At 40.0% G+C, this 72,089-nt stretch overlaps 1 protein-coding gene across 1 annotated transcript; it reads left to right on the plus strand.

Moving 5' to 3' along the window:
- Positions 1–20,166: 20,166 nt before the first annotated feature.
- On the plus strand, positions 20,167–53,108 carry TNFSF11 (TNF superfamily member 11). The gene is made up of 5 exons (XM_090258410.1): positions 20,167–20,522; positions 26,568–26,735; positions 45,360–45,405; positions 45,486–45,584; positions 51,908–53,108. Exons 1-5 carry the CDS (start codon positions 20,292–20,294, stop codon positions 52,327–52,329), a joined length of 966 nt encoding a protein of 321 aa, XP_090114536.1. The 5' UTR covers positions 20,167–20,291; the 3' UTR covers positions 52,330–53,108.
- Positions 53,109–72,089: the final 18,981 nt, after the last annotated feature.

Consider the following 72,089-nt stretch of genomic DNA (forward strand, 5'->3'; position numbering starts at 1 on the left):
CCCTTTTTTTTTTTCCTAATATGTAACATTGAAAAATTAATCCCTGCCTTTTGTCATCTAGTAGTTATGGATTGAATGATGTCTTTTAACCCTTTTCGCCAAATCTGTTGCCCCCCAGAACACAACAAGGACACCAGCCTGTTAAACCAAGCACGCCCTTGACCGGAGACAGCCAACTGACCTGCAGTCTGCACGATCCTTCCCCATGTGGGAAGGGCACCCTCCCCTCCACACCCCCACTCTTATTAGGGTTTTCTGGACCCAAGGGTAGGTAGGACGACGACCATGTCCAGTTTGAAGCAGCTAGAGGAGCTTGAGACCTTCGCCCATTGTCCTTTACAAGATTACAAAGGGTCCTAATATTTGAGGGGGGGGGTAGTTAATTTTTACGAACCAGGGGTATGGACTTGGGGGGGATTGCTGGGGGAGGGTGGTGCTGGGTGGAGGGGAGCAAGGGGGAGAAAATTGGAACTGTTGTAACAATATAATCAATAAAAAACATTTAAAAAAATAAAAAAAATGGAAAAATAAATAAATAAATAAATAAATAAATAAATAAAGAACTTATTGATGGAAAATGTTTTTAAATACTTAAAATGAGCTCAGGTAAAATATGTAGCTATTTTTTCACTGAGAATTATGAGAAAAGGATACTTGCTTTTTTTCCTGAAGAGTTAATAAATGTGAGAGATGAGTGATTTGTACTAGTGAATACCTCTTGTGCTCTAAATATTTGTTAAATTATGTGGGCAGAGCAAGGGCAGCTTAGTGCTGCAAGAAATGTCCATGGCTCTTCTGTCAAGTACTTTGCTAGTGAGGTGGCTCAAATACCTGCCCCAAGGGCCCAGTCTCATAATAAATTTCCTATTTTCACTACCCTTCCCTCTTCAAGTCCCCTTCAGGATACTACCTCCCACCCCCATTATAGATGACGGAACCCTGAGGGCTGGAGTTGATCTACTTCTCCTGTGGCCTCCCATACATTGTACAGTCTAGTTGCTGATGGATTCAATGATGAATTTAAACAAAGCCAGTAACAGCTTTAGCTGAATGTTTTTTTACCTTGCATTTTGTTTTGCACCTACTCTTAATCTCCGAGGCCCAACTCTCTCAGGTATGCAGATCTAAACTAAGACAGGTCTCAGAAGAGGGCAGGAGAGCCTCCTGAGGTCTGTAGTCATTTTCAGATTCTCAAAATATCACCATTGTTTTGATGTAGTGGTAATAATAGGGCAATGCAGAATAGCAAAATTAATAATTTTTACTATTTTGGGACACTATATGGAAGAGGGTGTTTTATGGAGAAGATATGCTATTCCCATGAATCCTAACAAAATACCACTTGGCTCAGAGGCATCTGGTAAAAGCTACTTTCGTGGCAGCCTGGGTTTTCCTGAGACCAAGTTTGGAAGAATTGGCCTGAACTCTGGGAACTCTTCAGAGCTTCCCTGGCCTCCCCGGCGGCAAGCTGGATCCTGGACATGTTTTCTGGAGCTCTAAAGACTCATTTATTCTGGGAAATGGGAAAGGAAGGAGCAAAGAGAAAGCAATATCAAATTAATTGCCACAATTTGCTTACAATTTGGATAACAGTGTTCAGGGGAGCAAAAATAGCTCTAACCTGGAGCAGAGGGGTGTTTCTTCTGGCTATATGTTTAAGATAGTAAAAGAACATACCAGGTCAAGAGAGTATACTCCTTGTAAGAAGTTTTTGGCCCTACAGAGATGGAGCTGGAGGAACCTATGTCAGATTCCTAGGGCTGCTGTAACTAAGTGCCATGAGCTGGGTGGCTTAAACAACAGAAATTAGTTTTCTCAGTTCTGGAGGCTGAAAGTGTGAGATCAAGGTCTTAGAGGGCTGTTTGTTTTTGTTTTTTTTCTGCTAACTGCAAGGGAATGATCTGTTTTAGGCCTCTCTCCTTGGCTTGTAAATGTTGGTCTTCTCCCTAGGTCTTCACATCATATTTCCTTCGTATGTGTCTGTGTCCCAATTTCCTCTTCTTAAAAATATGCCAGTCATATCAGACTAGGGCTCATTATTAACAAAATTTTAACTGAATTACCCTTGTAAGGTCCTTTCTCTACATACAGCCATATTCCAAGGTTAGGACCTCAAAACATAAATTTTGGTGAGCACATAATTAAACCCATAACAAAGCCCATTCATTTCTGACTATGGTAATCTCTGGAATAGGAGTATTTGCCCATCTCTAGTGTCTGTAGATCTGTGGTCCTCCACTCTTTACACCAGTGAGAGAAGGATGAAAAGAATCAACCAGCAAAGACTGCATGCAAGAATCCACTCTAACAGCAGGTACTGAAGGAACCACCTACTCAATCCCAGCCTATATTGGACCTGCTCTCTTTCTAAATGGAGGAGTTACCGAATAAGCAAGTTCTATGTTCTATGGTGAATCCAAAATAGTTTGAAACTCTGAAGTTGGGCAGTTTGGCTATGTGGTGGAGCCCATTAATTATAGTTTTTCCTGATCATGTTTATTTGTCTAAGCTCTTCTTGGTATTGCAGAACTGCTCCTCCAAGACATTGAACAACAAGAAAGTGAGAGCCCTTGCAGCTGTAGTCTGCTACCCTGTGGCTCAAGACTATTGTGGGAAGGCCCAGGGAAACAGCTCTGTCTTACAGGGAAGGAGCTCTGTATGACATGGCTTCCCCAGTCCCATGAGAGAGACCTTCCTGAGCACAACTGTGGGGCAACCACAGTGGTCCCAGAACCAGATATTACCTCACACATCATCAACCAAACACTCTGCAGATTAAACTGATAGGTTAGGAGTAAAGGGGATGGACAACAAGGGGAGAAACACTTGCAAGTTCTTTCCTAAATGTCTTTGTCCCTGCCTCAGACTGTGGTAAAATAGAGCAGGGACCAGCTGGCCAACCTTGTTTGTTTAAGCTGTTGACTAATCTGAGTTCATGTGCTGAGCTGGTTCATGAAGTTCTTGAACTTTTATTATCCCTGGACTTTTGGCACAGTGAAAATGAAATAAGAAACTGGTACTATCTTTAAAAGAAGCCTATGGGATTGAATGAACTGAATGTTTCACTTTGAATTAAGAGACTTAAGGAATTCAAAGAAATTTGCATGACGTTTTTTGACAGCTACTCAGTGCCAGCCACTGTGCTTGCTAGACGCTGTGATGAGAGTGAAAGTAAATTTTCTTCTCAACTCTGAGAGAATTCTACTCTCTTGGGCTATCTTTAGAGTCGTTGGATGATACTGATCCTCAGTTTCTGTGAAACAATGTTTTAAATTCAAAATACCGATAAGCACATATAAATCAGAGATTTTAAAAAAGTGAATATAGATCTGTGCTCTCCAATAAGGTAGCCATTAACCTTAGTGACTGGTGAGAAGCAATTCTTCAGTGGCACTAGCCCCATGTTAAATGCTCCATAGCTACATGAGCCTAATAGCTACCATAGTGGACAGTACAAATATAGAACATTCTCATCATGGCAGAATATTCTATTGGATAGAGCAAATGTAGTCAGTAAACAGATATGGGTTCATAGGGAATATTTTTATTTCAAAACATTTTGTAAACTGCAGCCTATGATACCTGGAAAGGCCAATTAAGGTTGCTAATTTACATCTCAGGACTGGAAACAACCTTAAAGATTACCTAGATTAAGTACCCATTTGATGATTAATCTACTCCACAACATTCCCACCAAGCCTCATTCCATGTTGGGCTTGAAAATTCCAACAATAGACACTTGCCTTTCAAGGCAGTGGATTTTATTGGTGAATTCCTCTTAGTCCAAAATGGTTGGCTTCTAGAAATGCTTATTTTTCTTTAAAAATATTAAGGAATTCCATATTTTTACAAATGCCTATACAGATGAGTCACACAATTTCCATTACAATTGTGTATAGAAAGTATAAATGTCAAATGTAAATGCAAATGCCAAAAATAAAATGAAGTTTTGCAGTTGTCTGCCCACTTGTTCTGTGGTATGCTAATGTAATAAAAAAATAAGTTTGAACATATTAACCTAGCCAAATGGATGACATTTCTAATAGTTATTTTAGACATTTCTCATTAATTTTCTTTCTCAAAAATATCTTACCATTGAAAACAGAGAATTTTCCAGATAAAAAAATTAAGTTTACCTTTTATCACACCTACATCTTGAGAATGGCAATCAGTCATGAGAGAAATATTTCCATAGACTGTCACTGCTTAAGTAAGCAAGAGAACTAATGTAGTCCAACTTTTTCTCAAAGTCTTATCATTGTCAGCTCACAGGTGCTGGGCTGCACCAGTGCACCACTGAGGCACACCAGCTGTGTCCCTGCAGCCAGCTACTGTGTGTTTCTTGTTTGCTAGTTCTCACTCCTCCATGGCTCCCTCTAATCATGTTTAACTACAGTTGGCTATTCTTTACTACAGAGAAGATTTCATTGCTTTAATTTTTCACTCTCTTTTCATTCACACTGGATTTATGTTTAAAGTTAAGAATCTGAAATGGCTGTTCTTCTAAGACTCCTAATTATTACCACTAAGTAAAATGCATAGACTTTGGGACAATTCTTTTTCTCAGTGCCCTTCCTCTTTCTTTCATACTGACCAATATTGGCAGGAATCTAACTTTCTGATAAATGATGATGTGTAGAAGTTAGAGTAACAATAACAATGCCAAAAGGATAATAAGAACAGTAATATGTGTATAAAAACACTATTCTAAAGATTTTGGATAGCTTGAGTCATATTTTATTCATCACAGCCCCATAGGTTATATATTGTTTATTTTAAAATAATTTAGCTAAGGCACAGAAACATAGGCCACCCAATCAGTAAGTGGAAGAACCTTGATTTAATCACAGGACACATGGCTCCAGACTCCCTGTTTTTAACCATTTTGTTTTAGGATAGACTTCTAAAGTTTTCATTCTGTAATTGAGCATGGATATATGCATGTTGAACAATCACTTATTTATTTTTTAAAAGATTGTATTTATTTTTAGAGGGAGGGGGAGGGAGGAAAAAGAGAAGGGGAGAAACATCAGTGTGGGAAATATCAATCAGTTGCCTCTCCTATGCACCCCGATCGGGGACCAAATCTGCAACCCAGGACTGTGCCCCTACCAGGAATTAAACTGACAACTTTTCACTTTGTGGGGCAATACCCAACCAACTGAGCCACTGTTCGGGTCAACAATCATTTATTTCTCTCCTTTATTTTGCATGGGGAGTTTGGTAAAAATCCATGTGCTATTTTATGAGAGACAGGTTAGTGTAACAGAAAGAACATAAGATCTGTAGTAAGAACTGATGTGACATTTGTTCAGGCATTGAGTATGTATTAGTTTGAACAAAGTCCCACTTGAATATCTTCAGAAATGGATGAAAAACTTAAATGTAAGACTCAAAACCATAAAAATTCTAAGAGAAAACAGGCAGTAGATTCAGAAAAAGTATTATTAGGAACAATGTCACAGTTTACTGCCTGTTTTCTCCTTGGAGTTTTATGGTTTCAAGTCTTATAATCAAGTCTTTAATTCATTTTGAGTTTATTCTTGTTTCAGGTGTAAGAAGTTGGTAGCCTTATTTTTTTGCATGTAGCTGTCCAGTTTCCCCAGCAGCATTTATGGAATTGACTGTCTTTATCCCATTATATGTTCTTGCCTCCTTTGTCACAGGTTAATTGACCATAAAAGGCATAGGTTTGTTTCTGGGCTCTCTATTCTGTTCATTGATCTATGTGTCTGTTTTTTTGTAGGTACTATGTTGTTTTGATTACTATAGCCTTGAAGTATAGTTTGATATCAAATAGCATGATACCTCCAACTTTGTTCTTTTTCCTCAAGATTTCTGTGGCTATTTGGGGTCTTTTGTAGCTTCACGTAAAATTTAAAATGATCTATGCTAGATTTGTAAAAATTGCCATTTTGATAAGGATTGCATTAAATCTATAGATTGCTTTGAGTGGTATGGATATTTTAATTATGTTAATTCTTTCTCTCCATGAGCATGGTATGTACCTCCATTTATTTGTATCTTTTTCAGTTTCTTTCTTCAACATTTTATAACTTTCTGAGTGCAAATCTTTTACCTCCTTGGTTAATTTATTTCTAGGTAACTAATTTCTTTATGCAACTGTCAATGGAATTCTTTTTTTAACTTCTCTTTCTGATATTTTGTTATTGGTGTATAAAATGCAACTTATTATGAATATTAATTTTGTATCTTGCTAATTTATTGAATTCATTCATCAGCTCTGATAGTTTTTTGATGGAATCTTTAGGGTTCTTTCTATATACTATCATGTCATCTGCAAATAATGATAGTTTTACTTCATCCTTTCCAATTTAGATGTTTTTGATTTTTTTCCCTTACCTGATTGTTATAGCTAGAACTTTCAATACTGTGTTGAATAAGAGTGGTGAAAGTGGACATCCTTGTCTTATTCCTTAAGGAAAACACTTTTAGCTTTTCCTCATTGAGTATGATGTTTGTTGTGGGTTTGTTAAAAATGCCTGGGGATCCCACTTCCAATAATGTTGTAACTAACTAAAAGTTTAATGCTGTAATTATAATTCCTTGTTAAGTATGTTAAACATATTGGATCCTTACTGGAAGTATCTTACAGAAACCTTGTTCATAGAGACATGAACCGTAAGAGCAAATGTATTATGAAAATACTGACAAATAATGAGAATTCTCATCCTCAGAAATTGGAGGAGATGGAGGTCAGGGAATATTGTCATTTCAATGAAGACCAGATCTAAAATATCTGCGTTTTTCCCTATATATGGTTAGAGAAAAACCAAGTGACAAGATGTGGGAAGCTACTTTTGGGACTTCTAGTAAGATGGAGGCATAAGTAAACATGCCTTGCTTCCTGTACAACCACAGAAAGAATTACAACTAGACCTCAAAACAAATAACAGCCAGAACCATCAGAATATCAAGCTGTATGGAAGTCCAACAATGAAGGATTTAAAGAAGCAACATTCATCCAGATGGGCAGGAGGGGTGGAGATTCAGAGCTCGGCAGAAAGGCACAGAGACATGGTGTGGTGAGGAGAGACAGCGACAATGATGGAATGGGCAATCCCACATTCAAATGTAGTAGATAAAAACTGGGAGGGATACCCTGGGAGTGAGCAATCCCAGCCCCTGGCCAGACTGCACAGCCCAGGGTTCCAGCTCCAGGAAGGTAAGTTCACATAACTTCTGACTTTAAAAACCAGGAGGTACTGGGACAGCAGAAGAAACTTCCAAATTTTCAAGATGCTTTGCTTAAAGGGCCTGTATGGACTTAAAAGATAGGCAGACCCACCCTTTCTGGGATTCAGCACCAGGGAAATAGCTGGAAGTATGCCAGTCACATAGGGTGAGTGCTATGCAACCCTCCAGAAGCCAGGCAGTGGCACTGTCCCCTCCCTAAGCCCTCCTTCCACAAAGAGCCATAAAGAAGTGAAGCAGGTTGCCCCACCCTGGTGATACCTAAAGCTCTGCCCCACACAATTTACAGGTGCCTTTTCTACAATAGGCCATGCTCCTAAGAGTCAAAGTAGCTTTACCTAATACATAGAACTAAACACAGGAGGATGCCAAACTGAGGAGACAAAGAAATATGGCCCAAATGAAAGAAGAGAGCAACCTCCCAGAAAAAGAACTAAATGAAATGGAGATAACCAACCTATCAGATGCAGAGTTCAAAACACTGGTGATCAGGATGCTCAAAGAACTCACTGAGTATGACAACAAAATAAAAAAGAGCCAGGAAGAAATGAAGGTTACACACTAAGTGAAATAAAGAAAAATCTACACAGAACCAACATTGTGGGGGGAGATGAATCTGGGATTCAAATCAACAATTTGAAACATAAGGAAGAAATAAGCATTCAACCAGGACTTCGAGAAGAAAAAAGACTTAAACAAACAAACAAACAAACAAACAAAAAAACCAGGATAGTATGAGGTGCCTTTGGGATATCTTCAAATGAACCAACATCTGAATCATAGGGAAGCCAGAATGGAAAAAAAGGAAGAGCAAGAAATTGAAAATTTATTAGAAAAAAATAAGAAAAGAAAAATTCCCTAATTTGGCAAAGAAAATAGACATACCAGTCCAGGAACCACAGAGAGTCCCAAACAAGTTGGACCCAAAGAGGACACATCATAATTAAAACGCCAAATGTTAAAGATAAAGAGGAAGTCTTAAAAGCAGCAAGAGGAAGAAAGAGATTTACCTACAAAGGAGTTCCCATTAGACTCTCAGTTGATTTCTCAAAAGAAACTGCAAGCTAGAAGGGACTGGTTAGAAGTATTCAAAGTGATAAAAAGCAAGGACCTACAACTTAAGTTTTTCTATTCAGCAAGGCTGTCATTTAGAATGGAAGGGCAGATAAAGTGCTCCCCAGGCAAGGGAAAGCTAAAGGAGCTCATCATTACCAAACCATTATTATATGAAATGTTAAAGGGACTTATTTAAGAAAAAGAAGATCATTTTATGAACAATAGAATGACAAAAAATACAAATCTATCAATGATTGAGTCCAAAAAAACCAAACTAAGCAAACAACCAGAACAGGAAAAGAATCATAGATATGGAGATTATTTGGAGAGTTATCAGCTGGGAGGGGGGAGGGGAAGAATGGAGGAAAAGGTGCAGGGATTAAGAAGCATAATCTGTTGGTACAAAATAGACAGGGGGATGTTAAGAATAATATAAGAAATGGAGAAGCCAAAGAACTTACATGCATGTCCCATGGACATGAACTAAGTGGGGGGAATGCTGGAGGGAGTGGGGGTACCAGGCTGAGGGGAGCAAATGGGGGATTAATTGGGACAACTGTAACGACATAATCAATAAAATGTATTTTTAAAATATGACTAACAGAATATTCCTAGTAATCGAGCCAAAATACTTAATCTCTAAAGGTAAGAGAATGCTCATTGTTATGTAATCTTGCTCTGAGAAATCACCCTGATACCATTCTAGGGTTAAACACCAGGGTTATTGAAGGAGGAGGGGAAAGGGGGTTGGAGGGAAGAGAAAACTCCTAGACCAACTCAAGGGCCCATAGGAGCAAGTGAAGCAGGGGAAGAATGACCCCTGGTCCACCTCAAGGGCCCATAGGAGTCACCTGCAGGCACTGTCTCCACACTTTGCCAAACACACATTTTGGTTAGGGTGAGTTTACTCATCAACACATTCAGTAGGTTATTTACATCTCCCTGCTTTTCTCCCACCAGGCCAGTAATATATCGTGCCAGGTCCATGAACATTTTTCTGGGAATGAGCAAAGTCCATTTTTATTTTCTATGGGAGGGGCTAGGACCAGGTTAATCTACATACAGTTCATTTGCATTCATCAAAAGTTCAGGTGGGCAGTCCAGCTGCTTCCATATTCTGACACTCATGAAATGAAATGAACTGGGTAGTAGCAGGCTCTTCAAAGTCAACATATTCAAAATAAAACTCATTGTTCTTTGAACTGATTTTCTTACACCTGATTTTTCTCTTGTGTTCTTTCTTCTTAAGACAGTACACCACTATTCCATCATCCCTCTAGAAACCTGAGTCACCCTTGACAATTTTCTTTTTCTCACCCCTATCAAAGTTGCTGCTTGCTTCTAAATATCTCTGTGATCAGGTACCCCTTCTCTATTTTGATCCTTTATGCCTTAATTCAAGAATTCATCACTTCACTTTGGACAATTGTAACTACCAACTAATTGACCTTCCTATTTCTCCTTTCTTCCTCTTATATGCCACCATCCTCAATTAAGTAAAAATAAATTTAAAAAGTCAACTGGTGTGTTATTCCTTTGCTTAAACGTTGTAAAAGGATACCTGATGTTCACAAGATAAGATCCAACTCTCTCAAGAGTTGAAAAGACTCTCCAAGATCTGGCCCCAACCTACTATATCAGATCACTCATGCTGCAGTCAATGTGCTCTCTCCCCAAATGTGCAACACTCTTTCTGGGCCTCCAGCCTTTGCCCACACTACCAGAAATGCCAACTTTGTTTTGTTGACTCCACAGAGTCCTATATATCTCTGAAGACACAGGCCCATTAGTACTTTTGTGAAACCTCCTCAATTGCCCCCACCGGCCCCCCGACAGAGTTAATTGAACCTTCTTTGATTACTTGTAGCATTTGCTTCAGACTTTTAAGACAGCTCTTAGAGAACCAAATTTTAATTTGGCTTAAATATCTCTCTTACCTACTAAATTATGAGGGTAGGAATTGGTAGGAACTTTTTCAAGCTATTAAAATAATGCTTATTAAGTGAACAAATGAAAGAGATTCAATGTCTTTGGCAAAAGGTTTGAATGCAATTTCATAGAAAGAGAAAATTTATAAAATCAGTGACCAAATGGTTATGGAGTGTTTTGTTTAAACTGTCTAGTAAGAGGACATCAAGTATGAGATACTTTTTATATCACTAAATTTAGATTATGAAATATTTATTACAAAGACACTGTATATCTATATATCTATATATATGTGTGTGTGTGTGTGTATATATTTGTTTACTGCAAAGTAGCAAATATATATATATGTGTGTGTGTGTGTGTGTCTGTGTGTATATATATATATATATATATATATATATATTCAAGTAATGCAATAAAAACAAGGGAGATCAAAGACTTTTAAAAATGAGTAAACAGCCCTGGCTGGTGTGGCTCAGTGGATTGAGTGCCAGCCTGTGAACCAAAGGTCACTGGTTCAATTCCTGGTTCAGAGCACATGCCTGGGTTTCTGGCCAGGTCCTAGGTTAGGGGTGTGTGAGAGGCAACCAGTCGATATATCTCTCACACATCAATGTTTCTCTCCCTTTCTTTGTCCCTACCTTCCCATCTCCCTAAAAATAAATAAATAAAATTTTGTAAAATGAATAAACATATAGAGGTAGTAATATAAAGAGATTAAACAGTGTAAGTAAAATGACATTTGAAATGGCAAGTTTAAGTGTGATCTTTTTTTTTCAGATTTAATGTGTTTTATTGATTAAAATATTACATTTGTGCCAATTTCCCTTCCCTCTGCTCCCCTCCACCCGGTGGCCCCCCTCCCTCCAGTTGTCCCCCCCTTTTAGATTATGTCCATTAGTTGTGCATACAGTTCCTCCCAACCTCTCTCCGTCTATTCCATTCCCTCCTACCATGATCCCCAATTCCTATATCATCTCCCTCCCTCTCCCCACTCCCCCTCCCTGTTGACCTCCCCCCAATATGCTTCCCGTACCCACAGTTCCTTTTCCACTCTCGTTGCCTGTTTAGTTTGTTTCATCTCCCTAGCTTCTGTTTTTTAAACCAGTCCCTTTAACATCTCATATAACAGTGGTTTGGATCTAATGAACTCTTTCAGTTTTATTTTGTCCTGGAAACACTTTCTCTGTCCTTCTATTCTGAATGACAATTTCGCTGGATAGAGTATTCGTGGTTGTAGGTTTTGGGTTTTCATTACTTTGAATATTTCTTGCCAGTCCCTTCTTGCCTGTAGGGTCTCTCTTGAGAAGTCAGCTGATAGTCTAATTGGGACCCCTTTGTACATAATTCTTTTCTTCTCTCTTGCTGCTTTTAAGATTCTCTCTTTATCTTTAATTTTTGACATTTTGATTATAATGTGTCTTGGAGTGGTTCTCCCTGGGTCCAGTCTCTTGGGAACTCTCCTTGCTTCCTGGACCTGCAAGTCTATTCCCTTCCCCAAGTCTGGGAAGTTCTCCTTTATTATATTTTCACTCAATTTTTCAAGTTCTAGTTCATCTTCCTCGCTCTCTGGCAAACCAATGATTCTTATGTTGGGCCTTTTATAGCTGTCCCAGAGGTTTCTGATCCTCTCATTGTTGCTTCCCATTTCCTCTCTCTGCATTGGTTGACTGCTTGTTCCTTCTCCATATTCCAGTTTGTTGAAATGAACTCTGGATTTTTTTTCCTCACCATCTGTCTCGTATGTGGTTTTGTTCCTTTCGTTATGAATGTTTTTCGCTTCTTTCTTATCTTTTTCCTGCTCTTTTGTGAATTCTGTAAGCCACCTGATAACAATGGCCCAGAACTGAGCCTCTGACAGGTTTTTTATCTGTTCATCTGTCAGGTTCTCTATCTGTTGCCTGGTGAGCTGTGCTACCGGGATTTCTATAGTTGTCAGCCTCATTTTGACAGATGCGTTTTGTTTTCTTGGGCCAGCTGTAAGGGGCAGTGCCTGTGTACGCGTCACAATTCAGCGACTGGCGCCTGTCTGCGACCTATTTCGCAGCCCTGTGGTGCTTTCTTTGGGGGCGGGGGTCCAAGATGGATTCACACAGTTATTCCGCTAGGAGACCGGGATCCGTCCTCCCGCCCCCCTGGGCCTCACTGTTCAAGGCGATGCGGTGGCTGCTTTCCCCAGCGCCGGGGTCGCGCACCGCCAGGGGCTTGACTGCAGCCGGGATTCCTCGCCGCCCCGCCGCTCCAGGTGCGACCGCAAACAGCGCTGCCCTCTTTAACTCTTACCTGCCCAAAAGGCGCCGCTGGTTTATAACTTCATATGTTGGGCTTCCGTGTAGTTTTATTTTCTGGAATTTCTAGTTATCCTTTGTTTTGAAGTAGTTGTATTCCTCTCTAGTTGTAGAGGGAGACCTAGCGTGTCCGTCTAAGCCTCCATCTTGGCCGGAAGTCTTAAGTGTGATCTTGATTCACAATCTTGATTCACAATTACTTCATTCTATGTAGCATCACAGATCTTCTATGTTCTTCATCTGGATTCATGGTACCACCAGCCACCCAGTCACCCAAGCCAGAGGTTCTGGCATTGATCCTCCCACCAGCTCCTTCTCATGTTAAGTTCTACTTTATCTCTTAAATATTAAAAAAAATAATAATCACTAATACAGTGCCCACTCTGTTAGGCACTATTCTAAGCATCATACCTATTTTATAAAGAGGGTTCAGAGAGGTTAAGTAAATTACCCACAGTTGCATAGACAGGAAGCAGTGGAGTTACTGTTTGAAACCAGACAGACTAGCTCTAGTCAGTATGCTTAACTCAGCGCTTGACTGCCTCTCCTCAGGCATTCTGCCCCAATCAGTCAGGCAGGATTAGATCTTCCCTCCCTGCCCCTACTGACAGGCACCACCCCTCATTTAGATGCCTACACCTTCTTCTCACAGGTCTACCTGCTTCTCTATCAGTCACATCTCAAATCCAACCTCAACTAAGCCCTCAGGGACAGATCTTTAAATTGCCCATACAATACCACTTTCATACTTAAAATCCAATAGAGGCTCCTTATTTTAACTTGTTTACTTTTTATATTGCTGGAAATAATATGTTTGTTTTAGTATGCTTGTTGATTTCAATGATAGAACTTTTTCTTCAAATAAAAGTTTAACAAACACCAATAAAATATTTAACTTGACCAGCTAAGATTGAAGCTCTAGCTTTGTGTTGGTCTGATGGTTCAAGAAGAGGCCCTAAGGAACCCCTGAGTAGAGATCTGAAAGCAGCATGGGAAATAATTGAGAAAGCCAGGCCACTAGTTCTTGCATTAGCTAGCCAGGTGAGAAAGAACCCTGGAGGTCTAAGGGGGATAAGAGACAGAACAGGTTGCTAAAGAATGTGGAGCTGGGCACATAGGGATCCCCCACAGTGTCCCAATGCTCAGTGTTTTTCTACTCTATGGTCCCCTTTCCTCTTGGCTACATTCCTTTCTCTGAGCCATGGGACTTTCTTCCTTGCATCATGATTCCCAGACCTTCTTTTGACTGTTTGCCATCCCTAGTGGAGCTAGGATGCCCTGTGTAGAGTCTTGCCAAGAGATGCCTCCATCCAATACAATGGTTCTCAAAAAGTGGTCCTCGGACCCAGTGCTCTCTGAGACCAGTTCAGGGGATCCTCAAGATTGAAGTTTTCTATACAGTAATACTAAAATCATAATTTAATTTTTTTTTTTTTTTTTACTGTGTAGACATTTGTACTGATGGTTAAAATGCTGGAGCCATAGTACAGCTGGTACCAAACCAAATACAGTTGACATAAAAACTGTGTTGGTAGCTATTGCATTCTTCACTGCTATACACATCATGGTTTTAAAAAAGTCAGTTTTACTTAAGAATATCCTCAATGAAGTAGTGAAAATTATTTTATTAATCTTAACAATGGAATATGCATCTTTTTAATATTATGTGAAGCACTTCTGCTACATAACTAAGTATAATTGTCATGAGGAAAGCACTTGTGTGATCATGTGAGTTGCAAGATGAGCAAATGCCAGACAGACTATGCTTTCTGACCTGGATACTTGGCAGATTTTGTCTGGAAAATGAGCCTGTCACGTTAAGAAAAACAATTGGCATCATTTGCTACCAATGATATAACTCAAGCATTCAGGGAAAAAGTAGAATTTTTCAAAACTCCTATCTGACACTGTGAACTTAGTTTCCCAATACTAAAGACTCTCCTGGTCAAAATCAGTGGTGCCATTAATAAATGCAGGTTTTTCACATTTTATAATAAAAAATGCCAACGTTTGGAAGATCTGTGGAACTCAGTGAACAAATATTTTCTAAATGACCAATGTCTGATGCAGAATTATCTCTGGGTAAGAGATCCATTCAAAGAAAAAGATAGACCAATGGATATTGCTATAACAGAAAAGGAAAACTTCACTGATGGTTTTATATTCCACAGTGCAACTAATGGTTAAGAAATGACCACTTGTGTTTTGGTGTAATAGAAAAGGAGCACTCCACAATTATCTGGAAAGGCCACTAAACTATTCCTTCCTTCTCTAACCATATGTTTGTGTGAGGCTATATTTTCTTCATACAACTCAAGAAAAAAACAATGTGTCACATTAGAGTGAGTATAGAGCAGAGAGGATACTATAACTGTCTTCTATTAAAGAAATTTACAGAAATAAACAATGCAACTCCTTTCACTCACATTTTTATTTTTATAGTTATTTTTCATAAACTATATTATATGTTACCTCAAATGAGTAAAAAAAATATTCTGTTTGAATTTCTAATATGGTAAATATTTGGTAGATATAACCCACATTTAAAAAGCTTTTGGGTGTCTTTGATTTCTAAGAGAGTATGAAGGTTCTGAGGCTAAAAAGTTTTTGAATTGCTACTATGTAGATAATTATATAAAATCTGAAAATCACTCAAGTTCAAGTTTTCTTAAGTTTTTGAAGCTTGTTATTCTAATTCTATAATATTAGCATTAGAAATACATGTTATTATTACTCCATGTTGTCTGGACATATTACGCCCAAAATATGCAGTTTAATTTGGCTACTGATAAATTTCAAGAATGATATTATTTAGGGTACTTTCTGTAACACTTAACTTTCTGCTCAGCTCAGCCGTTTATTCTTGGAATGCCAGATATATTTTTATATTTTTTTACTTGTTCATTTATTTTAAAAACATTCATTAAGCACCGTGTTAAGGCAGTAATACAAAGATAATGACTTCCCTCGGGGAGCTTACCATCCAGTAGGTGAGATAGAGAAGTAAATTAAAAATTGCAAAAAGAAGTTTAAAAGCTATGATTAACACATGCACATAGTGTAAAAAAGAATCATAGAGCCAAACCTAGGGAGCGTAAGGACTAGGGGTCTTAACTGAGTAAAGCTAAACCAGTGATCAGGTGAAAAAGTCACAGAAGGGCAACCCATGGTAGAAGAGGCTGGATGGCCAAAGGTATAGAGGGAAGAAATGAGACAGTGCAAGTAGTTTTGTGTTGCTGGGGTGTAAGTGTAAGGCTGGAGGAGAAAAATGAGGCAACAAGGGAAGTAGGACTCAGAAGATGATAGTAATCTGATCAACTAGTAGTGTAAGGGGCTCCATGAAGTCCTAGCAAGGACTTAAAACTGCAGGTCTGTGAAAATGCTTTGTGTGGCCAAGCAGGATGCTGAGAATTGACTTGCATGCATTTCTCCAATTTGCCAGTCTTCACTGTTCTCCATGGTCTTGTGTCTTGTCTCTCCTCTTTTTGTCCTTCATTCCCCACATGGCCCCTGATTATTGATGATTTTACTAACTCTTAGTCCATCTGTGTTGTACTGTCCACCTGTGTCCTGCAGGTGTCTCTCATCTAATTTTTACCAAATCTTGTTACTTAACCCCTACATCCCTGCAAAAAAAAAAAAAAAGACTAAAGATGTTCAGAAAACAGTGAATGCCACTGATAAGATTTGCATTAGACATAAAACAACTAATGCTGTTTAACACAGTATTTTCCATGCTGAGCTGACCATGGGATCATCCCTTTTATTAAGTGAATGTCAACTAACATCTCAAGCAGCCATTTTCACAGTGTGGTCTGGGAATGCCTGAGCCTCTGAGATCCCCACTGGGGTTCTGTGAGGTCAAAGTACTTTAAAACCCTAAGGAATTGTTTCCTTTTGTTGTTCTCATTCTTTCAAGAGTGTACAGTGGACTGCTACAGAGGCTGCATGATATGCAATATTATAACAGGTTAAATACAGAAGTGGATATGGGAATCTATTAAGCCAGATAATAAAGAGATTTTTAAAATGTAAAACAATATCACTTTTCTCTCTACTTTAAAAAATGTTTAAAAAAAAATAAAACTACTATGTTAACACCCTAATAGGTTAAAAACATTTTACCTTGGGTTTCTAACATGTCAAATATTTACAAATACAAGTCACATAAACAAAAGTTCTTTGGGATCCTCATCAACTTTTAAGACTGTAAAGAGTTTGAACATTGCTGACCTAGCAGAATTACTAGTAGTGGATAGCTACCGGTTATTTATTTTTGCCTGCTCAGCATCATAACATCAACTCCATATCTTTTTCATATCTGCACTTTAATTTTCCTTTGGGAATTATTTCTCCCCTCCTCTCAGACCATGAGGTTCAAATTGGGGTAACTCAATCCTCTGGTTCAAGGGAAGGGCGTTTTTGGATTCAAGCCTGTATCCAGCTGTGCCTGAATCTAGACCTAATCCTACATTTTCAAATACATGAACTAATAACTTGTCACTTGACTATGAAAGAATTCTGTCTTAACGCACAAGGGTACCAGAAAACTTAGTTAGAGAAATGTTAATCTAGTAGGGTATAGTTTGTAGCTGAGTAGTGATATAAACTTGAATCTTCAATTGTGTTCTTGGTCTTGGTATCTCTTAATATATATTAGTTTACTATTACTAGGGCCTTGACTTAATTATTTTGATTTTTGATACAAATTAACTGATTAATTGATATATTAATATAATGGTAAAAATATTAATGAACTCACAAGTCCAACAAGGAAGATATAGTAAACAAATAATTACAATAACACAATCATTCTGTTTAAGATAGTACCCAGTTCACTTACTCTTTGGGTAGCTATTACTCAGGGAATAGTTTTAATCATTATCTTTGCCCAAGAAGCTTTCTCTGACTCTCCAAAATAGGCTAGTCCCCATTATTATTAAGATGTTTTCATTGTTCTTGCACTTTGCCTTCTAAACAGTAATCACGGTTTTAGTTAATCATTTGTTCGGTAATTTGTTCAACATGCTTTTTGTTTTTTTCCCCATTAGAGTATAAACCTCATGTTCTGTTTTGACCACTACTCTGTCCCTAGAGTCCAGCTTAGTGCTTGGTTTATAGTAGGTTGACACCAATGTACATATTTTTTAAAATCCCGTGATACAGTGAGGCCACGATACGTGAACCATGATATAGCGAAGGACTACTTATCTGTAGAGTGAATGAATGAATGCATGAATGTCATGATGAGAAAAGTTAAGAGTGCTACAAAAGCATAAAACAGAGGGAGCGAACCTGAGCTAGGGAGAAGGGACATTTGAACCGAAAAGAGGAAGGACAGTAGGAGAGCCAACCAGGTGTGGGGAGAGATGGGAGAGAAGTATACTACAGCTTGCAGTAGTAGTATTTGAAGCTGATCTAGAAAATGAGTCTTGCATCAGATTGTGAAGGACCATTTGAGATTTTATCTCAAGAGTTTAGACTTTATACTTAGAGGTCATTGAAAGATTGGAAATAGGGAAATAATAGAACTTTTTGCTTTAAAAGGGAAATCCTGATCGGTGTGTATAAAATGGTTCAGGGGCAAATAAGACTGGAGGTAATGGGACCAGTTAGGTGATGTGATCAGGAAAGAAGGAGTGTGGCTCTGACTGGGACGGTGGCAGAGGCTCTGTGGATCCTTTCAATCATTCTTTATTCAGCATGTTTTACTGTGTACCTACTGTGTACCAGGCAACAGTCTAGGAAATGGGGATATAGTGGTGAGAAGTAGTCCTTGAAAATACGGGGCTTATATGTTAATTTGGGAGTGTGGAATGTTAACAAATGAGTATGTAAATAAACAGGGAGAAAGGTTTACTACCTTTGGAGGAGCACCAAAAAGACTGAAAGTGGAGTTTCCAGTGTAGCCTATGGGTACCGTAATACAATGGGATGATATCATTAGGGTAATAAAGGGAAATAACTGCTAAGCACAGGAGTGTCACATGAAGAAGTCTGTAGAAATGTTAATATATGGTCCTATACATGAAGCTACTGGGTCAAACATACCCAAACATGATTCAGACATCTGAGGAAACTTCATGCAGTCTGAGTATTAAAATGTCAAGGAATAAAACTATGATAAAACATTGGGGAAAAAAATGGAAGGGGCTGCAGAAAAGTCATTGTGGGTTAGTTGTTATAACAAATTCTTTGATCCTTATGAAGATTTAGAAAAAGTTTGAACTATAGAATTGTTTCCCAAAAGAAGGACAAGGAAGAGGAGGAAAAACAAACTCTATTTACCAAAATTAACAAAGTAGAAAGACAGCTAGGATTGCAAGGAGTAGAATTATTTCTATATTTGAATTTTTTCCCTTTCCCTATCAAGCACTTTTGAATTTGAACGAATCATTTATTTTGTATGGGTCCTCTTATCCAACCTGCTTGCTCTTTCTCAATGTGTGCTGAGTTCTAAATATTCAATTGAGGTCAACAGTTTTAATAACTTAGAGATGTGTCATTTGTGATAAAATCTTGCTTATAGAAGTGCCCATTAGAGAACTATGCAGAAAGAAGACACAACATTAAAAAGCATTAGTGAAAAGTGGTAACCTAAGTTTTTATAGGTGTTTACATTGGCCAGAACCTCTCTCACTTCCTGCTTGAAGATGTGTCAGAATTTGTGAACAATGTTCATATTTTTGTTTTCTCACCAAGGGGCACAATTCTGAATAGAGGCTTTTAAAAAGACCTGGAAAGTTTTCTTTAGCAATGAAAGTAACATTTAACTACACCACCAGCTTTGTGTAACATCCCTCTTTCGTGATTGACAGATGAGCTCTCCTGGGGCTGCCTACTGGGGTGCAGACCTTTCTTATCTTTAGGGTTCTGAAGGAAAATAACTACCAAGCAGTAGGGGTGGCACATGGCGAACTCTGTAAGAATGTAATATATGATTCTATACACTGATATGAACCTAATGGGTCCTACCCCTATTTCTGTATCTCTGTACCCTTTTCTTTTATAAAGTCAGAGTTGGTGCCTATAGTCTCTGCTGTCACATTCAAAACCTGCATTGTTCAAAACCACTGTGAGGGCGCAGAAATAGAGATTTGGAAAGGGTGGGGGGCTTCAGGTTTTCTAAGTCTGCCAAAATACTAATTAAGAACCTATATCTGAAACCATGATAGAAACTGCCTTCTCAGGATATCTGAAGATGGTCCTTTCTGAATTTTTTTTTCCGGGGGTGGGAGCAATCTGGAGGAAAGAAAGATAGGAAGGGCCTTCAGAGATCACTAAATCCAACTTTCTAAATCCTATACAGGAGTCTGAGGCTCAGAGATGCAAATTGCCTGAGGAATGTCTGATGTCACCCTTATCCTTAACCAAGACATGCACTTGCATATCCCCTGACCTATCTCTTGCACTTCCAAAAAGGCATCAGGATGGGCAAGTGGTGTCTGTAATCGCTGCAACAACCCATAGCCTCCTCCTCTGAGGGCCCAGCTGGGAGGAGGCCTTTGAGAGAGAGAGAGTAAAAAAGGAGGGCAAAAGGAAGAAGGGGAGCTAGAGGTGGGAGTGGAAGTAGCAGCCTCGCCTAGGGCTGATTGGCTCCCGAGGCCAGCCCTCTCAAAGTGGTTTATAAGAGTTGGGGTGGCCGGGCGCTTTGCCCGCTCGCCCGCGCGCCCAGGAGCAGCGCCTGGCTCAGAGCGCTCCACGTCGAGGCCCGCCTGGCCCCGCGCCGGCTGCCTTTGGAATTGGCAGATCAGCAGGGGAAGAAGCGAGGAGGTGAGAGCCCGAGAGAGCTGGCGGAGCGCCATGCGCCGCGCCAGCCGAGACTACACGAAGTACCTACGCGGCTCCGAGGAGATGGGCAGCGGTGTCTCCGGCGCCCCTCACGAGGGCCCCCTGCACGCCCTGCCGCCGCCAGCCTCTCCCGTGCCGCACCAGCCGGCCGCCACCTCCCGCTTCATGTTCGTGGCCTTCCTGGGGCTGGGGCTGGGCCAGGTCGTCTGTAGCGTCGCCCTGTTCCTTTACTTCCGAGCGCAGGTAAGTGCTGGTCTCCCTAGGAGCGCGCGGCCCGGGCGCACCCACCGTCCTCCCACACTAATGGGAGACTGAGTCTGGCCACACGGCTCAGTTCTCCAGATCTTGCATACTCAGGAGAGGAAAGTAACTTTAAAGAGGGAGCGTCTGCTCGGGGACAGCCTGACGCTGGGCCGGACGCGCAGGCCTCTGGTCTCCGCGCACGCACCCAGCCTCTCTTGGCCTGGTGCGTTTGAATTTCCCCCGGCGAGACAGCATTGGCCACTCACTTCTTCTGGGAATGATTGCACACTTTCCCCTCTTTCATTTCTCACTGGGAGCTAAGAATTAACGAATGTCCATTTAGGAATGGATCGAGTGCCTTCACTTAAGCATTAATCCTTTCTTTCCCTTCCCGCCCACCAGGAGGTTTCGGTGCCTAGGGCCGGCTGCTTTGTAGGTATGATCGGGGCAGCGGTACTAGTGATGCCGGCAGCCACTGGAGCTCTGGGTAGTGACGCCCACGTTTCGAGGAGGGCCGAGGGTTAGCGCGACCAGATAAGCCTGGTCTTGCGACCGCAACTCCTCTTGTGAGGGGTAGAAAAAAGAGGGAAGTACCCACGTGCCTTCCCACCAAGGTGCTCAGAGGAAGGAAACAAGGTGTATGTAATGGTGTAGTTCTCTCCCATGACACAGCCTCGCTACAATCTAGCAAATAACCAATCTTTTACAAGATGAGGAAGACCGCTTGGAACTGCAGAGATAGAAAGGAAGGGGTAAATTTGTAATATTATGCTCTCTGGTGGTTTATGCTCTTGTGTTTTCTTGGAAATTGCAGTGCAGTTGGTTGGATTCATTCAAATATTCTTGTCTGGTGCTGTGAACTCTTTCTCAGAGGAAGTGGAGGGCTGACTGTGCATTTTTTTTTTTTTTTTTTTTGTTATGGGAAAAGAGAGTTGGGTTTGGACTTCACTGGTTTTCAGATTCAAAGGTGATTACTAAACCCAAATGGATGCATCAACACATGGAATTGCTTGGGTTGTATGGGTTTTGACATGTGCCAGTGTCTTGAACTTCATTACTTGATATCATAGGCTTTTTTGTTACATTTTCATTATCCACTAGTTTGTGTTTTATAGAACTAGTTTCATTATCTACTTAAAACAAAGGTGGAAATAATATGACAAATACTTTAGAAAGTTTGTATTTGCATAGTAATAAAAGTCATCTATTGAGAGAATTTTTCTAAAGAAAATTTGAATGGTTTACTTGCAACACAAGTCCATATGAAAATGATGAAATGGTTTTCTTTCATTGGAGTAAGCTGCCATCAAGAATGAGTGGTTTATCCATTTTTCTATCCAGCATATTGACCCCCGCCCCCCAACCCCATTTAATGCTTGTGTATTAAGTGCCTGCATTGCACATGGCTCTACTAAGTGCTATGGAATATGAGTTAATCACTTATTCAACATACAATCTAAACTGACTTATGTGCATGGCATGGTGCCAGCTAATGGAAAAGCCTAAAACAAAACACTAAAAATTCTTAGTCAAACAAGAGAGCAGCATTCGGAAAAGGGCCAGAAGATGTGCTAGTTTTCCAACTTTTATCTTTTCTAACACATTTAGTATAGGACACCTTCGCAGCAGTAATAGTGAAGTGAGTGTTCAGCATTGAAAGAGAGTAATAGGAAATAATGGAGTTTTAGGGTCCAGGAGCAGCTTACATTGGCAGGAACCATAGAAATTGGCGTGACCACATAGGAAAGAGTGACCTGCTGGGTTCTTATTACAGTTGCTCAGCTTTCTGGTAGAAATTATCAACATTTGTGGCCTGGTAGGGTGAGGGATATAGCCTTCTGATGATCACCTGTCATAACTTAGCAGTCTTGATGTCACACGGATAATAGCGAAACTCCCAAAACCCTTTTCTGAAGTAAACATGTAAGTTAGCCTAGCTAGAAAATTTTCTTTTACAGAATGTAATGTCATGATATTTCTGGGTACAATTTTCCTAAATGGCACGAAGATTGGGTTTTTCTAAGACTTATGCAAAATATATTAGTCATTACTCTGCAGTTATGCACTGCATTTGTAAAAGGTCATCTGCTTCAGTAAAGAAGTAATATTAGGAGTAATGTGTTCGTAAGAATACACCATTAGATCTGGTTGCATTGTATTGAAAATGATATCTAAATTTGATACCTAGAAGAGGCCTAATAATTTAGAGATACATTTTGAAGTAGTTATAAATGAAATGCTATGAAATATGGAGTTTGTTTCAAAATAATGGTGGCGAGGGTGAGGGAAGGGAAGTGGTTATTTAGAGATGAAACAAGGTTGGCCATGCTTGGCAATTGTTGAAGTTCATGATGTGTATGTGGGAGTTCACTCTACATTTCCCTCCTGCTTTTTTATATATGCTGGAGGCCTTCATTACAGTTCTAGCTAAGAGAATAAATTCAATTTGACCTGTCATTAATTTAACATTTTCACTTACCTCAGCTCTTTTGGATAAGAACTTGGTACCAAATAAGAGATAGTTTTTTGACTTCCTCTGAAGCTGTGGGTCAACTATTGCACTTGGGGTTTCTGAATACCTTTGAATTACAATGAAATCATCTAGTATCAGGTAACATTGCAGTTTACTAGAGAAAGGGGCCAGTTTTGTTGTTTTTGTTTAAAGGGATAGAGAAGCCATACAAATTTTAAACAAAAAACAGTTTTGTTTTAAATGCATTTAGAAGAATGCACAGAATAGTATAAAAATTAGTGACTTAAATTTTTTTCTTCTCAGTTTATGTTTGAATAGTTAAAAATGAATCACCCTCCTTAATGTTTGCAGATTGCTGGTGCTTAGATTAAGAAAAAAGGGTACTAGATCCAGTGTAGATTGGCTTTTCCCCCACCAACCTTGCCAAAGAAAAAATAGCACGTGGCTTGTGCTATATACTTTTCACATAGTATTCGTACTTTGGCTTACTGAAAAAAAAAAAATTCAAAAAGTTGCTTTGTAAAATGTATGCTCACTTTTTAAACACCCCTACAACCATATTCAAAGTTTAGAGATAAGCTTTTCAGAAAACTCAAACTCTTTTGCCCTTTTAACTCCTTCCCCCCAGTCCCCCAATGTGCACACCAACCTCTCTGGCTGCTTACTACCCAAACAGGAGAGCATTCACTACTGAAAATCTGATGTAGAGGTGTGCAGGCTGCCTGTTTGTAAAAACAGATAAGGAAATAGCACAAATGTCAAGCATCCTGCCTCATTTAACCCTACAAATGATTAAATTTCAGGGAAGGTTTGGTTTTTTTTTGGAACAACTGAGTTTATTTCATGTGAACTACATAATCTGATAAATGCAATTTAAAAGTCCATTTTAAATCAGATAGTCAAGATTTATTTAATCTTTTCAGACATTTCTAGGTACAATGAATTCATTTGTGACTAAGCTTACTGTGATTAAAAAAAAAAAAATTCTATGTTTCTGTTTAGTTTAAGTTCCATGAAATAAGAACTGTTTTGCTCACTCTTATTTGCAACATCTAGCCCAGCAGCTGGCTTGTTTACTGAAAAAAGTTTTTCAAATGCTTTGCAACACTAGAAATAGATCCTTTTCTAATTTGTAATATGTGAATTATCTAATTAGTGACAAAAATATACTAAAAAGTATAATTTTTTAGTCATGCAAATTCTCTGTCCAGATTCCTTTGTTAGGAGATAGGTTGTGGGGTAGGAGATACATTCTAAAGCAGTGATGCTCAGCTGCACATTTGAAACACCCTTAGAGAGATTCAGTTGACCCTTTCCCTTCGGGATGTTGATTAAGTTGGAGGGGGAAATCTGGTCATGCCTTTTTCTTCCCCCAAGAGGGAGGACAAAATATTTGCATTATATTTCTGTGCATCAAATCATTAACCACTATTAAGTGCTACATATTTTGGTACTAATTGGTGTTATTTGTGAAACATTTTAAAATTGGTGTCCAAGAAAATTTGAAGTCATTTTAATAGCAGGAATCTATATTTTTATAGTTGACATGTAAAAGCATTACTTGTAAACTTTAATGTGCATCAGAATCACCTGGGATCTAGTAAGAATGCAGATTTCCAGGCAGTGAGTGGGGGTGGGGAGCTATGATTCTGCATTCATTCCTAACAAGCTCCCCATGAGCCCCTGATGCTGCAGGTGTTTGGGCTACACTTTCAGTAGTGGGAGCACCTGGGACTGCTGTTTTTGTTAGATGATGCTTAACTTGTTGGCAGGAGCTGAACCAATTTTAGAGTCCCTGGGCATTTCCCCATTGACACCATACTGTTCCTTTAGTTCAGCAGTTTTCTGGTGGTGAGCTACTAAGGCCCTTGCATGAATCTTCCTTCCTGCGGTCTGGACTCAATGACCCTCATATCAGTTGTCCAGGCTTCTCTGCTTTTATGGGAAACATTGGCATAGTGAATTTTTTTTTAAAGCATATGATTGAAAGCTTTCCTTATATAAAAACTCAAATATTCTGATTCGTAATATTATTTTAAACAAAATATAAAAGTAAATATGGGTGGCAAGTAGATTTGCTTTATGAATGATATATTTCCCATGGTTATAGATAATCCTTATATTTTGCAAGAGTGGAGTAATAAAATTTATTTTCGTGGATGTACATTTGTTGAAATCTTATCATTCCACCTTGAGGATTTCAGGTATGGATATGGTACCTTCCAATAATTCTTTAATAAATTTGAATATCATTCTGATCACATTTATTTTAAAAGATTTTATTTATTTATTGTTTTAGAGAGAGGGGAAGGGAGAGGGAGGGAAACGTCAATTGCTTGCCTCTCTCACACCCCCAGTTGGGGACCCAGCCCACAACCGAGGCATGTGCCCTGACTGGGAATCAAACCGGCAACCTTTTGTTTTGCAGGCCAGTGCTCAATCCACTGAGACACACCAGGCAGGGCTGAACATCTTTCTGATTACTTTTAAAGAAGAGAATTAAACCTGGGAATGGAGATGTGGTATTATTGTCTGAGCTTTGGTTATTGTAAACTTATGTATTTTTTCCCTTTTTTTAATCTAGTCTGTACCTACTAATGAGTAAATGCACATGAAGTACCTTGAATTTTTGAAGTAAAAGGATGACAAATTAAATTATTATTATTATTATTAAAACAATTAGTAGCTAAATATCTGTACCCTTACTTGGCAGTTGAAGCCACTACAAAGGCTTGTCATAGCCCTGGATGGAGTAGGCAGAAGATTTTAAGAGAAGAGTAATATTTAAATGCTTATGTTGGCACCTGGTTTAATTGGACAACCAGCTATTAATTTGATGGGGATATTTTGGGTGGGACAGTACCTCACATTACAAGAATTTTAGGCTCCCTTCAGTACCTATCCATATAGTTTGCTCACCTGCATGCAACCTTTCCCGTCCCAAGTGACACCACATCTCGCTCACACACATGCCCAGGCACCCTGACAGCTGTACCACTCCAGGTTGAGAAACACTAATAAGAGGTTCAATAAAAAGGCAAATTATCTCCGTCTTCAGGTTTTCTCTGGAACTTGGAAATGGGGTTCTGTCACCCTGTTTGGCTGATTAAAATACACATTATTTTAGGGAGGTGGTCAGACAAACATGGTGACTAAATAGGATGTTAATTTCATTTGATTTATGTAGGCTTCATGCTTTGAATATCTAAATGGGCTTCATAATCCTTCCAGCATGTTGCATATGATTTAAACACAAAAAGCTTTCTCTACCTGCACTAACCAAATGTGATTGTCTTGATGCCTCTGTCCTCTATGAGGACTTCTACCGCATCAGACAATTTCCCCATGAATCCACGTGTACACTTGTGTTGAGGATGATAAATAGCTACTTATAAAAATAAATTAAAAGTAAATGTTTTTACCAATTTGAGGATGATGGTATTAACTATTAATTATTCGGCACATAAAGGCTCTTGCAAAAAAAATTTTTTTTTGTTCTAAAGGCACATTTTATTAAATAGAAGAAAGATTAGTGTTAAACACTCTAATGTCCTTACATTTTTGTTTCTCAGATGGATCCCAATAGAATATCAGAGGATGACACTCACTGCATTAATAGAATTTTCAAACTCCATGAAAATGCAGATTTGCAAGACACAAACCTGGAGAGTCAAGATACAAGATTAATACCCGATTCGTGTAAGAGAATTAAACAGGCCTTTCAAGTAGCTGTGGGAAAGGTGAGTCCACATTGAGGTTATAAGTCAAGGGCCCTCATTGATTCTTCTAATAATGAAATTAAAACTAAGTGCTGTTGATTTTGTTCTTTTTTATTTTAAGAATTTGTAAAAGAGCTAAAGGGACTTAAGGTATTAGAATAAATATTTTTAAGTTGTTGGTTGAATATGGTGACCAAGGACATTCATGTTTATGAAAATATTCTTTCCTTTTTTTTCCTCTTCTCCTCCTCCTTCTCCTCTTCCTTTTCCTTCTTTTTCTTCTTGAGTCAGTGGGTCACTTTGCTAGTTTTAATCCCCTGCCCTAGAATCATCCTGTCAGTTCAAAACACTCTGCTAGCTATTTTCTTTATATTTGGTAGGATCTCCTATTCTGCATCTGTTGATCCAGGGTTCTATTGAGAATAATTGTAACTGGGTCATTGTTGTTATCTATGATGAGGAAGTAAGCAAACAGAACAGGACATGATGTGAAAGCAAGATGTTCTGTGTCCACTTTCTCATTTTCCGGAAGAGCTGTATGAGAAGAGAGGAAATGGGGACAGAGAAGACCAGAGACTTCTCTTATGCTGACTGTTCCAATTGAGAAACACTGTAATAACTGCATGTTTTACTTTCTTGGATAAGGTCACTTGAGAATTTATTAGACTTGGAGTTATTTTACTTACTGACTGGGTGACTCCAGTGCATTCTTATATCCCAACCTCTAGTTTGCAACTCCCTGGGCTGTCTCTGGTCATCTTACAGTAAATCCTAAAGTTCTCAAGTTCTTTAAATCTAAATTAAATTTGAATTCTATTTATTTTTAAATCTACATATAGTAATAGTATTTTTTTAAGAAGAGGATTTGAGTTAAAGGTAGAGATAGGGAGATGAACTGTTTGTATAACCATTAAACTTGAGGTACCACCAATTTTCAACTGACTTATTATTTCATGCATCACAAGGAAAGAAAAAATGTTGTCTTAAGAAATTAAACATAATCGTCATAGATTCTAGTTGCATCTTAATTTCAGATTACATTTAAAATGTTAAATAAAAGTGCATCATGGAGTCAAAGTGCAGATTGCTTTTATATCTGTGACAACATATTGCTTGTAAGTATTAAGTTTCAGTATAATGTGTAGGTGCTTAGCTTTATGCAGTAGATAAATTTTAAGATGTGGGTTTATACTCAATCTTGTTTTCTTATATCATAATTTTTGAGGTATAGGAATAGCAATTCTGCTAGTCTATTCATTTTTTTATGTTTCATTTTCATTAGTCTGTTTTTTATTCTATTTCCCCAATACTTAGTATTCTCTCTGCAAACAATTATTTACATGTACTAAAGGAAATTTATTAGTTCAAAACCGAACCCTTCATTAAGGTAATTCTGGTTAGGTAAATGATTGTTTCTTAGTTTTCTGTTTAGATTGACCCAGGTCGTATATTCTTACTATGAAGGGAAACTTTTAATTCCATTGGCTTGGTCTTAAAAATTCTCCTGTTTGTTTCTTCTGGAAAAAAATGAGTATGCAAGTCAGCGCAGGTGATTTTGAAAATAAATAATGTTAAGAAGAATAGGTACCATTGGAATTTATCTGAGAATGCAAGAATGATTCATCTTAACAGGTCAAAGGAGAAAAACATTATCATTTAATAAATATTAAGAAGTGATTGACAAAATTTTTCTTTTATTTCTGATGTTTAAAATCCATTAGAAAATAAAACTAGTTGGATTCTTGATGTTATCCAACATTGCTCAAACTAAAAGTTAGCAAATGGTGAAAAATAGAGGCATTTCTCTTACAGTCGGAAACACAACAAAGATGTCCCAGTATCCCTATGTTATTTACCACTCAGAATGTACTAGCTATTGTAATTACACAAAAGAATGAAATGAGAAAATATAAATGTGGAGAAATAGAATTTGTATATCATGTGATTGTATTCTTGGGAAAATTCAGAAGAAACTGAAAGGCTACAGGCAAAATAAAACGATTTATAAAAATTAGTATTCACCAGCTTCCTTCATCTCAAACAATAATTAGAAAACATAAATGAGAGTCCATTCATAACTTTAGAAAATATTCCCTAAAAGTGAACTTAAAAAGGAATGTACAAGGCTAACAGAAATAAAACTAGGAAACTCTACAGTAGCTTTTAAAATTGGATTGGATAATAGCAAGATGTAACTATGCAAAGTCAATAAAGACAACACCTACCTTAGAGTAGAATTTATTGTATGTGTGTACATAATATAATATAAAATTATTTCAAATAAGTGGGCATAGTTTGAATTACTCAGAAATGGTTCTGGGACAATTTACAATTTTCAGTAAGTTTATAATGTATTTAATAAATTTAGTATTTATTAAAGAACAATAACCTTATCTTATGTTTTATGGGAAAACAAACCCCAGATGGAGCGAGTACTTGGTGGCCAAATGCCTTGGCAGTCCTGAAATACCTTCTGTTGCTTCAGTGAACTTTTCTGCCCTTACCTGCCCCATGGGAATGTTCCTGTTTGTTGCCCCATTTCTTTTGAACTTCCTAAGTGACTGCTGAGAGAGTAGATGAACCAATTTGTATTTAAAGATGTTGACGAGCAATAATGGCAGAATTTTTACTATTTTAGGAGTTCTTTGGAGATATGGTGCCTCATTCCAAATGAGTAATGTTAATCATAAGAGATTCAGTACCTAGCAAGCCAGGAGAAAGATTTGTGGGAAGACAAGAATAGTCAACTGTTCTTATTAAAGACACACAGTCTTAATTATACTAGTAGGATAGTATGACTCACAAAACGAGTAGGAATTTATTTTATTAATTTCACATTTGTTTTTGTAGTGTTATAGGACTTTACCTGTTAATCATAGGTAATAATATTACACAAATAATCCTTGTTAAAGAATACGAACTATCATGATATATCAATATGTGTTTGGAGGTAGAAGATTTCTTCCCCCAGACAAGAGGATCTTTAGGAAGGAGACAAATGCTTATTTAAACTTACATTAGTCTCAACCAATGTTTATTAACTGCACATACTGTGCTAGGCACTTTGCCATATGTATCCTATGCCTAATGATTTACTCTTCTCTTGCCTTTGCCAAATAATGATTTTCTAAATGTGTTATCCTTTGATAAGGACTATTAGTTAGTGTGACATTCTACACATCTTGCCAGAAATAATCAGATATCTCATTTCTCTTGCCAGTGCTGAAAATAGGATGAATGTATCAGGCATTTATAAGTAGGTTTGTGTCTTAGTTTTAGTTCTAATATAGATATTGAGTGAACTGTGAAACAAAATTACATGTGTGGCTGCAATCATTATTGAGAGATCAACCCATCCAGTGGTAACAAATGCTAGACATAAGCACAATATCACATTGTGTGTGTGCAAAAAGTGGTGTTTACCCAGCTCGTCTTTGGTCAGACAAGTAGTGCTGTTTTTTCCCCCTTTTTTGTTTGTGGCTGGGTTTTCTTGGCTTTTTTTCTCCCTTTAGCACAGAACTCTAAAGCCTCTCAGTGATCTAGCCCTACCAACCACAATTTTCAAAGACTATCATAACAGTCTATGGCAATAAAACACTAGTACAAATATGGTGTCTGATTTATAAAGCAATTCTTTTTTCCAGCTTTGGCAGCCTCCGTGGCCTCTGCCAGCCCAGGAGCTGAGTGGTAGCTGAGGCCTGAGCATGGACCTGCCCCACTCAGGCAGGGAGGGCACCTGGCCTTCAGACCTTCTGGCCAGTCTCAGGAGAAAGCCATCTATTCAGACACTAAAGGTACATTCTGAGAACTTGGGGCTCTGACTCTATTTGATTTTAGTATGCCAGATTGTTGATTTCACATTAGATACCCTTTTGTGAAGAAACTTCCAAAACTTACTTTCAAACGTATTTGAAAGAGCAATATGCAAGAGAGAGCTCAATATACTAGTTACACAAGCACTTCGCTCTCCAAAGTGAGATGTTCAGTATATTCAAGATGACCCCCTAGGACATGGGAAGGAAGCATGAGGACTTACATGTATATGTATTTTTTAGTATTTGCTTTTTTTAAAAGCCACGTTTTTGTGACTATTTTATAATGTACCTAATATACAGGGGTGGGCAAAAGTGGGTTTACAGTTGTTTGTATGGAAAAATAATAAATAATAAAATATAAGAACTGTAAGCCTACTTTTGCCAACCCCTGTACAGGTTTTTGTTCTTTTTTTTTTTAATTTGCTATTTAAATAAATAAACATGTAGGTTTGGGAATATTTTTAAAAAATTTTATCCTGAAAGAGCTGCATGATCAAAAATATTTAGCAATCATGGAATGCAGCTGCGTATCTGCCGATCAGGAATCACAGTCATTTTGCTCGTGCTTTGTCTGTCACACCGAATTTAATCTCGAGAATGAAGGGAATGAGCAAGTAAGTGTTTAATGACTTACCAAATTCTGTAAACTAATATTTTGAAATAAAAACAGACATTAGCCAACTTATAAAGCCATATGGAATGTCATAAACCTGGTTCTCACTTATGTGATGTCTTTCTTTTTTAAATTTATTTTATTATTGATTATGCTGTTATAGTTGTCCCAATTTCTTTCCCCCCTGCTCCCCCCTCCCTCCAGTTGTCCCCCCCTTAGTCCATGCCCATTGGTTGTGCATATAGTTCTTCTCAACATCTTCCTGTCTACTCCACTCCCTCCTACTATGCTTCTTAATTCCTGCATCATCTCCCTCCCTTTTCCCGCTTCCCCCTCCCCTCTGACCTCCCCCCAATATGTTCCCCGTACCTATAATTCTTTCCCCCTCTTGTTGCCTATTTAGTTTGCTTTTGTTTTGATTCCCTAGCCTTTGCTGTTGGTTGTTGTGATAGTTTTCATTTTAATGTTCATAATTTTGATTCTCCTTCTTCTAAACTAGTCCCTTTAACAACTCGTATAACAGTGGTTTGGATCTAATGAACTCCTTCAGTTTTACTTTGTCCTGGAAACACTTTCTCTGCCCTTCTATTCTGAATGACAGCTTCGCTGGATAGAGTAATCATAGTTATTGGTTTTTGATTTTTATTACTTTGAATATTTCTTGCCAATCCCTTCTTGCCTGTAAAGTCTTTTTTGAGAAATCCGCTGATAGTCTAATTGGGACCCCTTTGTACGTAATACTTCTCTCTTGCTGCTTTTTAAGATTCTCTCTTTATCTTTAATTTTTGACATTTTGATGATAATGTGTCCTGGTGTGGTCCTCCCTGGGTCCAGCCTATCTGGAACCCTCTATGCTTCCTGGACCTGTAAGTTCACTTCTTTCCCCTAGTTAAGGAAGTTCTGCTTCATTATTTTTTCACATAATTTTTCAATTTCTAGTTCTTCTTCTTCACCCTCTGGCAATCCTATAATTCGAATGTTCGATCGCTTATAGCTGTCCCAGAAGTTTCTGAGCCTCTCCTCATATTTCTCACTTTTTGTTTCCTCTTTCTGCACTGGTTGACTCTTTGTTCCCTTCCTATGTTCCGATTTGTTAATTTGATTCGTGGCTTTTCCTTCCTCACCACTTGTCTTGTATGTATTTTTGTTCATTTCAGCAGGACTAGCCTTCAATCCTTCCCTGTCTTGATTCAGCCCCACTGTTAGGTGTGTAAGCTGCCTTATGACCATAGCTCTGAACTGAGCCTCAGTAAGATTTGCTATTCGTTCATCAGTCAAGGCTTTTATTTGTTTTTTCATTAGCTGTGTGATTGGTATTTCAATCATTAATTCTGCCATTCTGACCGTTTTGTTTATCTTTCCTTCTTGGGTGGGGCGCTGTCACACCTCCTATGCTATGTTGGGCAGAGCCCCATGTGCTCGTCACAACCTGGTGACCTTTCTCACCACACTGTGGCGCTTTGTGTGGGGGCGGGGGTCCAAGATGGGTTCCTGCTGTTACTCTCTGCTGAGGAACAGGGCCACCTCCCAATGGGGTCTGCCTTCCCTGGCGTTGGAATCGCGAGCCGACGGATCTGGTCTGCAGCCGGGGCCAGCTCCTAGGCGCTTCTCTCCTCCCCCCAAAGACAGGTGTCTGCTTACCGGGTCCCACTCTTCACTGCTGCGGCTGCCGCCTCCAGCACAGTTCGATCTTTCTCAGCGACGGGTTCATACTTCCTACCCGTCCGGACGAGCACCCCTTGTTTATGACCTCATACGTTGGACTTCCATGTAGCTTTATTTTCAGGAACTTCTTATTATTTTTAGTTTTGCAGTAGTTGTAATCCTTCTTAGTTGTGGAGGGAGACAAAGCGTGTCAGTCTATGCCTCCATCTTGGCTGGAAGTCTATCTTATGTCTTTCTAATGTTATAATAGATAATTATTAATATTATAACCTAAGGCAATAATGAAGGTTAATTTTTGTTGCACATTAGCTTCATCCTGATTTCCCCTTTAGTCATGTTTTTCTCAGGTCTCTTCATCTCTCCACAGCCTGTAAACTACGCAGAAGCAGGCCTATCAAAACATGGCCATGGCTCCTTTTCTGAGTGCAACTTTATAAAACTCTCCCATTTCACCCCAGCATATGAAAAGCCAACGATGGTAACAACTGCCAATAAGTTATCTTGTTAACGTGTTCTTGACTAACTACCGCTCATCCTTGAACAACACGAGTCTGAACTGTGCAGGTCCACATGCGTGTGAATTTGTTTCAGTGAACACTGTAAATGTATGTTCTTTTCCTTACAGTTTTCTTACTAATGTTTTCTTTTCTCTAGCTTACTTAGTTGTAAGAATATAATATATAATATACATAACTTGCAAAATGTGTTAGTCAACTGTTTTTGGTATTGGTAAGGCTTCCCATTAACAGTGGGTTATTAGTAGTTAAGTTTTTGGGGACTCAAAAGTTATATGTGGATTCTCAACTGCACAGGGGCTGGTTCCCCAAACCCCACATTTTAAAGGGTCATCCATGTTTCCTGAAGTCAGTAGGCCTCTGAGCCTCCAAATACTTACTGGACAATGAGTACTAAGACCAGAGAGTCATCATTTTTGAACAATTAATTCTTACTTGAAATTCTTTTTCTTATTTCCTTGAGATCAGTACATACTTAACCTTTTCTCTTGCAGAATTTACAGTGTAAATGCAAACTATCCCCTGATATTAAGAACTGAATCCCCAAAGATTCACAAGCTTTGATCCTCAATGAAACATTCACTATTAGTGATATAACTTATGCTGCTGTAACAAAGAGACCCATCATCAGTGAATTCAATAAGAGAGAAATGTTTCCTCTTGCATGCGATAATCTAGAGGTAAGCAGTTTAGAGCTAGTGAGAAGCCTTCTCTATCCTCAACAAGTACCTTCCATTTCTGGGACCAAGCCCACTTCTTTATTTGTTGTCATTTCCAGACAGAGGAAAGGGAGGGAGGAAGAAAAACTGAGGGCAGTACCTGGGAATTGACACATCCTCACCTCTAGTAGTATTCTATTGGTGGGACTTATGCAGAAGACTGTAACTTGCTGCCAGGGAGGCTGCACAATGTGGTCTCTAGCTGAGTGGCAGTTGCCCAAAAAAAGCTTAAGAAAGGGGATTGTCTATAATTAATTGGAAAAAAAGGAGAGAATTAATTCTAGGTGACAGTGAGCAGTCTCTGATAGTCACTAAATCTTATTTAGGCAAGAAAATGAACTCGCTATGAGAACAAGAGTTAATTAACACAAATCAGTGAAAAATTTGAATGGTCAAAATTTTATTTTCTAAAGTTTAAAATACTTTAGAATTATTTAGTTTGCAGGAAAGAGAAATTTAGAAGTCGACTTAATAACATGCATCTTTTTAAGGAATATTCAAAAGTCTGTTTAGGCATATGCCTCTCTGACCTTTGACTAAAACTTGATCATCATCTGCAGTTTATAGTAAGTTTTGTGGATTCAAGAACATTAGTTTAAAACCAGAAATTTCATCAAAATGTTTATTTTTTCTATATGTAAAGCTGATACCTTTAGAATTCCAGTGTCAGTTGTTACAAGAAACCTATTTCTATTTTTAAAATTAAAGTACATAGGGAATTAAATAGAATTTGAATGGATCTTAGCTGCTTATGAAATCATAATCATCAGAGTTGTTTATATATTATTCTTGTTTGCTTCCTAGTTAACTGCAACCCCCCAAAAAAGGGGGGAAAAATTAAACCCCATTCATTATCTCTTTGCCTTTGCATATAAGAGTATATATCCCAAGAAATTTTCATGTTAACCCACAAGGAAATTTGGGGTTTGGGACACCGATGTTCCCAAATCAAGATGTTAGTCATGTAGTGGTTTTCCAATGGGTTTTCATCTCTGTTTGCCATAACAGTTTTGGGAACTGCAATTCAATCAACCCCAGTCATATCTAGTATTTATAAAAGCTGTCTTTATGGGAGAGTTGAGGTAAGACCCACAGAATTTTCCTAAAACTTCAAGGCCATATACTGCCTTTGCCCAACCATGGGCTATTGGCTGTAATGTGCTCAACCTCAGGGGAGACCTGGGGCAAAAGGTAGGGTGGTTTGCAAGAGGGAAATAACCAGTGAGTGGTGTCATCAGAGGTGGGCTATCTTCATGCTAGAAGTACTTCTAGACATTCTGGATTGACATTTCTAAAGAAGCAGAGAAGAGGAAGGCCATGTCTGAAAGAGGAGCATCTAATTACGTGGCATGCAATCTTGGACTAAGATTTCAGAAGCAAACAAAACTGAAGGTCCTGGGTTACAGAGGAGGGTGGTAAAGAACAGACTGGATGCTCCACCATGAGTGGCTTATCTTAGGAGAAGTACAACCTGTGGAGTTGGAGAAAAGGATGCCCAAGGCAGTGTTACCCATATCTGCTGATCTTAATCACCTGGGGCCTTGTGTGAATAAATAAATAAATAAATAAATAAATCCCAAATCTGTCACAAATACTCTGATTTGGTAGTTCAGGACTAGGTTCTCTGATTTTGGAAATCCTCTCCCAGTAGGGCTGGTCTGTCTTTACAGGAGGGCTTTATATAGCATCTGGGACGAATAAGGTATTGTAAGCATCCTAAGAAGAGGTGAGAGCCACTCACTCAATTCTATGAGTCTGGCACTGCTCTGGCTCACTTACATGTGAGCTTTTCAAGGACATGAACTGTGTGAAGTGTAGTTTCTCTCCCCATTGGCAGGCACACAATAGGTGCTCAACAAATGTTTTTTTTTTTTAATGTGTTTTATTGATTATAATATTACATCCGTCCCAATTTCCCTTCCCTCTGCTCCCCTCCACCTTGTGGCCCCCCTCCCTCCAGTTGTCCCCCCCTCTTAGACCATGTCCATTAGTTGTGCATATAGTTCTTCTCAACCTCTCTCCGTCCACTCCATTCCCTCCCACCATGATCCCCAATTCCTATATCATCTCCCTCCCTCTCCCCATTCCCCCTCCCTGTTGACCTCCCCCCAATATGTTCCCCGTACCTATAGTTCTTTTTTCACTCTCGTTGCCTGTCTAGTTTGCCCTTGTTTCAATTCCCTAGCTTCTGTTGTTTCTTGTGATGCAGTTTTCATTTTAGATTTCATAGTTTTGATTCTCCTTTTTCTAAACCAGTCCCTTTAACATCTCATATAACAGTGGTTTGGATCTAATGAACTCTTTCAGTTTTATTTTGTCCTGGAAACACTTTCTCTGTCCTTCTATTCTGAATGACAATTTCGCTGGATAGAGTATTCGTGGTTGTAGGTTTTGGATTTTCATTACTTAGAATATTTCTTGCCAGTCCCTTCTTGCTTGCAGGGTCTCCCTTGAGAAGTCAGCTGATAGTCTAATTGGGACCCCTTTGTACATGATTCTTTTCTTCTCTCTTGCTGCTTTTAAGATTCTCTCTTTATCTTTAATTTTTGACATTTTGATTATAATGTGTCTTGGAGTGGTTCTCCCTGGGTCCAGTTTTTTTGGAATTCTCTGTGCTTCCTGGATCTGTAAGTCTATTTCCTTCCCCAAGTTTGGGAAGTTCTCTTTTATTATATTTTCACTCAATTTTTCAAGTTCTAGTTCATCTTCTTTGTTCTCTGGCAAGCCAATGATTCTTATGTTGGGCCTTTTATAGCTGTCCCAGAGGTTTCTCATCCTCTCATCGTTGCTTCCCGTTCCTTCTCTGTATTCTGGTTTGTTGAAATGAACTCTGAATTTTTTTTCCTCACAATCTGTCTTGTATGTGGTTTTGTTCCTTTCGTTATGAGTGTTTTTCGCTTCTTTCTCATATTTTTCCAGATCTTTTGTTAATTCTGTAAGCCACCTGATAACAATGGCCCTGAACTGAGCCTCTGACAGGTTTCTTATTTGTTCATCTGTCAGATTCCTCATCTGTTGCCTAGTGAGCTGAGCCACCGGTACTTCTATGGTTGTGTGCCTCATTTTGACAGATGGGTTTTGTTTTCTTGGGCCGGCTGTAGGGGGCAGTGCCTGTGTACTTGTCACAACCCAGCGACCGGCGCCGTTCCGCAACCTTTCTCGCTGCGCCGTGGTGCTTTGTCGTCACAACCCAGCGACCGGCGCCTGTCCGCAACCTATTTCGCAGCCCTGTGTCGCTTTCTTTGGGGGCGGGCGTCCAAGATGGATTCACACAATTATTCCGCTAGGAGACCGGGATCCGTCCTCCCGCCCCCCCTGGGCCTCACTGTTCAAGGCGATGTGGTGGCTGCTTTCCCCAGCGTTGGGGTCGCGAGCTGCCAGGGTTTGACTGCAGCCGGGATTGTTCTCCCTGCCGCTGGGATTGTTTTCCCTGCCGCTGTCCCAGGTGCGACCGCAAACAGCACCGCCCCCTTTCGCTCGTCCTACCTGCCCAAAGGGTGCCGCTGGTTTATAACTTCATGCGTTGGGCTTCCGTGTAGCTTTATTTTCTGGAATTTCTAGTTATCTTTCGTTTTGAAGTAGTTGTATTCCACTCTAGTTGTAGAGGGAGACCGAGCGTGTCCGTCTAAGCCTCCATCTTGAACAAATGTTTTAAAGAACTAGTTTAATGAATAAGTGAGTGATCTCTGCCCATCCCTATTTTTGTTGTCACCAAGTGACTGGTTGTTTAATATTGCCAGAAGCTAGCCCAGGAAGATTTGTAAAGTGTTAGAAGTCATTCCCAAAATGGTGGTGTTCCTACTTCTTCGAGAAGCGTGCTTGTTGCCTCTTTGGAGCATGAACAGGTTAGGAACCTTGAGGTGGGAGGCCCTTCACTGGCCACTCTACCCCTTTCCTTCCTGGCCTCATTGGTCCACAGTGGCTGGCCTGGTACTGCTATTTCTCTTTGAGTCTCATCATAGTACCAGAAACACTTATGGGAGGTTGTGTGAGAGTAAGCCTTCCTCAGAGGAGATGACGTGTTGTGAATGTCAACAGCTGTGCTCATGTCAAGGGCCATGATTATGTTTCCAGTGGCAGGAGTAGGCAGAGACATGGCACACAGCAGTTAGCCCAAGATGCCACACTGCAGTTACTCTGCCAAGCCCTTACACCACACTTTTTAAACAAGTACCATAGCACAAGGCATTTTAAAATTGGACTGTTACAAAGACTAATAGTACTGTCTTCAGGCTGCTCTATAAAACGCAAGGGGACCTTCAACTATAGAAGCTTCATCATTTAACCCATGAATGTTAAACAATAAAAACTAATTTTCTCTTCCCAGCATAGCCATCCCACTGCCAGGAAAGCATCCCTGTGCTCTAGGAAACAAGGGCACTCTTTTTCAGCACCTCAGTGGAGAGTGCACATTACATGTTTGCAAAGATGTGTCTTTTTCAATCAGCCAGCTTCTTCCGAGAGAAATGAGCCCCTGGGGACTGTACTTGAGGTGGGAGGAGGAGGTCAGTCCACACTGTGGTTGAGTTCTTCCCCAAGAATTTTCAGAGCTGGCGTGGGGTGGTGGCAGGTGATTCAGTCAGGAGGTGAAGAGATTAGGAGATTAAGAGAGGGTATGCGAATGTCAGAGAGGTGGAATGCATATTGAGAAGACTTTGTCTGCTGGAGAATTTTTAAAATGAGTAATTTATATTAAGAAATAAATTATTTAGGGATCAAAATGTAAAGTTACAAATTGAAGTTGGAGGTGGCTCTTACCAGGTCTACCCTTTCCCTTCCCTCTTCTTGCTGGGGTGCTGCTCCCCCAGTGGGGATGGTGAGGACCTGCCTTCCCTGCACCCCAGTGCTCCTGTCCTCTTCAGTCCTGTCCTGGAAACCCATAGGGCTCTGCCCCTGAAGTTCCAACAGACATATGGGAATGTGAGCAGTCTTTTGTCTGAGCTGGTCCACAGCTACTAACAGGGCTAACTGTTGTGTCTCTTTTATTCTCTGACCACTATGGTTTTAATTTAGAACATCTCAGAACCATCTCCTTGTCAGGCTTTATAAGCCCTGTAAGGAATGTGAACTTCTTCCTGAAGCATGCAGACAGCCCAGAAGGATTTTCATAAGAGAAGGGACTTGCTCCCACGTGTACTTTAGGCTGAGGAGAGCGGGAGACTGGGAAGGAGATAGAAGGCTATTACCTTAATGCTAATGAGAAATGCGAAGCTTGAAGGAAAGTGGTGGCCCTCTGGCAGGAGAGGAGGGGGTGGGTTTCTGAGCTATATACAAGGTGGAAGTTTGGAGGACTTCTCTGCAGGAATAGGAAACTGACTATTCATTTTCAGAAACAACCCATGTGCAGCATTCATGTGCTAACTCGGCTGATTAATACACTATTCTTGTAACTGGGTTGGATAAGAATTATGTGAAGGGTATCATTAAGATGTTAAAATAAATGCATTACATATGTTAACAAGTGTATGAACCCTTTATTATATTTGGTAAGCGGGGTGTTAAATCCTTGTTCAACCAGCCAGATGTCCCTGCAGCTGCTGCTGGAATTGTGGAGGGAGGCAGCCACCTGAGACCCTGGCTACGAGCTGGTGCCAGTGGTTTCTGAAGCATCTGGCTGTACAAATTGCTTCTTCTGTGCTCAGATTGACAGATACCACATGGATCACACAGTTCACATCACAATACACAGGTGGGATTTTCAGTCTGGTAAACCTAGTCTTCACCAATCTGACCTTTTCAGGGAATCTTTACAGCTGGGGATATCATCAGTGAGAGCTTAAATCTACGTATACTATTTTTTTAAGACAAAGAAAAAAATAAAAAAGAAACCACTGCAGTCTAACAAACTTAAGACCAACTTAATAATATTAAGTCTTGAATTGGAATGTTAACAAAGTCTTGTTTGGGCCATTTATTCATCTGAGTTTTCAGAGGCAAGCTTAGTTACCATTTGCTGTAAATGTTGATATTACCTGGAGCAAAATTCTCATAACTGCTCAAAGGAGTTGAAAGTACTCATAGGTGTTTATATTTATTCTTATATAGAACAACCTCTCCTAAGTGGCCCAGACTTATCAAGATTGAGCCAGTTCTGGGATGTCTCTCTAGTCCTTATGTTTGGCAAGAGATCCTAAATCTTGTCAAAAGATGAATATTAGCCTGGCTGGCCCCAACAGGCTGAAGACTTCGTCTGCACTCTTCCAGTTTTCCCTGTCACACCGCTGGGAATTGCAATTCTTGGATATTGAGTTCAGGAGAAGTTGAAGAAAAGCAATGTTAGAGACCACAGTTACACAATCACATTGATTGTCTGTATACTTTCTTTCCTGGAGAAGAAATTGTGAAATCCCAACATTTTTCTGAGTGAAATAAAAGTTGAGATTTAAAAAAAAAACACATTATTGTTTGTTTTCTTGTCCGTTCAAGAGTACTCTGACAGCAAAGATGAAAACTTAATGCAGCCTAAATATAAAAATACCACAATGAGAAGATTTTTTTTTTTAATGAGAAATTTTCTCATTTCTATTGTTTTCAGCACTTTGGAGTAGGGGCAGAGGGCAGTTCCAAATCTGGAAAGCCTGGCCATGGTGCCTCAGACTTGTCAATGTTGGACAGCCTCCACTAGGTGGCAGTATGTCAGAAGATTTCTTTTATGCTTGAATTGGCAGCTATTTGTTTGGTTGCCTACCAGGGGTTCAGTTTTCCTTTTTGTCCTGTTTTGAAGGGTGAAATGAAACTATCACAACTTATGCCCAAATTATGTTTATCTAAAAATGCATAAGTTATATGAAAAGCCTTGCTACAGTGTGACCATATATAAGTTCATTCATTCATGTGAATTTTCTTAGTAACTTATAGGTAATGATCTTAAGCTGTCATGGGTAGTTGATAGAACTCAGAGGCAATTATTTCTGTCCCTTGCATGTAACAGACGCTAAACGTGCTGTATTCTGAGAAGACAGATTTCTGGTCTTCCTGGGTAGCAGGACGTTGGGTTCTCTTTAGTGGTTCTTAGCCAAGAGAAGATTGCAGAGAGGGCCTTTTGCCCAGCTTCCTCACCCTGGAAACTTGTTTCCAGCTTCTGCTGGAAGCTGTTTGCTGGGAGTGCGTCAAGCTGTCTACACTTGTATGCAAATCTGTGGGCACTCTGATAGTGTAGACAACATATAATTGCATTGAATGTTCATCCAAAGAGTTAACTAACTGGTTTTTAAAAATTAATGTACAGCTGGATTTAAAATAAGATAAAACACTTTTTAAAAAGATCTTTTGCATCTGAACAATTTGTTCAAAGGAGAGGAATTATGATATTCTTTGTAATGTTTTCCCCAAATTAGATAATCAGAACTTTTGAATTTAAAGTAACCAGAAACAATGTCTGAATGATAAGTTTGTGGAATAAAGAACTCTGCAAATTTTAAAACACTTAAATTAATTTGACAAAAGTAGAGAACGAATGTTGAAGAAAATAAAAAATGTTAATTCAAGGCTTAAAAAGTAAGTGGAATTGCCATTTGGAGTGAATTTGGATACTCCTCTAGAAGGGTTTCCTGTAATTCTTAAAATGGAAACTATTAATTAGGAGGGAATTCAAGAAAGATCCATACTTAATTGCATATAACAAAGTGTCTGACTTTGAGAACATGACAAAACAGAGTGGCTTCTCTCTGTGGAGTGTACTTGGAGACGTGATGCTCTTCAGCTGGATCCCTGTAAGTTAGATAAAAGACAGATGAACAAGAGAAAAGCATGCAAATTTATATGGTTTATATGACATGGGAACCTTCCTAAGGAAATGAAGACCTGAGGATACAGTAAACCTGAATGCTTATACTAGGTTTGATGAAGAGTGGAAAGGTGCAGGAAAATGTGATAGGACAAAAGGGCATGAGCTAACGCAATAAACTGGGGCCTGTTCATTCTGATTTTTCTCAGCATCCTTTGGTCTTTCCTCATGTAAGAGCACATCTCTTACATGAGGGTCTGATCTGCTTCAGGGGAGAGGGAGGAGGTCAGGTAGTCCTTCTTGCACCTGCTCTTTCTCAAATTTTTTCAACTTTAAGTATCCAGTGTGCCAAGGTGCTGCTCTGGGGAGTAGCATGCTGTGAACCCCATCATTGGGCATTGCCACTTTCCTCCTAGGTTTCAGGAGTATATTTGATGACTGTGTCTTAAAAAGGGATATGGGCTTTTAGCTCTAGAAGAAGAGTCAGAAGGCATAGGGTCAGTTCCCAACTTTATAAGGTGGTTCTTATTCTCTCTCTGCCTCCATTTCCCAGTCTGAAAAATGAGGTTAGTAATAGTTACCCAGCCTCTGATTCTAATAAGAATCAAATATGGTAAGCGAAAGCATTTTTGGCTATGCATGTAAGAGATTATTTAATTTTCAATATGTGGGATATATATAAATTGTCAGGGTATAATAAATCTATGACTAAATTGAGATGTCACCAAATAACTGTCCATTGGAACACTCAATTAGCCATAATGTTTCTCGGTACCTGCTACATATTAGAATCATCTAGGGGAGCTTCTTTTCAAAACTACAAAGTCAACATCTAATAGAGTTAGACTGGTTGGGTTTGGAACCAGGGCACCCCAAAGTGTAGTCTTAGAAGAATGTTGTTTGTGGTTGTTATCTATGCAGATTAATAACATCAATCTTAGAGTGCAAGAAAAATTGGGGATGGAGTGGGGATACAAGAACAGATATTAAGAATATACTTTTTGTAGCCTAAGGTTATAGACATATTGTTTATCCCCTTTTTCACATGGAAATGTCTCTATTGTTTCTGAGAGGAATTGCAGTCTGTGGATACCCAAGAATAGATATAACATGAAAGCAGCATTACCTCATGAGTCTCTAGCTAGAGTTTTAATTAATACTTGGTTATGCCACAGGTTTTTTTATAGCACACATTGAAAGTGCTTCTGAATGATGCTGATTATTGAATTTTCCTGTAACGGAAAGGCTCTGTGACAAATCTGACGTAGGCACCACTGATTTAATGGGCAGGAAACATTCATTCCCAGGAGGGAAGGGAACACAATTTCTCTGCCCACTTGATTAGTGACTTGAGCTGTTACTTCTTTGGCCTAGGTCTCAGACTTCAAGAAGGTCTCAGACTTGCCCATCTCTGACATCTCTTGGGGTGGGAGAGGGATTGCAGTTTCCAAATTGAGGTCCTAGGCCTGCAGTACCAGCTCATCTGTTAGAAATGCAAATTCTCAGGCCTCACCCCAGACCTACTGGATCAGAAACTCGGTTTCAACATGACCTCTGAGAGACTGTGATGAATGCTGAAGTCTGAAAACCACTGAGCTAGAACAGAGCCTCTTTCCTTGTTTTTCTCAATAATAAACGTGTTTCTTCTCAGTAGAAAAGCATGAAACAGGAATTTGTAGGCATATGCCATACTTGGCTCTGCTTCCTTTCCTTCTTCTCCTTCTTCCTTCTGATGACGAGACAGAGCTGGGCTAGAAGAAAAATGAGGGGTAGAAAATCTCTGAATTCCTCTCTCATAAAGGTTCTTATTCCAACTTTTTAAGAGATAGTAATCAGGTAAACATATATTGCATATATAAATGTATAAAGATACATTGTATGGTAAGTATATAAATACATACAGTATATATTTATATATCCATTATAAATGTATAAGGAAATAGATATATATTTGTGTGTATATATATTTATATATATAGCATGTTTATATTTTACATAGATATATACAATTTATAGAGCTACATTGTGCATATATAAAATCTCTGTTGTAAATGCAGGCAATACCAAACCAGGAAACTCCAGAAATCAGGATACCACTGGGAATCCAAATTGTCATGAGAGAGACTTGGGAGCTAGGAGGTCAGCGGGAGAAAGAAATAAAAGTTGGATGGCGTGGGGAGAAGAACAATGCCTGTCTTAGGGCCAATGCCGTACAACTCAAAGGGGGCAGCATTTGCCTAGAATTTCCTGTAAATCATGCTCCCAGAGCTGTGCAGTGCAGTGCCCTGGGTCAGAGCAAGGGCAGAAGATGGCCCCGGATGAGCCTCTAAGGTTTGTTTCTAAAAGTCCATCACATTGTGATTTTTTTAGGACTTTAGAATAGGTACATAAAGACAGCTGTGTTGTCTCCTCCAAGGGTCTTTACAAATGGAATAGATTCTCATCTATCTTGGTTAGGGCTCCTAGAGGTAGAGAAAAGAGTCAGTGTTGTCTTATTTCTAGAACCCTTCCAACTGTTAACAGTTGAAGCTGTTACTGGATCTGTCTGTCTGTCTGTCTATCTACCATCTTTTTCAAAGCAATTCTCTCCAGATACTCAAAGAACTTTAGCTATATGGCCTATCTTTTAAATATCATGGAGGGGGATTGTTAGCATGCGTGGTCATCCCAATGACAGAAATTAGGAATCTCTCCAGAGCAATTCTAATATTTAGAAATAGGAATTTATAGACACTGCTAAGTTCCTACATGCATTATCTCATTGAATCTTTACAATCACCATATGATAGAGCTGCTATTAATATACTCAGTACAAATAGGTGTCTGAGCAAGGATTTGAACCAAGGTGAAATCACAAAGTTTTGTTCACTCCACCTGTTTAATGATAGCTAAGGTCTTTATTCAGGTGAGCATGCATTCACCTGTTGGATCCTCCATTCGCAGGGCTCCAGTTGAGATATGCAATTATCTACTCTTCATGTGCTTATGTTCTTTCCTTTTCTGACTCGTGCTTCTAAACCCCTGTTTGCAGCAATATTTTAAGTTAATTATTGGTACTCTAAAAGCTCTTAGACTTCCATGTAGTACTTTAAACAAACTGTGACCTTTTAAAACAAACAAACAAACAAACAAAAACTAACCACTGGGAGCTAGGCATCATTCTCTTTCCTGCAGTGTTATAACAGAATTTTACTAATGAAATAGACATAAACAGAGCTTCCCTAAAGATTTAAGAGGGTACTATATTCTGTGTTAATTGTCATGTTCTTTGTTAACTTTATCTCCCTTTGTGTATATGCTGTAAATTTTTAATTATGTTCACTTATTCTATATTTTATAATTTATATTGTGTTTTTTTCATATTATCCAAAGTATTTTGTTAGGCAGTCTACTTTTAAAACACATCAACATAATTCTTTGAGGTGAACTTTGCTTGATAGCTACCTGGAATAGCAAGGAATTTTACTCTCTATATGTTATACTTCTGGCATATTTTAAAGGAAAGAGGATTTATTTATGGTATGTCCAACAGTCCTGAATTCTTACTGCTTTATTGAAAGGATGTTTAAATAAGATCTTCTTTTTATTTCAGGAATTACAGCATATTGTTAGATCTCAGTATATCCGAGCAGAAAAACGTAAGTATGGCTCTGTATTAATATCTGAAACCTCACAAGGTCACTACTCTTTGGACTAACATGGTTTTTCTCATATCCAGCTCTAGTGGAAGGTTCATGGTTAGATCTGGCCAGGAGGAGCAAGCCTGATACACAACCTTATGCTCATCTTACTATTAATGCCACTGACATCCCATCAGGTAAGTTGCATTTACATCGAGCTTAAAAAATATTGCAAGAGTCATTTATCAGCCCCATTTGAATACTCAAACCTATTATGAGCCTGTTACTAAATGTTTGAGAGCCCATAACTTCTAGATCAGAAGAAAGATCATTTAGTCTTCAGTGGGTGCTCCACATGATTCTCAATCATGCCTGAATGGATACCACACTATATTCATTTTCAGATAATCAGAGTGTATTTATTTTAAATGATTGCCAATTGAGATTGCATAACTGGGAGGGACAATCCTTTATTATGCTCATCTATATTTACCCAAGCTGACCTGGGACATACATGAATTCATCCAGGTAGTCATACACTCAGCCATCTCTGCAGAGTTCCAGGTATGGGCTTGACAAGAGTGATATTTTAGTCAGTAACTCTAAAAAATGAAACATACTCCTCCTTCAGGTGGTTATGATTTTCTCTGGGTGAAAATTTAGCTCAATGAACAGAGATCTGATATCTTTTGGAAATGAGGAAGCCCATAGTCCTTTTCTGACAGCTACCTGAATGCCCCAGCCATTTCCTCATATAATCCCCATTGCTTACTCTTGGAATATTGGAGCATCAAAAAGATTACAAAGAAGATCATCGTCGGCAGCCGTCCATCTCGAGAGACGATGGTGTAGCTTCTTAAGAGTCTATCTGCACCGCCGAGAATGGTTGTGCAGTCCGACTCGGGAGTGACACGGTATCTGTCTCCTCCTGTGTTGAATCGACATCTTGCAATGATGCAGGAGTGTCCTCTCCAGTGAAGCTACAGAGCCTGGGCAGGGTAATATGGAGGGTCTGCTGTTGCCCATGCAGCAGACCCCCCCTCTCTTCGCAGCTGAAGGATCCAAGGGAAAGACGGAGTCAATACAGCTTGGCTTCAGGTGCGCCGCAGGAGTTGCCGGTGTTGACTGCAACGTCAAACCGCCTTAGGGACTCCGGCTCCGGATTTTCTGTCGGGGTTTACTCCCTTAGCCTTTCCCCTGAAGAGGTATGCCTCAAGGCAGCGGAGGTTTTTTGGAATCAGAGTTTTCCTTCTCTGATGTGCCCTGACTGGAAGATCGAACCAGCGACACTTAGCTCGCAGGCCGACGCTCAATCCACTGAGCCAAACCAGCCAGGGGAAAGAAGATCATGATAGAGTGAAAATTGAACATTATTGCTATTATTATTATTGTGCCATTTATTCAACACACATTATGTGTACCAGGCGCTTCACTCTGTATTCATTATCTCTTAATCCTTATTTACAATCCTGCAAGGTAGTGATTATCATTCAGATTTTGTGGACAGGGAAACTGAGGTCCACATAATTTACCTGCTCAAGGTCACAGTGGTAGCGGGATTAGAAGTTGAATTCCACTCTAGTTGACTCCCAAGTTTATGCTTTTTATATTATAGGTTATTATCTAACTACCTTGTGGCCAATTGGATTTGTCAGAGGGAAATAAATTTTGAGCTCTTATGTTCCTCTTTTTTCTGTAAGAAGTAAATTAACATTGTGTGATTAGGCACGGGCTATAAAGTCTAACTGCCTGGTTTGTCACCTCACTGTACTATTTACTGGCTGTGTGATCTTGTGCAAATTATTGGAATCACTTGTGCCTCACCTTCTTCACTGGAATGGTGGGAGTATCTACGTCCTGGGGTAGCTACAAAGATATAATGAGGTAATACACTAACATTTCTGTGTGGAAGCTGACATTTAGCAAGCACCCAGGGAACACAATTTGTTATTATTATTTGAGTTTAATTAAATAATTATACATATTCCATTTTGTTCTAAAAACGATTTAAGGCAGATATTTCTTGGAGTTAAAAAAATCTGGGTTAATGCTCAACATCATTAGCCATCAGGGAGATGCAAATAAAAACCACAATGAGATACCATTTTACACCAGTCAGAATGGCCATCATCAACAAATCAACAAGCAACAAGTGCTGGCGAGGATGTGGAGAAACGGGAACCCTACTGCACTGTTGGTGGGAATGCAGACTGGTGCAGCCACTATGGAGAACAGTATGGAAATACCTCAAAAGATTAAAAATGGAACTGCCTTTTGAACCAGCGACTCCACTACTAGGATTATACCCAAAGAATCTTGAAACCCCAATTCAAAAGAACTTATGCACTCCTATGTTCATTGCAGCACTGTTTACAATAGCTAAGTGCTGGAAACAACCTAAGTGCCCATCTGTAGATGAGTGGATCAAAAAACTGTGGTACATTTACACAATGGAATACTATGTAGCAGAAAGAAAGAAGGAACTCCTGCCATTTGCAACAACATGGATGGAACTAGAGAGAATTATGCTTAGTGAAATAAGCCAGGCAAAGAAAGAAAAATACCATATGATATCACCTAATACAGGAAACTAAAGAACAACACAAACAAAGGAACTAAATAGAACAAAGAGCAGAATAGCAGTCAATAGGGGGGAGGGGAGAGGGAGAGAAGGGGGATAAGTAAGGGAAGGGTTTAATTAAAGAGCCTGTATGAAAGACTCATGGACATGGACAACGGGGAGGGATATGATTGCGGGAGAGGGGGTGGGTTGGGTGGGGGAGAGAAATTGGGGGAAAAGGGGACAACTGTAATTGAAAAACCAAAATAAAAAAATTAAAAAAAAAAAAATCTGGGTTTTAGTAAACAATTTTGAAGCCACTAGCATCATAACATGAACCGTGGAGGGATTTTTCCTGACTGCAGGCACAGAAAGTGAGAAACTGACTCTTTAGTTTTCAGAAGATTTTCCAAAACTATCTGTCTATTCTGTTGCAGATATTTGCTTCATAAACAATTTTTCTCTCTCTCCGTGTGTATGTGCCTTATGGTGGAGCTACACTAGTTTTCTGAGTATAAAACTATTTTACATCTTAGCAAAGGCAATCAAATTAATACTGATGTATCAGCTGTGTGTGCTACAAATGTACTCTGCATTTATCTCTTCAGTTCATTTTGAAGGGCACATGATAAATATTGCATTAGACTATGTGCCAAAGTCTGTTTGGCAATAACAAGCGTGTTTTAGTTTCAAAGCTTTCTCTCCAGGCACCTAGCATCAAATCATTGCCAAAAAAACAAGGAAAGATTTCTGCTTATTTTCTGATGGTTATTGAGTTTGAGATTGAGTGCAGTGTGTTAGTATGTGCTTCTGTTTAAGTAAATAAAATCTGTTCCTCTAACTGAACCAACCACCCCTTGAATTCATGTATCTCCCAGTTTTGGCCAGTACTAGATACTTCAAAGGAAGATGGCTTTAATTTTGCATGTTCATTTGGGGCCTCTGCTTTATACTTAATAACACATAAGAAAAATCAGAATCTTCTTTGTATTGATGATGAGTTTGTGCCTTGGCAAAGCTTCTTGAATAAGCTTCTTGTATTGCAAAGTATTTTGTGAGGTCAGAATATGTGGCTTTATTTAGGGGGATCCTCAGGGTAAATATTTGTAGAAGCTTCTTTTCCAACCTAACAGCCGTGACCATAGAGACTGGTGGCTGGAGTGAGAGATCATCAGCATTAATGGTGGAAACCCAGATTTGTCATGAGAGGCCCTTTACCATGACCACAGCATCATCTTCTCATCTCGTCTTCCACTGTTGTCTGTTCAGGAGTCATTCTTTCTCCTCTGTGCACTGTGTGTATGCCATCCTTTGTTCCAACAGTTTGTCTCGCTGACAATACTCTCTTTTCTCAGCCCACCTATATTTGATCCAAGTCCTCTGTGTCTTCTGGCTCCTTTGTTTCTTCCCTGGGTTGAGCTCTCCTGATTGCTGTTAATTTATGGAGCTTTCACTGTCAGTTGCTTCAACTGAACCTCAACCATGGGCTATTGACATGCAGAAATGAAAATTTATATTTTTCATTGTATATGCCTATTTTTCATTTTCTCCACTACTAGTGGCTAGTGCCTTGAGGGTACACTGCTTGATAGAATTCTCAGTTATGGGCAGAGGGAATACCCATAGAAAGGACAACATCATTTACTGAACGGCTGATCAACTAAATTGATCAATGAATGGATAAGTGAGTGGATGAAAACAGAGATGTGATTTATAGGAAATGACACTCCTTTCACCTGACTTTAGCTACCAGTGGGAGTGGCGTGCAGTCAAGGGTCCTGTCTTCACCTTTCTCTGGTTCATGTTCCTTCTTTGCCTTCCCAGGTCATATCTCTGAGCCCTTGGTCTAACCCTAGCAGATCTATCCCATTGAGAGGGTAGACTTCACCTTTGCCATTTTGCTCTTCTCTAACAGCCACCATAGGAGATAAACTATAAGACAAATAATTGATTGTGCAAGTATTGAATTCAGGAGTAGGGTGAGAAGGAAGGAAACATGATAATTTGAGGTGGGAAACATCTTTAATTTTTTTAGCTTTGCCAATGGATTGCATAGCTATTTATCAGTCTGGAAGAATTATTTTACTAGTATTTATGAGGATGTGATGAATAGTCATATAGTCTCACCTTGACTCAGGACCATGGGATGGCATTTACACTTGGGATGTTTGAATCTGGGATGACCTGAGGTAGGACCTCCGGTGAAAAAGGACATGTGTTGTGGGTCTTGGAGGCAGCAAAGCCTGTAAAGTCTTCTCAGGCTTGTCTTGATGCCGTCATATGGAGGAGATGTGGATTTCAATAAATATACTGTCCCTGGACAGAAGGATTCTAACCACTGACTTTTACTTCACAGGCCTAAACATGGGTTGCCCCATTATAGCTTGGCCTCTGTGCATTTTTGGCTCCACCACCTGGTTTGTTCTTGGAACAGCCTGGTGTCAAGATCTCCAGACCATATTCCAGGCTGCCTAGTGGTCCTCCAGAAACAGTAGAGCATTCTTTTTTCTGTGGTCCTCTAGAGAAAGCTGCAGGTGCTCAAGGCTCCCCAGGATTTAGCCTATTTTGGGAAGATAGCCATTATGGGTTTTTGATTCTGCAAGGATCTCCCAAAAACCCACTGTAACCAGAGGGCTGCCAGCTCTGATGGATCTGTGGAATTTACTTTAAGCCTAAAGCCAATCGTGGATTGATTTGTGTGTGTGTGTGTGTGTGTGTGTGTGTGTGTGTGTGTGTGTGTGGCATGCAGCAATGAACTTCTCTTTAGCTGCCTTGGCTGCAGAGGCTAACCCTAACCCCAATCTGAGACTCTTCAGCTCTGTTGAGCCTTGTTGAAATCTTAACAGATGCCGACCTTAATTTAGAATACGTATTTACAAGATCTTCAGGAGGATAAATGTGTTTTTGGACTTTCCACAGCATAACAACTTTCCTCTCACCAGTTGATACCTTGTTGAATAATAGGTGTCCACATAAGCACAAATGATATATTAAATGGGTATAGAGGTATTGACAACTTTTAACATAATATGATACACTAAAGACCGAAGCTGTTAAAAGCATTAGACACACTGCTGATTTAGAAGATTGTTAGAAACTTTTAGTGCTTCAGAACAGCAGCATAAGTATGGCTGTCTCCACATTTCAGGGTGAGAAGGGGCTAAAAAGGAATTCTGGTCCATCAGGAGGGGTTCTGTGACACTTTGGTCACAAAGGGTCCTGTGAAATTGTGAAGCTGGGGAATACAATGGCAGGAATATTTTCTTCATGAACTCCTCTGGGAGCATCTTTTCAGCTGTGTGAGCCTGGGAGGCATCTGGGTTGTTGGAGGAGGGAAAAAGTGGTGATGAGAATAGAGTTTTAGGAGTTCGACCTTTTGGTTAAATTACTGTGACCCAGACTTTCATCTCCTTCTACATACTCTTCTCCATGAATTAAAAGAGAAGATGGAATCTTGTGAAGTATGAAAGTTCTCTGCTTATCCTTATTTCCTGCTTCCTGTCTCAGCTGCCTTTGGCTCATTCTCCTCCTTCAACCTTGAATGACATTCAGCTTCTGTTGGCTGAATTCCATTTCTCCTTTGAGTTCTAAGGCTAGTAGCAACTCCACAAAGTCACTCTTGATTGCTCTAGGGGATCATATCTCCTTCCTTTTAATTCCAATAGCAATTAGCTGCACCTTTCCTCTCAGAGTTCATAACTTACTTCTTACCTGAACACATACTATACTTATCCCTGGTGTACTGTAGGCTCCTTGAGGACAGGAAAAATGAGTGCCTAGCAGGGAGCACTAAGTACACCTTAATGTATTTCTCTCCTTTTAGAAAATAAATTGTGAAAAGTTATTCTCTTCTTGGAACAATATCTGTTGTGCTATGTTTTTTCCAACCTCATAGAATTGTGAAGATATCCTTGTCATTGAAGGGGTGGATTTTAAACGATGTCCCTCTCCTCTCCTCAGGTTTGCACAAGGTGAGGTTGTCCTCCTGGTACCATGACCGAGGTTGGGCCAAGATCTCCAACATGACTTTCAGCAATGGAAAACTAATAGTCAACCAAGATGGCTTTTATTACCTGTATGCCAACATTTGCTTTCGACATCATGAAACTTCGGGAGACCTCGATACGGAGTATCTACAGCTGATGGTATATGTCACTAAAACCAGCATGAAGATCCCAAGTTCTCATACTCTGATGAAAGGAGGAAGCACTAAATACTGGTCAGGGAATTCTGAATTCCATTTTTACTCTATAAACATTGGAGGGTTTTTTAAGTTACGGTCTGGTGAGGAAATAAGCATCGAGGTATCCAACCCTTCACTACTGGATCCAGATCAAGATGCAACATACTTTGGGGCTTTTAAAGTACGAGATTTAGATTGACCCTCATTTTGTGGAGCATTATCATGTATTTCCTAGGGTGTATGGAAACTTCTTTTAAACAAACCAAGAAAAATGTATATAAGTGTGTAAAACTACTCAGAGGTATGACCCACATGGTATAAGAGGACTCTATTTAAGCTTTTGATGCTGTAGAGAGTGTGTTTATTTACAGCCAAAAGAAGATGTTGGACTCAAGGTGTGTTACAGTCTGAAGGCTTTCTTACACAGTGGTTTTTAAATTTTGTAGTGAACTCCTGGAATTAAAACAGATTGGAGCAATTATGGAAAACTGTGTTTAGGCCATGGGAGGGGTTAATTCTCTGGATCTAGTGGCCACTATGCAGCTGAAGTAGAGAGTGTATTTGTTCTCTAATTGCAAATGGGTGCTCATCTGAAGGGTTATGTTCTTTTGAATTGTTACATCATGCTGGAACCCTGCAAATAGATACTTTTTTTTCTAATCAGGAGAGAAAATATATGTATTTTTATATAATATCTAAAGTTATATTTCAGATGTAATGTTTTCTGTGCAAAATATTGTAAATTATATTTGTGCTATAGTATTTGATTCAGAATATTTAAAAATGTCTTACTGTTGACATATTTAATGTTTTAAATGTACAGACATATTTAACTGGTGCACTTTGTAAATCCCCTGGGAAAAACTTGCAGCTAAAGGAAAAAATGGTTTTTAATATCAACTGTATTATATTTCTTCATTCTTTTTAACTTAATAGTTTTTTTCAGACTTGTTAAACCTATGCAAAAAAAAAAACAAACTTAAAATGGATGCCTTGAATAATAAACAGAATATTGGCTGCCAGGTGCCTTTTAAATGTAGAAGCTAATTGACTTTAGAAAGCTGACATTGCCAATAAAGATAACAGTATTTATATAATTATTGAACAGGTTTTTTTTCTACAAATCCTGAAAATTATAAATTTTTAAAAAAATTTTAGATGGAAAAATTATCAGTGGCTTATCAGCAAAAGAATTATTTTTTAATTTAGTGGGAATTATTTTATACTGTATAATAAAAATCTTTGAATGTTAAAAAATTTTTGGTATGAAAATAAATTTATAAGAAATCCTGCCTTGTGATTTTGTGCTTCTCTGTAATATCTGTCTTGCTCTATGATCTTGTCCTCTACAATAGGGTAATGTGACTTCTATCTTTCCAAAGGTTATAGAGAAATGCAGATTTAATTAAAAATTAGGAACAGATTCAACTAAATTAGTGAATCTTGGAATTTGAAAAATAATTTGCACGGGATTTGTGTGCAAGAGTGTAGACAGATAGAAAACAGGTTTCTTTACTCAAATAAGAAAGTTTTATATCATATTTATGAGGAAAAAATGGTGCTTTGCACAAGTTCATAATGCCTTGCAGAACAACTGTTGGGCAGAAGAAATCCTGGAACATTTAATACTTTACCACAGTGAAGAAGGATTAACAGTAGACTGGATGATCATCCTCATGAAAATTTGTGTGGGTGAGCTGTCCAACCCAAGTTTGTTATTCACCCAAGAGAGATATAAGAAAACAGGCCACTTGGGGAGGCACAGGAAGCCATAATTTAAGGCACTTGGCTATGTATGGATAAATGTTTCTTGATGGTTGTGACTGGATGGAAAGAGAAAAGAAATAGCAGATGTTACAAAGAATTTATAAATTTGAAAGAGCAGAGTTTGGGTGGAGAGAATTATTAACCAATATATACCTATTGTTATAAAACTATTAGTAAATCTAAGGTAGATTGGTACAAAATATCATTTCAGTATTGCATAACCCAATGGCTGAGCCTCGGTTTAAGGAAAATTAATTTTGATAAGCAATTGGAGAATCTCTCTACTCTCCACTGACACAGACTTTGATTGAGAACCTTATTGGCTGCCCTGGCTCCTATAATGTTATTCTGTTACTTCTAAAGGTGAAAAACATTCATTCATTTATTCTATCTTATTTATTGAGCAGCAACTATGTGCTAGGCTCTTTAGCAGGCACTGGGGACACTGTAGCACTCTTTCTGCCCTATGGTAGTTTCCCTCCTGGTATGGTAAGTGGTGTGGGCATGAGGAACATGCTGTGGGAGAGTGAAGGCCACTGGACCTAATCTCAGGGATCATGGAAACTCTAAAAATGAAATCCAGCTAGATAGGAGGTGGGCAGAAAGGCTCCAGAACTGAATATAAAATATCCATTACTATTTTAATTTACTGAAACTAACTTGCAACCCTTCAAAGATTAGCTAAAACTCCAAGTCTAGGGATGGAAAGAACCTGGGATCTAGTGAGACAATATATGGGGCAGCAGCCAGACTGGGGAACTGATGTGACAGATGGTCTGCCATGCTAAGGGAGAGCCTCTATAGAACACCCTGACTGTAATGTCAGCTGTTATGTACAGTAAAGGGATTTTTAGAGCTTTGCTGGATTGAATCTATGACAATGAAATGGTGTACACTGGCCTGTGTCTCAAAGGCAGGCAACTGTATCAGATGGATGTGCCAGGAGGTGTGGAAAAGGCCCTTTCTCTTTCTTAGTGATGCTCAAGGCTTTCCTGGATCTAAGCAGCAGGATCCAAACCCCTGCTTTTCCCACTTACATTCTACTTTTTAATCCTGCTCGTTCTTCTCCCTCATCCCTTTTTCCATTTCCACTCTTCTGTATGGGTTTTAATCCTTTCCTTTTGTTCTTTTCCCCTTTCCTCCTAATCTTGGCTCTTGCCTCAGAGGATGATTTAGTTTCTCTGGTGATCCTAGGGGAATCCTAGAGGCCACTGCATCTGATTGAGATGGAACCAGATCATGTCACTCTCAGTGACAGCTAACTAAACGTGTTGGGGAGTGACAAGATCATGTCAGGAAACCACACACTGGATGCCATGGCAAATTGAATTGTTTGCTCACTTTACTACATTTCAACCTTCTCAACACATGCCAATTCTGAGAAAGGAAAGCATGAAAACTTCAAGTTATCTGTCTTCTTGAGTCAACTTACACAACTATACCTGTCAGGTACCCTTGCATCTTCCCCAAACAACACATAATTCTGCAATTCTTGTTTAGTGAGGTTGCCTCCTCCCTGCTGGCCCCTTTTCTCCTGCTTTCTTTTGACATTCATTTCCATCAGGCAATCCTAGAAAGTTAGCCAGAGAAAATGACCTATTTCCCCAGTTACATAGGTGGGAATCTGAGTACTTCAAGCCTCATCCTTTCTCTGTGTTTAATTACTGATTTGGTCTGTGACAGTGACTTTGGAATATACCTGTACATTTTGCAGACACAACTCTAATTCAACTTTCAGTTCTATGTTTAGCCTGTGGAGATGTTCTGGGAGCACCAAACATGTCCTCGCTTCACTTTTGGCTTTGTAATAGATTCTTTAGCTTCCTAGCTATGAAATTAAACTATGTTTCCCAGTAGCTGCATTTCTAAATGCTAATTAGTTATTGATTCACATTATTATGATATAGCCTTGTGTCACATTTACTATAAAATTTTTGTACAACTCAAATGTTAGATTTTAGCTGTAAAACAAATCTATCCTTTTGATTAATAATATTTTTAATGACACTTCTACTCTTCTATTCTTTTAATTTAAGAATTTATTTTCTAATCATCCCCACCCCCCTTTCCTTTGTTGACTGATTTTCTTTACAGGAGCTTGTTTTATTATATCTTGACCAGTACTCCAGCTATCTGTGGTGACAATTTCTTTGATTTTATCCAATGTGGATTAGTTATAACATTGTTTATATTGCTACTGGCTTTCAACATCTATAGGGAAATCCTGTAGAACTATTTTTCAAAAAATTAAAGTACATGTAACATACAATATTATATTAGTTTCAGGTGTACAACATAGTTATTCAACATTTATATTCTTTATAAAGTGATCTCCACACTAAGTCTAGTAACCCTCTATTACTATACATGGATGGACCTAGAGGATATTGTCCTAAATAAGATAAGTTAGACAGTGAAGGATAAAACCATATTGTTTCACTTATATGTGGAAAATAAAAAAACCAAACTAATTTTTTGTTTTAAAAATTCAAGGAAGCATTTCTTCCTGTTGGCAAATAAATGAGTTAGAAGTTACTTCATTAGCAGCACCCAGAGCTAACTGGGGATGAGGGCTAGTTTTAGAGACAACAAGTTCTCTTAAAAATTAATAAATATTTTAAGTTTATATATGAGGGTCCAAAAATCATGGATTTAACTCTCTTGGGCAAAAACAATTTTCTCCCTTTTCCTATAGACTCTGCAGAAGCTTTATTTTCTCAAAAGCCTTATCTCAACAATCTCAGATGGGTGGAAAAGAGTTCCTCATGAGACTTGCACATTTTTTGGGAAAATGATCATAGATTTGGATGTCAATCAGGTTTAGAATCAAAGCTCTTCTGTGTGGTAACCTTGAGCAGGTGGCCATCACTTGGATTTTCCTTCCTGCCTTGTGAAGCAGGAGTCACCCCGTCTGTGTTGAAGAGTTGTGAGGACTGATTGGCATATGGGAGACGCTCAATAATGGTGGGAGTAGCACCATTATTATCCTTCATTCCCATTTGCTACATCCTGAGTCCTAAGGGTCAAGCACACAGTCTGTCCTCTTTAGCTGCTGTGCAGGGCCTATAGTGAGCAAAGCCCTGTGCTCTGCCTTGTGGGAAACACCAGGATAGATATTGTATTAATTTCCAGAACTGCTGAGGTGACAATTTCCAGAAGTTTATCCTTTCATAGTTATAGAGGCTAGAAATCTGAAATCAAGGTGTCAGCAGGATCACACTCCTTCCGAAGGCTCCAGGGAGGAATTCTTCCTGTTTGTTCCACCCCTTAGTGGCTGTTGGCAGACCTGGGTATTCTTGGTTTGTGGCTGCATCATGTCAAGCTCTATTGTTGTCATCACATGACTGTTTTTCCTTTGTCTTCACATGGACCTTCTTCCTTATGTGTCTGTGTGCCTATGTTTCCAAATCTTCCTCTCTTTATAAAAACAGCAGTCATTGGTTTTATGGTCTATCCTAATCCAGTGTGACCTCATTTTGTAATACTCTGGTGCTTTTGGGGCTAAATGGATACAGAAACCCATGATGTAAGGCCTGTGTCCTTCAGAATTACAATACGCTAGAGAGTGGAGAAAGTGTGTCAGTTAGAGGAGTGAGGATCATACTTTCTAGTCAGGAATAAAAGGACTTTGCCCCAGGGTTCTGCCTCTCACTCTTTACAGCATTTGACTTACATTGTGCCTGAAATTAGGGGCTGAAAAACCCTATGGGAACCAGTCTTCACACCCAACATTCCTTCATTTCCTCTTAACACTGATTTTTCATAATTTGTCCAGATGACAAGCTAAAGAAGGACAGTTTCAAAGAGGAGAATGTTTTCTTGAACACCTTAAACAAACCCAAGAAGCTCAGAGTTAATTTTTAAAAGATAACTTGACAACTCATTCAGCTTGTTTTCTGCCCTCAGCAAGAGAATAAGTTTGACAGACACAAGTTAATTGAAATATCCCATTAGCATGCAAGCTACTTGGGTAAAGATAGTATTCTGTGGCATAGCTATTATATTAAAGGTGTGTGTGTGTTAACTGCCTTGTTGAAAGGAACTCAAAGTCCGTAGAACATTTTTGCTTGTATATAACAAGGACTGGTAATAAAGTCTTTCTTTTAAAACAGAAATTTGATATTTAAAAACCTAAGTATTCTTATTTAAGCCTGATAGAAGCCTAACCCTGTAAGCTACAAAGTCTGTAGAAACATCTACTGGCAAGAAAAGAGGGTGAAGTTTCTGGTCGACCACCATGGCACGGACTCTGATTTTCTATCAGTAAAAGCTGGCAAGAGGGAGGGAAACAAGCAAACATTGTTAAAAAGCCTTTCTTACTTGTGCTTTATAGTAAAATCCCTTGGAATTTGTTGTGCACTTTTAATATTAATGTCTATAGCCCATAATTTACTTTTAAAGGGGACTTGGGGAGATTCCTGTGGTCATTGGTGTCCCTAAAGGGTAAGAGTCATTCTTGCCCTGGGTTTAACAGAATGCAGGTGCTGAACTATAAGGGGTGACCAATTTAGTCTGCTTTAAATGAATATTTGAAAGTATCTGTTCAAGATTTTGTTTTATATTTTAGAAGAGAAGAAGAATGATGCCTATCAAATGGCAGAAAAGGGGGTGCCAGTGGTAGCAGCAAGTCTTCTTTGGCTGTCCTGAACAGGTCAGATCTGGTCTAATCTGACCCAAATTTGCTTATCTCACTCAAAAAAAGGATTTCCGAACTTCATCAGAATCCCCCCTTTATAACTCCTTTTGTTAGAGGAACATGCTTTGGAGTCTAACCCAAAAGGATGGCTCCAGGAGCCAAAAATGAATTCCTTCTTGGTATACAGAGAAGTAAAAACCTTCAGCCCAACCAATTTAGCTGTGTAAAACATACTATGGCAGTCATCAGTCCTTCCATAATTTTTTTTTTCTTTTCATCACAGAAAAATCCTTATGGGCTATATATAACATCAAATTGTCAAAAATTATCAATAGACTTTTTTTGCTTAAATTTTTTTCATTGTATTTTTTCCATTACCATTTAACCCCCTTATAACCACCTCCCCCTGCAATTACTACAGTGTTGTCCATGTCCATGAGTCTTTTTTGCTTTTCGCTTCATCCCTCCACCCCAACTGCCCCCTTATAGCTGTCATCTTGCTCTCTATGAGTCAGTCTGTATCGTGCTTGTTAGTTCAGTTTGTTCATTAGAGTCCACATATGAGTGAAATCATATGGTATTTGTCTTTCTCTGACCGGCTTATTTCACTTACCATAATGTTCTTCAGGTCCATCCATACTGTCACAAAGTGTAACATTTTCTTTTTTTATGGCTGAGTAGTATTCTCTTGTGTAAATATTCCATAGTTGTTTTACCCACTCATCTACTGATAGACACTTGGGCTGTTTTCATATCTTGGAGATTGTAAATAATGCTGCTTATATTCTTTTGAATTAGTGTGTTGACTTAATGCATTTCCATGCATTTTTCTTTGTCAGAATCAATGATTAAGAAACATCTGGATTTGTTTTCTCTCTTTCAGGGGACACATGCCAGCATTCATCCCATTGTTAAAAGTTGTGGATTAAGCAGTAGCAAGACATGCTTCTGTTCTTTTCATGTTTAGCCAAAAAGGATTGAGAACTTCCTAGGTATTGAGCATTCTGCTAGGGCTAATCTTATCCATAATCTCATTTAACAGTTCTGTGCAGTGACTTTCACTAAACCGTTTTATAGACTCAAATATTAAATGACATTTGGTGTGTTTGTGCGTGTGTGCACATGTGTGTGTGCATGTGTTAGAGATTTGAATGTACAAATATCAGGTTTTCTTCTTCTAAACTCCTGCTGTTGCAGACAGTGTAACTGAAATGTCCTCCCAGTTCTCACCGACCTTCAAATCCTGTATAAACCCTAACACCCCAATGAATCTATCAGTCACCTTTCCCTTGTGAGCTCCTATTGTCCTTTGTGTTTTAACCACACAATGTAAGACTCAGTTATCTCTTGTCTTCTGTCTTTTGGTTGTTTCTCAAGCCTTGGTCTTGCCTTCTAAGAGAAGTGTAAGTTGTCTCAGTACAAAGAGAATCTGTTATACATGCTTCTCTTGTGTTCCCAAAGGTACTGAGCAGACAATGGGTGCAGGGAAGAACTCGATACAAACTTATTGAATACATGATTGATGAATTCACCTATGTCTTCCATCAATTGTGAGCATCCACAAGCCTTTTGTTGTATGGATTTTAGAGACCCCTGGAATTTTTGCCCCAATTTTTTGTTGGCACTACATAGAGTGGGTGAGTAGTGGATGGGACAATGAAGCCAAAGGGACCATGTTAATGTCTGGGCTTTTTCAGGTGTGCCTTTGCACAGAATCCCATGGCAAGGATCAGATGGGAAAGATGAACAAATTTGATGTTGAGAGATCAGTGATCTCGCCTGGTCTTGTCAATAATTGTTTCATTACTTTTGATGAGACACTTAACCTTTTGTAACTCTACTTTTTATTCATAAAATTGATATAATAATAGCCATATCACTTATCTTGTGTTGTTGAGGGTTTAGGTAAAGCAGTAAATGTGCCAACATGTCACCAAGAGGTCGTATGGATTGAATAGTGTCACTATTTGAAGTTAGTGAGAGCAGTGACACAGTTGCACCTGCCTGACATCCCATAGCCTTCCTGGGGCTGCTTTCCTATTCATTCATACCTGCTTCAGTGACATCTCCCAAACCAGCAATCATTTCTGGGAAAGACTCTAGGGGTCAGTGGGCTCAATCATGTTCTGGTTTCTATGTTGACCCAGTTATTCAAATTAATTCTACTTTTATTTGACATTTCAAGTGGTTTTTCTCATGTTGAACTCTGTTTTTACATTCTATAGTCTGAACTTAGCTCTTCCAAACTCTTTCTTTTCTAAAATAGAAGAGAAAGGGGAAAGGGGAAGGGGAGTACACTTCAATTATGGCAGCAATGGATCACTTTCCTCTTCCTGCAGGCAAAGTAAAAATGTCCTTGCAGTAGCAATGACTTAGAGCCTCAGAGCCAAACTCATCTTCACTGAGCATGTCAGTCACCTTCCTCTCTCAGCCTGGTGAACCAGGCTGTGGTAAGCCTTGTTGTGAAAAATAGGGAAGTCCAAGATAATTGTGGCCTAGATGATTCCTTAAAGACCACCCTGTCTATTGGCCCTTTCCCTTAACCTAAAATTCTCATAGTCTAGTAGTATCTAGCACTTGGAAAGGGTGCCATGAAATGTTGAATAAAATTTAAACCAATTTTCAGGAAAATGAAAAAACTTAAAGAGAGATGTATGTTCTAGTAGAAAGAAAATTCCCCAGTTAAAAAAAAAAGTGGCTCACAAAAGGAGATTTTCAGAAAGCAAGTGTTGGTTAGAGAAGAGATATTATTTTGGGGTGAGTGTGTATACATGTGCTGTGTTCTTGTTTATTTGTAACTTAGGATGCTTTTATCTGTAACAGACAACGTGAACTCAGAGTTTCTTAATTTTTCATTGCATTTTAAGAAATTGAGACTTGATCAGGAACAAGTGTAATATATCAGGGCTCTTGCTTCTTATTGTTCTCTTTTACCTGTTCTCCTTCATGTATTAGCTTCACCTGCTTGGTGTTAACCAAATAGTCACAACAGTTCTGGGAACAAATCCAGGTGCAACAGTGTTCAGAGGAAGAAAGGGAATATTCCTTCATATCCCTTTCTAAGGAGAGGGAAACATTTCCCAGAGTATCCCAGGCAATAACTTCCTATTTCAAAGACTGCCCAGGAATTTGGCCAAGGGTTCATTCTGAAATCATGTGTAACACTGGCTAGCAAAGATATTACCGTTTAAAGTGTAGGACAAGTTGCCACATCTTAAATTCTCTAACACAGAGTATCAGTGCTTTGGGACCAATGTGAATTTTGAAGGCAATGTATCTCATGTTTGGATGTTCTCGAATCCTTCTACTAAGTCCTTTGAAAGCCTGAGCACTGTGAGTGAGAATTGATTTTTTAAAAGTTTCCCCAACTGACCCAGGCTGCAGAAACACCTATTAACTGTTCATCAGAAATGTGTGTCTCCCCTTTCTGGGGTTGTTGCTGGGAAGTGTCTATCCAGCTAGTGACTTTTCCCTAATTCCCATGTCATGGAGCCATGTGACAAGTTCGTATTAATGGTATGTGAGTACAGTGAAATGTCACCTCAAGCCAAACTAGTTAAGAAGCACTCCTTTCCCTCTACGCTGACAGAAAGCAAGAAGATTCTAAAGGTGAAAGGAATGGGAGACTCAGAATATTGAAAGAGTCTGGATTTCTGAGGCTTTAAATGAAGGAAATCCATCTGTTCACCAGACACGTGCTATGTGAGTGAGAAGTAAACTTGTATTGTGTTAAGCCACTGATATTTTGGGGTTTATTTGTTACTGTAGCTAGCATCACTGCTTTAACTAATATTCCCTATGTCGAGGCAAAAGGCATGAGTTAAGCTCTTTTAGAATTTTTGTCATGAAGACCTAAAGACCCAAAGTTATTTCTATTCCCTGAATGCCTTGGTGTCAGTGTCTCCTTATTCAAGTCTCCAAGTATGAAATTCTTGCCTATCAAGAAACTCTAACCTTTATTCCCAGCATCATTCTCACAAGAACATCGGTCCAGTTTTGGTAGATGCCAGCAAGACAGTTCTTAGCTGGTCTCTGGCCATTCAAGTCCTTCAGAATCATTTGGAACCAAGTCCAGTCTCTTTCAAGATCTCTTCACATTGAGAGTTAAAAACAACCTCTTTAGTTGGCTACTTGTTCAGTGAATAACTGCTAAGTAAGACACATACACACTCACAAATTATTAGGCTTACATAGAATAAATCCATTATGAAGAAGAGAAACATATTATCAGCTATGTAATTTGCAAGACTGCTTTTCTCACAATGGAGTAAGGGAGGTACTAGTTCTCACAACACTTGGAATGCCTCATTTTGCAGAGCAGAGTTACCTTCTTTTCTTCATGTCCCTCTTCTTCCAAATAGTGTAATTTGAAATCTGCTTATTTATACATAAATTCATGGTGGCTGCCTTAACTAGTAAAAACCAACCAAATAAACATGAAAGTTTTCTCAATTAGGAGACTGCTTAAATCCTCAGTGGAAGATAGCTGTTGCTCCATTGGTTGGGTGACATGGGAATTGAGGTAGGTGGGGGCTCTGATTGGTTTTGCCCTACCAGCTGCATGGCTCCAATGGGGACAGGTCAGTTCTCCTGTGAGATGGCACCTTTCTAATCTTTTCTGTTTCGGCTGAACTTGTGATTCCATTGTGGTCTAAGATCTACTCCCTTTCTTACTCCTCTTCCCTCACCATCCTTACCATACGATGGATTGATATTGGAACAAGGGACCATGACAGATGAATAAATCTTGGTAAAGCTTAGAAAGCTTCTGACCCTTGGGTGGAAACAGCTTTCCTGGTTCAGATGCGGGCTTGCTGCCAGTGTTGTTCTAGGTATGAGATGAATAATCAGCTCTCAGAAATGCCACAGCCTTGTCAGGTTTGCAACTCACAACTGCTGGAGCATTAGACTTTTCTACCTGAAGGAAAAGAGGATAATCAGACTCTGCAGAATATTTGCAGGCACTACCCTGAGCCAAGAAACGTAGTAGCAATTTCTACCTCCATTTATTTAGCATCTGCTAGTGCCAGACAGGCAGCAGTAACAAAGGAATGAATGACAGAGTTCCAGACTTTTAGCAAGTTTGAGAATAGACTTCAGATTTCCATATAAAGGAAAACATGTTATAATAGAAATATTCCCCTGGGGCTTGGGAACAGAGAAGAGGAGCACAGTGTCCATCCCAGAAAGTTTAGAGACGGTTTCCAGCAGATGACAGCTAAGACAGTCTTAAAATCTGAGTAGAAGTTAAGCAGGTAAAGATTGTAGAGAGAAGTGGAGAGCAGAACTTAATTGGGCAAGATGAGAAGAAGGTGGATATAATAGATACATTGGGCAGTTGTAGCAAGGGAAGAGACCCCATAAAATAGAGTAGTGAAGGAGTGGTGGAGAATAGAGATATAAGAATGAAGACCAAGAGTGGATTTCATCATGTTTTCCTAGGTCTTCCTTGTCACACCAGGGGGCATCTCTCCACCCTACTTAACAGTTTAATGTAGAGTCAATAGAAATATTTTCCTGCAAAATGGCTTTCGCTGGACTTCAGTAGTACAACTTGCTTTCAATTCTTGGTGGGAGATGTGTGTTCCTCTGGAAACTAAAAGTGAAGTCTGAAAAAGGCAAGTCACAAAATGGAGCTGTCACACCTGAAGCCTCTGGGACCCAGCCCCTCCATGTTCTGTCTCTTTTCTTGGAGGTACAGTGAGAAGTTTTCCCCAGGGGTACAGCTCAGTAGAGGTCCGATTCTGCTTTTGAAAGCTGTGGTATCAACTAGTCTTCATTTATATTCAGCTCTCCTCTCCTTTCCATCATCTGATTAGATTACATATCTTTATTTTCTTGTAACTAGTTCTAGGCTTTGTAGCTTCACTGGAGAGGACACTCCAGCGTCATCGCAAGATGTCGACTCAACACAGGAGGAGACAGATACCGGTTATAAACTCATCCGATTGGCAAAGGAAACGAGCGCCAGGGGTCTCCTCTGACGGTGGGAGAGGTCATCGCACCTCACTGGACAGCTACTGCCCGCCTCAAGCTGGGCAGCCCCCAGCCAATTAGGTGCCGTCTCGCCATGGCTCGCCTGCCCCACTGGGTGCGTGGGGATCAGAGAGGCGTCTCTCGAAAAGTGGGCCACAAAACACCCGCATCATGCAATTCCAAGCAAAAAACAAGAAAGAAGCCTCCAGCTCTTCGCCTCGCTAGCTGGAACATCAGGACCATGTGTCCCAGACTTACTGCAGACCTTCCGAGGATCAATGATGCCAGGAAAACCGCCGTCATCGACAGGGAACTGGCATGACTAAACATCAACATTGCGGCTCTACAGGAGACCCAGTTGGCCGACAACGGAACTATCAGAGAAACCAACTACACCTTCTACTGGCAAGGGAAGTCTCCGGACCAACCAAGACAGCACGGTGTTGGGTTCGCTGTGAAGAACACGCTTGTTAACTCCATAGAGCCACCCACAGGAGGCACAGAGAGATTACTTACCCTCCGATTGTCAACAACTTTCGGCCCAGTCAGCATTCTTAGCGCGTACACCCCAACCCTCTGCGCCACCACCGAAGACAAAGAACAGTTCTACCATGCACTGGATGAAGCGTTATCCAAGATCCCCAGAAGTAACGCTCTTTATCTCCTTGGAGACTTCAACGCAAGAGTAGGAGCCGACCACATGGCCTGGCCCACCTGCCTCGGAAATTTTGGGAGAAGAAAGATCAATGAGAATGGTCAGCGACTGCTTGAGCTTTTGTGTCACCACGGCCTGTGCGTGACAAACACATTCTTCAAGTGCAAAGAGATCCACCAGGTGTCATGGAAGCACCCCCGCTCCTGCCACTGGCACCAGCTTGACCTCGTCATCACCAGAAGAACGGATATTGGCAGCACCCTCCTCACCCGCAGCTACCACAGTGCAGACTGCGACACGGACCATGCCCTCGTGGTAAGCAAGGTGCGCATAACGTCGAAGAGGTTGCACCACTCCAAGATGAAGGGTCGCCCACGCATCAACACCAGTTGTGCCAGCAACCCAGTTAAGACCCAGCAATTCATCAACAGGATGGAAGATGCACTCAGCGAGGGAATGGCAGCAGATGACATTATCGAATCCAATTGGTCACGTCTCCGCGACGCCATATACAACTCCTCCATTATTGCTTACGGGAAGAAAGAGCGGAAGAACGCTGACTGGTACGAGGCTCACTGGGCAGAAATGGAACCCGTGATCGAGGCTAAGAGGAAGGCCCTACTGGCTTACAAGGCCACGCCCACTCCCAGTACACTTCAAGCTCTACGGCCTGCCAGGAACAAAGTCCAGAAGACCGCCCGCCACTGTGCCAACACCTATTGGCTAAACCTGTGCAGAAGCATCCAGGAAGCCACCAATATAGGCAACGCACGAGGAATGTATGAGGGTATCAAGAAGGCAACAGGCCCAATCCCCTCCAAGATCGCCCCCCTTAAGTCCAAGACAGGTGAGGTCATCACTGACCAGGAACAGCAAATGCGGCGGTGGACCGAGCACTACCTCGAGCTGTATGCAACGAGGAACACCGTAACAGACACTGCTCTTAACGCCATCCTAGACCTACCAGTCATGGAGGAGCTAGACACCCCACCTACTGTGGCAGAGCTCGGCAAAGCCATCGACCGCCTCGCTTGTGGGAAAGCACCAGGAAGCGATGGAATCCCTCCAGAAATCCTGAAGAGCGGGAAACCAGTCCTGCTACAGCCGCTCCACCATCTACTCTGTCTCTGCTGGAAGGAGGGTTACATCCCCCAGGATATGAGAGACGCCAACATTATCACCATGTACAAGAACAAAGGAGACCGCAGCGACTGCAACAACTACCGGGGCATCTCTCTCCTCAGCGTCGTCGGCAAAGTATTCGCCCGGGTCGCTCTTGCCCGCCTGCAGACCCTTGCTTCCCACGTCTACCCAGAGTCCCAGTGTGGCTTCAGAGCTGGCCGATCAACAGTGGACATGATCTTCTCCCTACGCCAGCTGCAGGAGAAGTGTCACAAGCAGCATAAACCACTCTACCTCGCCTTTATCGACCTCACGAAGGCGTTTGATCTGGTCAGTCGAAGCGGACTCTTCAGCTTGCTACGGAAGATTGGCTGTCCACCACATCTGCTTGCTGTGGTCATGTCCTTTCACGACAACATGCACAGCATGGTGTCCTACAACGGCGCAACCTCTGAGGCCTTCCCAGTCAGCAGCGGAGTAAAGCAGGGCTGCGTCCTCGCGCCTACGCTGTTCGGAATCTTCTTCTCCATGCTCCTCCAATACGCCTTTAAGGACTGCAGCGAGGGTGTCTTCATTCACACCAGATCCAATGGCAAGCTCTACAACCTGGCCCGTCTACAAGCCAAGAACAAAGTCAAAGAGGTGCTCATCCGTGAGATGCTCTTCGCCGACGACGCAGCCTTGACATCACACTCCGAAGAGGGACTCCAGCAGCTAGTCACTTGCCTTTCCCACGCATGCAAGGAGTTCAGACTAGCCATCAGCCTGACGAAGACGAACGTTATGGCTCAAGGCACGGGGACTCCCCCATGCATCACCATCGACGGATACACCCTGGAGGTTGTCAACGATTTCACTTACCTCGGGTCCACCATCTCGAGCTCTCTGTCAGTCGACTTGGAGGTCAATCGGAGAATCGCCAGGGCAGCCACAGTTATGGCCAAACTGAACCGGCGAGTGTGGAACAATTCCAGCCTCACTGAGAAAACCAGACTGCGCATCTACCAAGCCTGCGTACTCAGCACTCTCCTCTATGGCAGCGAGACGTGGACCACCTACGCAAGGCACGAAAGGAAACTCAACAGCTTCCACATGAGGTGCCTGCGACGCGTCCTGCATGTCGCCTGGCAGGATAAGATCCCCAACACCGAGGTGCTGAAGCGAGCCAACATGAGCAGTTTGCATGCAGTTCTTAGTGAGAGACGCCTCAGGTGGCTCGGCCATGTCAAAAGAATGGATGCAGGCCGTATTCCCAAAGACCTCCTCTACGGCGAGCTAGCAGAAGGCCAGAGGATGACAGGGCGCCCAAAACTGCGGTTCAGAGACATCTGCAAAAAGGACATGACACAATGCTCCATCAATCTCAACACATGGGAAGTTCAAGCAGACGACCGCCTAGCCTGGAGGCTCGCGGTCAGGCAAGGTACGTCACGCGCAGAGGCTGCGCGCAACGAGGAGGCGGTCCAGAAAATATCAAGGCGGAAGCAGCGTCAACAGCAGCAACAACAGCCATCTGCCTTCACCTGTAACAAGTGCAGCAGGGATTGTCACTCCCGAGTCGGACTGCACAGCCATTCTCGGCGGTGCAGATAGACTCTCAAGAAGCTATGCCATCGTCTCTCGAGACGGACGGCTGCCGACGACGACGACGAGTTCTAGGCCATAAGTTGTAGGCTAAGTGACATGTGATGCATCTTGGTTAAGAGCATTTAATTCTCAGTGAAGAACCATCTGGTGGTCTTTTTCCTTTGCTAACAAAATCACTAGCATTCCATATTTCATAGCTTCCAACTGCTTGGGTCCTGGAGTGAGTATGATGTGGAGCAGAGCCTACCACAATGTATACATAGAATGAGCAAGATATCAACCCTTGTTTTTCAAATTGTTGGTGCAGCATATCCTGACAGAGACAGAAGGGCTCCCTCTTCCCTTGGACTTAATGAGTTGCCACCCTTTAAGACTGTTCGACAATAATATGCACAAATCAGATTCTTGTAAAAAGTCAAATGAAAGCAGAGGGAGCTATATGCTTAGCCTAAGAAACACCATATTGGTAAGGATTTTTATACCACTTTTGTGTACAGAGCACAAACTAGAATATTTTTCTTCAGCAAAACCCCAATGAGCACTAATCCACTTGTAGCTGGGTGACCTTCACCTAAACTTTCCCATCATACTTACTTGGCTTGCAGGTAATGCTTTGGGGTTGGATTCCCAGCATGCCACACATTATTTTGAAATCTGAAATTTTCCTTAAATTTTCTGCTTTGGCCAACATATCAAAGATCATCAATAAAAACTTTCTATTCTTTTAACATTAGTTCTTTCTGGCCTGATGGAACCTATTCTAGGCATATTTTTCCAACTTTGTGTGGCAGCTCAAAATACGAGATCAATAACTGTTTTGTTTTTAGATGACGTAACTGCTGCTTTAGATCAACTGCACAATGAGCCCAATGATTATAGGAATTGGTCATTAAGATGACTGAGAAACATGTTCCTGACTGAATAACACTAAATTTCATGTCAGCAAGTTGATGGGGGCAAACTCTAGTCACTGATTCCTACCCAATCCTTCTGCATTGCTTCTAATTGTTCATAATGCTCTGCAGGATAGCTTTCTAAAACATGGTTACAGCCATGTCACTCACTTGTCCCAAAGCCTTACATCACCTCTCAATGCCAACAGATTAAATGCAAAACATCTACTGATATCAACCTCTTTCTGCAAGTTTTTGTCCTGTAATCTCTGTCCACTGGGCTCTACACGCTGCCCAGTCACACCAAAATACAATCTTTTGTCTCATCGACCATACATGTACTTTCATACCTTTGTCATTGCTCCAGGCAGCCTTTCCTCATTCTCTGTCTCAAATCTGTTTCTCATTCTTGAAGAGCTCAAACATCTTTCTGCATGAGGCTTTCTTTATTCTTATGGCCATGAGTTAGCCACTCCCTCCTCCTGGCCTTTGTGGCATTTTGGTTTGATACTTAAAGATTGAATGGTAATTACTTATTTACCTGTTTGTTCCCCTCACTAGTGCAGGGATTGTGTCTTATTCATCATTGGGCATGGTGTCTAGCATATTGACCAACAATTAAAGGATGTCCAAGGAATATTGAAGGAGAGAAAGGAGGAAGGAAGGAAGGAAGGAAGAAAGAGAAGTAGTGGGAATGAAGGAAGCTGGCCAATATGCTATCCTAAATCCTAGTACTCTTCATCTCCCTCTCAAGTCTTTTCTCTGGTCAAGAGTACAAATTAAAACTGAAGGTAAAGGAAGGACTTGAAGCATAGCATCTGGTGGGTGTCTGCCTGGGCCAGGCAGCTCTTCAATAGCCAGGCTAAAGAGAACAAGCAACATCCTTTTTCTCTTTGTGGAATAGATGCTGCTCACTCAGCAAATCTCTTCTGTGTCAGGCATGGCCCAAGTGCCAAGGATATTGAAAAAAGGAATTAAACATGGCCTTCAGTGCTCTCCAGTTTAGTCATCTCAATCTTCTTCTCTAGATTCCTCTGATTCAGTTCCCTTTTCTCATTTCACAAAACTTTCCTGTTTTCATTAGTTCTTTGTTGTTTCTGAACCCTGGATGTCACTGTTCAAGGCCTTCTCCTCCACCCTATCTTTGCTTCTTACATTTTAGAGAATGTTCCTATTTTTACAGCACAATGAACCTGAATGCAGAAGTCAGATGATCAGCCTCTTATTTTATTCTTTTGGTTTCCTTCCCAAATCTGCTTTTCAAAGTATTCTCTCTTTCTTCCCTTTACAGGATTTCAATTACATGTATATTAGACTTTTTTACTGTTTTCCCACATGTATCCCAAACTCTCTTGTGTGCTTTCCATCATTTTTTGTCTCTGTACTTCAGTTTGGAAGCACTTTCAGGTCATTAATCCTAGACTGCTGTGTCTTATCTGCTGCTAACCCTGCTTTATGAGTAAATCTCAGTTATTGTGTTTTTAGTTCTAAAATTTCTATCTGATTATTTTTCATTAATTCTATTTTTCTACCAAACTCTTTCTTGTCATATAACTTTTGAATTCATTGATCTGTGTTTGATAAATAATAACTTCAATATCTGCATCACTGTTTGGTTATTATTGCTATATAACAAATTACCACAAACTTGGTTGCATAAAGCAACCATTTGGCTGGAATCATCTAGAGACATAGTCACTCATGCCTGGCAGTTGATATTGGTGTTGGCTATAACACCTTCAAGTGTATTCTTATGGCTTAGGCTTTCCTATGTGATATCACTTTAGAGGCTAAGTAGAGACTATGGGACTGGGGGCGGGGATGGAGAAGTAAGAGTGTAGAATAAACAGTCAGAAGATTTTCACAGAAAGTTCAGATTTCAGCGTCTAAAATATTTTTTAAATATTTTATTTATTTATTTTAAGAAAGAAGAGAAGGGAGGAAGAAAGAGAGGGAGAGAAACATCAATGTGTGGTTGCCTCTCACACATGCTCAACCAGGTACCCAGCCTGCAAACCCAGGCACGTGCCTTGATTGGGAATTGAACTGGCAACCCCTTCGTTTGCAGGCCAGAACTCAATCCATTGAGCTGTACCAGCCAGGGCAGCATCTAAATATTAATGTTCAAATATGGTAAGAACACACGGGCACACACCCTATCCTCTTAAGCTGCAAAAATAGTAAAAGATTGTCTATTATAACAATAATTATGTATTATTACATAATAATTATCATAAATATGGAGAGATTACTGGATGTCATCAAACATAATTTATTCCTGCAAAAAATTACTATTATTATCCTCACCCTATAGATGGGAAGCTGAGGCAAGAAAGGTTCAGCAAATTGGCCAAGGGCAAGCACTAAGTGGCACAGCCTGAGTTCAAACCCAGGCAGCTACACTCCAGAGGCCACTATATTATCTCAACACTATACTATATATAATACAATAGACCAGGTATATTCTCTCTCTCATTTATATTCATTTCCTGTTTAAATATCTGGCAAAGGAAGTTAATGAGGACTAAATGCAGTCAATATGCTCAGACAGGAATCGGGCTTCCACATCATTTATTAGGTACCCTAATGAAGGACCTCAGTGATTTTGCTGTAGGAAAAGGCCTGGATTTGGGATTTGGATTTAGTCACAAATTCTGGTTCAGGCCTAGGCTCTGCCATATGCTAGCTCTGTGACTCTGAACAAGTCTTCTAACCTCTCTCATTACTAAATTGTAGATATTAATACTGTAAAAGGATGACTTGTCTTTATGACTGTGGAGCTGGAGGGATAGAGAATAAGTAAACAGACATGCCCCTCACTGCTGGGACAGGCAGGGAGAGGGGACAGCAGCTAGCCAGAGCAAGAGAACGTTGAGACAGAGACCCCTTTGACCACTGATGATACTAAATTAGTAAATTATGTGGAGTGTGGGATGAGAGTGCATGATGGGACAGAAGCTTCCCACATAGAGCCAAGGACAAAATGACAATGAAGAAAGTTAATCTCTTCCTTCCCACTCCCTGTATCTGTTAGGAGTGAAGGCTAAGAGCAGAAAGTGGACTTCTCCTCCCTCCCAAACCCCAAGACTCATCACCATCAGGGGAGGGGTTACAGCAGTCTTATGAAGGGGTGGGGAGACGGTAGTAGTGGCATGTATGATCACAGGTGACCTGACATTCCAGGCCCTCAGCTTATGTTTCATTGTCCAATCAGACTTCAGTGGTAATTAAAAGATAAAATTACTAATAACTTAAGTTGGCACTGGAAGAACCTTAAACTCAAATGTGGGGTTCCTCTGGGTGCAGGTCTCACCCTGCTCTGG

This window comes from Furipterus horrens, unplaced genomic scaffold, assembly GCF_987537825.1.
Source record: "Furipterus horrens unplaced genomic scaffold, mFurHor1.1.pri manual_scaffold_12, whole genome shotgun sequence".
Lineage (NCBI taxonomy): Eukaryota > Metazoa > Chordata > Mammalia > Chiroptera > Furipteridae > Furipterus > Furipterus horrens.

Excerpts from the sequence above, each read along its gene's own strand:
- TNFSF11 (XM_090258410.1), top strand. The coding sequence starts at position 20,292 with ATGCGCCGCGCCAGCCGAGACTACACGAAGTACCTACGCGGCTCCGAG. Across the intron at positions 45,406-45,485 it reads GTATATCCGAGCAGAAAAAC|CTCTAGTGGAAGGTTCATGG; the intron begins GTAAGTATGGCT and ends TCTCATATCCAG. Across the intron at positions 45,585-51,907 it reads TGCCACTGACATCCCATCAG|GTTTGCACAAGGTGAGGTTG; the intron begins GTAAGTTGCATT and ends TCCTCTCCTCAG.